The 72,089-nt window shown below is 41.9% G+C and overlaps 2 protein-coding genes and 1 non-coding gene across 4 annotated transcripts; 2 read left to right on the forward strand and 1 right to left on the reverse strand.

The window, feature by feature from the left end:
• Window positions 1–14,450: 14,450 nt before the first annotated feature.
• Window positions 14,451–20,890, forward strand: LOC143419752 (histone-lysine N-methyltransferase Set8-like). Its single transcript, XM_076887120.1, has 9 exons — window positions 14,451–14,838; window positions 18,152–18,272; window positions 18,580–18,742; window positions 18,911–19,103; window positions 19,289–19,360; window positions 19,757–19,828; window positions 20,225–20,296; window positions 20,693–20,764; window positions 20,882–20,890. Exons 2-9 carry the CDS (start codon window positions 18,155–18,157, stop codon window positions 20,888–20,890), a joined length of 771 nt encoding a protein of 256 aa, XP_076743235.1. The 5' UTR covers window positions 14,451–14,838; window positions 18,152–18,154.
• Window positions 20,891–21,164: 274 nt separating this feature from the next.
• On the forward strand, window positions 21,165–29,494 carry LOC143419418 (uncharacterized). 2 transcript variants are annotated; one of them, XM_076886050.1, is made up of 8 exons: window positions 21,165–21,232; window positions 22,063–22,168; window positions 22,740–22,810; window positions 22,891–24,919; window positions 25,005–25,241; window positions 25,313–25,360; window positions 27,508–27,606; window positions 28,899–29,494. In XM_076886050.1, the coding sequence occupies exons 1-8, from the start codon at window positions 21,170–21,172 to the stop codon at window positions 29,132–29,134; spliced, it is 2,889 nt and encodes a 962-aa protein (XP_076742165.1). In that variant the 5' UTR covers window positions 21,165–21,169; the 3' UTR covers window positions 29,135–29,494. The 2 variants fall into 2 exon arrangements, with proteins under 2 accessions (XP_076742165.1, XP_076742167.1); XM_076886052.1 differs by lacking the exon at window positions 27,508–27,606.
• A 9,646-nt stretch (window positions 29,495–39,140) lies between these two features.
• Window positions 39,141–40,753, reverse strand: LOC101466544 (uncharacterized). Its single transcript, XR_013099373.1, has 2 exons — window positions 40,424–40,753; window positions 39,141–39,576 (listed from the first exon to the last, which is right to left on the reverse strand). It is a non-coding gene; the product is annotated as an uncharacterized LOC101466544 (transcript).
• Between the last annotated feature and the right edge of the window lie 31,336 nt (window positions 40,754–72,089).

A 72,089-nucleotide genomic window follows, 5' to 3' on the forward strand; every position in this document is an offset into this window, starting at 1 on the left:
GACAGAGAACAAGGAAGATACAGATTCCTTCTGTTGTTGAAGCATGCAGTTCTTTAAGAAGATTGAAATGGTTGAACTAGAAATGTACCAGCCTGCTCAAAGGTTGGTACATTTACCAATAAAATTTATAAATTTTAAAATTTATTTAGCAACATTTACCACCTGGATGTAAAACGGCTCATTCATAAGCTTCATAAAATACAGTATAATAATGACCAATGTTGGGCAATTAATTCTATTACTTCTTCAAAAAAATAACTGTTATGCAAAAAACTTTGTTGTTTGCAGCTGTTTACCTAAAAATGCAGCCAATGCATTTTTAACTAAACATTTCAAAATATTTACAGAACAATCAGGTGTTCTGCATAAAGTCTGATGCCACACAAATTATTTGTGCCACTCCAAAAAATAATTTCTGTCCACTATGAGATAAAGGAGAACAACAGCCTGATACCTTCAGGCCTGACAACAGGAGATGTATCACTGCTGTAACACCTGTAACATTCAGCAGTCACCTAATTTTTCTGACAAACACAACAAAACTATTCAATTCAATTCAATTCAATTTTATTTATATAGCGCCAAATCACAACATAAGTCGCCTCAAGGCGCTTCATAGATACAGAGAAAAACCCAACAATCATATGACCCCCTATGAGCAAGCACTTTGGCAACAGTGGGAAGGAAAAACTCCCTTTTAACAGGAAGAAACCTCTGGCAGAACCAGGCTCAGGGAGGGGCGGCCATCTGCTGCGACCGGTTGGGGTGAGAGAAGGAAGACAAGATAAAAGACATGCTGTGGAAGAGAGACAGAGGTTAATAACAGATATGATTCAATGCAGAGAGGTCTATTAATACATAGTGAGTGAGAAAGGTGACTGGAAAGGAAAAACAATGCATCATGGGAATCCCCCGGCAGCCTACATCTATTGCAGCATAACTAAGGGAGGATTCAGGGTCACCTGGTCCAGCCCTAACTATATGCTTTAGCAAAAAGGAAAGTTTTAAGCCTAATCTTAAAAGTAGAGATAGTGTCTGTCTCCCGAATCCAAACTGGAAGCTGGTTCCACAGAAGAGGCCTGAAAACTGAAGGCTCTCCGTCCCATTCTATTTTTAAATACTCTAGGAACAACAAGTAGGCCTGCAGAGCGAGAGCGAAGTGCTCTAATAGGGTGATATGGTACTACAAGGTCATTAAGATAAGATGGGGCCTGATTATTTAAGACCTTGTATGTGAGGAGCAGGATTTTGAATTCAATTCTGGACTTAACAGGAAGCCAATGAAGAGAAGCCAAAACAGGAGAAATATGCTCTCTCTTTCTAGTCCCTGACAGGACTCTTGCTGCAGCATTTTGGATTAGCTGAAGGCTTTTCAGCGAGTTTTTAGGACATCCTGATAATAATGAATTACAGTAGTCCAGCCTGGAAGTAATAAATGCATGAACTAGTTTTTCAGCGTCACTCTGAGACAGGATATTTCTAATTTTAGAGATGTTGCGCAAATGGAAGAAAGCAGTCTTACATATTTGTTTAATATGTGCGTTGAAGGACATGTCCTGGTCAAAAATGACTCCAAGGTTCCTCACCGCGTTACTGGAGGCCAAGGTAATGCCATCCAGAGTAGGAATCTGGTTAGATACCATATTTCTAAGATTTTCAGGGCCGAGTACAATAACCTCAGTTTTATCTGAATTAAGAAGCAGAACGTTAGCGGCCATCCAGGTCTTTATGTCTTTAAGACATTCCTGCAGTTTAACTAATTGGTGTGTGTTATCTGGCTTCATGGACAGATAGAGCTGGGTGTCATCAGCATAGCAGTGAAAATGTATGCTATGTCTTCTAATGATACTGCCTAAGGGAAGCATGTATAATGTAAACAGAATTGGTCCTAGCACTGAACCCTGTGGAACTCCATAATTAACCTCAGTGTGTGAAGAGGACTCTCCATTTACATGCACAAATTGGAGTCTATTAGATAGACATGATACAAACCACTGCAGCGCAGTACCTGTAATACCTACAGCATGTTCTAATCGCTCTAATAGGATATTATGGTCAACAGTATCGAATGCTGCGCTAAGGTCTAGCAGGACAAGCACAGAGATGAGTCCACTGTCAGAGGCCATAAGAAGATCATTTGTAACGTTCACTAAAGCTGTTTCTGTGCTGTGATGAGCTCTGAAACCTGACTGAAACTCTTCAAATAAACCATTCCTCTGCAGATGATCTGTTAGCTGTTTGACAACTACTCTTTCAAGGATTTTTGATATGAAAGGAAGGTTGGAGATTGGCCTATAATTAACTAAGATTGCTGGGTCTAGAGATGGCTTTTTGAGTAAAGGTTTAACTACAGCCAGCTTGAAGGCCTGTGGTACATAGCCAATTATTAGAGATAGGTTGATCATATTTAAGATCGAAGAATTAATTAATGGCAGGACTTCTTTGAGCAATTTTGTAGGAATGGGGTCTAAAAGACACGTTGATGGTTTGGAGGAAGTAATTATTGAAGTTAACTCAGAAAGATCAATTGGAGAAAAAGAGTCTAACTTAACATCAATGGTACTAAGAGTAGCTGTAGATAATATTACATCTGTGGGATGATTATTGGTAATTTTTCCTCTAATGATAAAAATTTTATTTTATTAAACTATTTCTCCAGGCTAAATGATGATCCTCTAGATTTGTGACACGCCATTTCCTCTCCAGATTACGAGTCATCTGCTTTAGGGTACGTGTTTGAGAATTATACCACGGAGTCAGGTACTTCTGATTTGAGGCCTTAGTTTTCACAGGAGCTACACTATCCAGAGTCGTACGTAGTGAGGAGGTGAAATTATTAACAAGATAATACTATTGACTACACTACACAAGATTTGCGCTAAACGTCGAAAATCTCACCACCGCCGTCACTCCTAAAACTTCCCCCCTTCCTAAACAACTAAATGCCACGTTGCCATATCATTTTTTGATTGGTCGACATGGTACACTTTTTGACCAGTAGGAAAGGGTGGGTTGGTTTTGGTTTTGCTCACAGGCATAGAGTGCTTTCGAGCGTTTTTACCGTTTTTTCCGCAGTAAATACAAACAACAATAATATTCAGGAAGAAAACCAAACATTGCATATATTTTTTATCATAACTCTGGTTTTACGTGGCCTATCAACACTATTTAAAAACTGGTATAAAGTCCACACTTTTTCTCGTCAATTGTTCCATCTGTCCTGCTCACATCTCCAATGGTTGTATACGTTTTCATTAACTTGGCTTCACTCCACATCAGCCACGCCGCTTTGCTAGCTAAAACACCGATGTCGGCACATAAGGACGACTTTATAGCCTGTCAACGACGTTGATTAGCTGCATATATACGAATGTGAATCGCATTATTGGCTGGACTATGGGTAAGGTGACATCGTTCTAATCCCACACGGGAGCAGCCAGTCACTTACTGACTAGGCAAGGCAAGGCAAGGCAAATTTATTTGTATAGCACAATTCAACAACAAGGTGATTCAAAGTGCTTTACAGAGACATTAGAAATAAAAACAAATAAAAAGCATGATTTAAAATTGATTAAAACAAACTAACTAAACACACACATTCATTCACACCTGTTCGCGCGATCTGAACCCTTATCGTAAGGGGAGCTACCAGTCCTTCTGTGGACGAGCTACTTTCTATTTTAAATTCCCTGAATTTAAAATACTCTTTAGACCCAGTCTAGACCCAGTTGGGGAGCTACCCAGAGCTCTAAACCCACACCTGTTCGCGCGATCTGAACCCTTATCGTAAGGGGAGCTACCAGTCCTTCTGTGGACGAGCTACTTTCTATTTTAAATTCCCTGAATTTAAAATACTCTCTAGACCCAGTCTAGACCCAGCTGGGGAGCTACCCAGAGCTCTAAACCCACTTAACAAACAAACAAACAAACAAACAAAACAGTATATAAAATCAAAACAGATAAAATCAGAACAGTAGATAAAATCAGTAGTTAATGTAAGTTTTGAAATTTAAGCTTAAAAGTGTGGATTTGGTGCTTTATTCAAATGCAGCTGAGAATAGGTGAGTCTTCAACCTGGATTTAAATAAACTGAGTGTTTCAGCTGATCTGAGGCTTTCTGGGAGTTTGTTCCAGATATAAGGAGCATAAAAGCTGAATGCAGCTTCTCCGTGTCTGGTTCTGACTCTGGGAACTGATAAAAGACCGGATCCAGATGACCTGAGGGATCTGGAAGGTTCATACTCGGTCAGGAGGTCACTGATGTATTTTGGTCCTAAACCATTCAGAGCTTTATAGACCAGCATTAGAACTTTAAAGTCTATCCTCTGACGGACAGGCAGCCAGTGTAAAGACCTCAGAGCTGGACTGATGTGGTCCACTTTTTTGGTCTTAGTGAGGACTCGAGCAGCAGAGTTCTGAATCAGCTGTAGTTGTCTGACTGATTTTTTTAGGTAGACCTGGAAAGATGCTGTTACAGTAATCAAGCCTACTAAAGATGAATGCATGGACTAGTTTTTCCAGGTCCTGTTGAGACATCAGATCTTTTATCCTTGAAATATTCTTGAGGTGATAGTAAGCTGACTTTGTTATTGTCTTAATGTGTTTTTCTAAGTTTAGGTCTGCATCCATCACTACACCCAAATTTCTCGCCTGGTTTGTGGTTTTTAGATGTATAGATTGAAGTTCTCTGGTGACCTGTAATCGTTTTTCTTTGGCGCCAAAGACTATTACCTCAGTTTTGTTTTTGTTTAGCTGGAGAAAATTGTGGCACAACCAGTCATTAATTTCCTCAATGCATTTACCAAGAGCCTGTACAGGGCCTTGGTCTCCTGGTGACATTGTGATATATATTTGTGTGTCATCTGCATAGCTATGATAGTTTATTTTGTTGTTCTTTATAAACTGTGCCAGTGGGAGCATGTAAATGTTAAACAGAAGGGGTCCCAAGATGGAACCTTGGGGAACTCCACATGTGATACTTGTCTGCTCAGATGTGAAGTTACCTATTGATAAAAAGTATTTCCTGTTTTCTAAGTATGTCTTGAACCAGTTTAGTACAGTTCCTGAAAGACCTGTCCAGTTCTCCAGGCGTTTGAGTAATATGTTGTGGTCAACTGTATCAAATGCTGCACTGAGATCCAGTAAAACTAGGACTGACATTTTTCCACTGTCTGTATTCAGACATATGTCATTAAACACTTTGGTCAGAGCGGTTTCAGTGCGTTGGTTCTGTCTAAAACCTGACTGGAAGGCATCGTAGCAGTTACTCTGTTTTAAGAACTAACTGAGCTGTTGAGAAACTGCTTTTTCAATGATCTTACTTAAAAATGGGAGATTTGAGATCGGCCTGTAGTTGTTCATTTGTGTCTTGTCAAGATTGTCCTTTTTCAGTATAGGTTTTATTACAGCAGTTTTTAGTGATTCTGGAAACACACCTGATAATAAAGAAAAGTTGACGATCTGTAACAGGTCTGACTCTAAAGTCTTTGAGACCTTTTTGAAAAAACTTGTTGGCAGGACATCTAAACAGCAGGAGGAGTTGTTCAGTTGACCTAAGATGTCCTCCAGGTCTTTGCTGTTAATCGGGTGAAACTGTTTCATGGTGTTTAAACAGTTTTTTGGTGGACACAGTGCATATCCTGGATCTGCTGTTGATGTACCAATTGCTTGTCTAATTTTTTGGATTTTTTCTGTGAAGAATTTGGCAAAGTCATTGCAGGCCATGGTCGAATGAAGTTCAGCTGCCACTGACACAGGAGGGTTTGTTAGCCTGTCAACTGTAGAAAATAAGACCCGAGCATTATGGCTGTTTTTAGTGATGATGTCAGAGAAGTAGGACCTCCTTGCCCTCCTCAGTTGTAAATTATAATTGTGGAGTTTCTCCATGGAGACTTTTTCCTTCCAGAGATAACCTTCACCTTAATGGGAGCAATAGTGTCCATTACATTTAACATGTTAGCATTGAAGCTATTGACGAGCTCATTGACTGACCCTCTGGACAGGTCAGGTGTTAATGGGAAGACCTGGTTAAAAATTGCACTACTGTGTTCAGTTATACACCGTTTTGTGATCACTGTTGTTGATATATTTATGTGGGCTGAGATTTTACTTTCAAAGAAAACACAGTAATGATCAGACACGCCCACATCAGACACAGTAACCTTTGAAATGCTCAGGCCCTTGGAGATCAGTAGGTCAAGAGTGTGTCCTCTATTATGTGTGGCCTCTGTTACATGCTGAGTCAGCCCAAAGTTGCCCAGAGTGTTACTCAGGTCTTTAGTCCCTTTGTCCTGAGGGTTGTCCACATGGATGTTAAAATCCCCAACAATAATTACACAGTCAAAATCAACACAGATCACAGACAGGGTCCCAGCTTCTCCTGGGAAAAGTCACCACTGCCATAATCCTCACAGCCCGGACCCTTCACACATCACACATCAGACTGCGGAGACAGAGCATGAAGGTGGTAAGGAGGAACTAAGGGGGGCGAGGCTGGGCAATGTGACTTCGATTGCTCTGTTGAGGGTGGGGCTCGATGGCGAACCTTTGGCGGCTCTGGTGGGGGGTTTATGGGGGACAAAAAGGGATTGGGCCGGGGGGTAGATCTGAGCCTAGCATTGACCCGCTCCATCATCTCCTCAGTGAATTTCAGGTGTGGGGAAGGGGGAGAAAGGGAGGGGGAGGAGGGTGATGGCCTGTCAGGGGTTTGGGGGACTGGGGAAGATCGTGGTCCCTGGTCCTGGTCCTGGTCGTTGGTGTTGTTGAGAGAGTTGGAGGCAAATAGGGACCCCTCTTCTTGCCTTAGATGTCTCTCCTTTCTGAGGCTCTTCCCAGGTGGGGGCAAATGGAGCTCCTCCTCAAGGTTTCTGCTGGGCTTTGTCTGTTCTTGGAGTACTGTTTGTTCCTCTTTATGAGATAACTCCTCGTTTATCTCAGCCTTGGCACCAAGCACAGATGGATGACGTATGGAATAAAACAAGTTGGAGGTGAACAGTTTCACCCCTGACTTGTTAAAATTAAATCCATTTGCTTTAAACAGATGCCTGCGTTCCCAAAAAATATTAAAGTTGTTGATAAAATGCACAGAGTGGTCAGTACATGCTGATATAAGCCATTTATTCAGTGTAAACAACCTGCTGAATCTCTCGTCTCCTCCTCTGACCGGCGGTACAGGTCCACTGATGAATACAGCTGCATTCAGAGAGTTTACAGTATTTAGTAATCCAGTAAAGTCCCGTTTCAGAACCTCCGACTGTTGTTTGGACACATCGTTTGACCCTGTATGCAGAACAATGTTTGTCATAGTTGGATATTCATTTGCAATTTGAAGAATTCTCTCCTTCAGGTTGTTGACCACATCGTTAGGAAAGCAGAGGACTTTAGTGTTCTTACCGCACATCCTTTGTACATCCTTTACGGCAGAGTCACCCACAATCAGAGTTTCAGGCCTAGCCTTTAGCTTTCCCTGTGGTCTTTTACTTTTCAACAGATTTTCAGACCTTACTTCGCTGCTTTTAGATGGATGGTTGTCCGATATAGATCCAGGGTCCTTTGATAGTGGAGCAAATCTGTTGTGCAGTTTCACATTCAGTTGTTTTGGAGGTTTGTTGTTAACCTTCCTATTCACGGTTGTCCAGTCCTGTTTCCTCTCGTATACAGGGGTAGAAGAGCTTCTCTGTCTCGTAGGAAGTGAAGGCCAGTCGGTTTCAGAGATTTCAGATCGCTGTGCTCTGCCCGTGATACGTCCTCCCCCTTCCAGGAGACATGATTTATGTCTTGGTTTTGCACCAAGACAGTCCAAGGGGGGATTATCACTTGAGGATTTATAATAATGCACAGAGTCTACTTTCTTGGTCATGTTATCTGTGCTCCTTAGCTGTGTACTAGCTTGCTCATCGCCATTGTTTTGAATCAAAGGCAAGGTTGTTTCATTTCCACACAGTCCATTTACCTCCACGTTTGCTTCTAAGTGATGAATTTTTGTCTCCAGTACTGCAATCTTCTGCAGGAGGCTGTGGTAGTCATCTGTGGAGAGGGAAGGCATCTTGTTGCTAGTTAGCCTAGCGGTTAGCACCAGATGCTGTAATCAGGCTTCAGCTGTGTCTAGGCCACAGACACACGGAGCGCTGAGGATAAGGTAACTATAAAAATGTTGCTGTTTCTGTTAAGAAAACTTTAGTCCTAATGATCTATAAGTGTCCAGAAGCTATCGCAGGTAAGCTCATACGGAAAAAAGGGAAAAAAATCAGCATAAAAATCAATAAAAGAAGAAAAGCATTTAAGGAGCAAAGAGATGAAGCGTCCACACTCGCAAAAGGGGAGGAGTAGAGTCGAGACTAACACTGCAAAACAGAATTGTTAAAGTATTAATTTTAATTTCAATTCAGGTTAGATTTTTTTTTTGTGCGCAACACAGATTTTCTGTGCGCAGAGACCGTGCCAGCGTGCGCAATTGCGCACGCACGCAGCTTAGAGGGAACACTGATATAGTGTAGTATTAAGTGGACACAGCCCTGAAAATAAAGGCATTAGACTACGCGTCCTTGGGGGGTAGAATGCTGTAGACTCTCGTTCACGCTTGCCTGGGCGAAAGTAGATAACAGGGGACCATCTTCTAGTAGAAAGTTACTGAAACACTGTTGTTTAGACTAGAAAGGGACCCGCAGGCACCTAGTTTCAAGAAAACAAAGGTTGTTGATTTACGTGTGTCAATGTGTAGTGCTGGAACTGCCCCAGTGGATTTTGATGTTTGATGCTGAGCTATGAAAATCCCCAAGTAAATGTAATAAAATTAATTGAAGTGAACTTGCTCACTTTCAAGTGAGGCTACAGTTTGGATGATTGCATAATTGCATTAAATATAATTCAATATGTATATAGGTGTATATACATATATATATATATGTGTATGTGTGCATATATATAAAAAAAACAAACAAAAAAAACACCCAGCACGCCCCTGCGGGCGGTTTATCCTTCAAGCTCGGGTCCTCTACCAGAGGCCTGGGAGCTTGAGGGTCCTGCGCAGTATCTTAGCTGTTCCCAGGACTGCGCTCTTCTGGACAGAGAGCTCCGATGTTATTCCCGGGATCTGCTGGAGCCACTCGCCTAGCTTGGGAGTCACCGCACCTAGTGCTCCGATTACCACGGGGACCACCGTTACCTTCACCCTCCACATCCTCTCGAGCTCGTCTCTGAGCCCTTGGTATTTCTCCAGCTTCTCGTGTTCCTTCTTCCTGATATTGCTGTCATTCGGAACTGCTACATCGATCACTACGGCCGTCTTCTTCTGTTTGTCTACCACCACCATTTTGTCCGTCTGTATCTGGAAGTCCCACAGGATCTTAGCCCCACAGGATATGTGGGATATATATATATATATGTGTGTGTGTGTGTGTGTGTGTGTGTGTGTGTGTGTGTGTGTGTGTGTGTGTGTGCGTTGGTAAACATGTATTAGCTGGACATTTCGTCTGAATACACACCACACTAGAAGGACATTTTGAATTAACAGGACAGAGGCGGTGTCCTGCTAATTTTGACTGAAATCTAACAACGTAGAGTGGTTTCTATTGGTCCACTAACCCTAAAAAAACAAAAAAATCAAGATGTCGGTTTAATACATATAAACTTGATTTTGTGTTAAATCTGTGTATCACCAAGAGTGCCCCTGGTGGTAGCGTGTGTAATAGCAGGACCTCATGAATATTCACACATGTGTGAATAATAATGAGGCTTGTGTGTAGTTGTCCCGCCAATTCTTACACAGTCCTTCCAATTCACATGTGGGTTAGATAACTGGTAAATGTTCCAAAATGACCACACCAAATGAACCACTGTATGTTGAACTTAATTGTAATAAAAGCCTGCTTTACCTTGTTGGAAAGAAGACATATGAAGCTTTGCTTTTATATGAAACACTAAGGTTTTGTGTAATTATTCACAGTTATACTAAGTAAATACAGTTACGTACTTACAAAGTGGTATGAAAAAGTATTTGACTGATAAGTTATTTATTTTTTGGTTTGTTCTCTCATTTATCTGTTATCAGATTAGATGAAGAGAACCTGAGTGAATACAAATATAGGTTGTTTTCTATTATCTTATTTTTCAAGGGGAAATGCTTTCCTGGCCCTGTGTAAAGAGGATATTGCAATTCTAAAACAAATGTAAAAAAGAGTGACCTTTATTGGGTACACCTCGAACTGCTCGTTAACTACTCACTAATTGGGCAATCACATAGTGGCAACTCAATGCATTTAGGTGTCATGGTCCTGGGTCTCTCGACCCAGCATTTTGAGTTTGTGGTTATTTTTTATTCACTGTTTTAGGTCCTCTTGCCTTCACGTTTATCTGTGTTCCCTGGGTCTTGTGTTCACCCTTTCCCTTCACTGTGTGTTTTGTATTTATTGCTGTCTGTGTTTTGGTTTTTTGCTGCTCCATGCTTTGTTGTTCTGCTTTCTTAGTGTACAGTTTTGATTATTATTTTCCCATGTTTCGGTTATCATGGTTTGGTGTTCTGTCTCTGTGGCTGTATCCCAATTCAGGGTCTGCAGCCTTAAAATACGCAGCCTTAGCAGTCCACAAGGGCCGCGTACTCAAAGACCGCTAAGGTCGGAAGTGAGAGGCTTGTGAAATGGGACGGTCTAGGCTCCGTCGCACTGCTCAGGTTGCCTAGCAACCATGATACTCACCGCTGGAAACGTTTCTGTTGGATTGTGTGTCCACAGGTGTTTGTACTTTGCGTCACAATAAAATGACGGTAAAAGGCTCCACCCACTTCCTATCCATGTCTCACCATGCAACGACTACTGTGAATGGACTGGAGAAGTGTAGTGGCAGAGTCCTCCATCAGAAATAAGATATGTGTGTTGACTTTTTATTCTCCCTCAAAAATATTATGCCATGACGTGGCCCAGAGCAGCTCTGCTAACAGGTTATGGGCCCAGCACGCTTCCGCTGCGCAAGTTACCGGCAGGTGTTAAAAGTTTGGCACGATTGAGTGAGTAAGCGTTTTTGTGCATCATGAGCAGACGCACGGCAGAGTCGGGCAGTCGATATTCCCGTTTGCAATTTGATGGAGATGAAAGGAAATATGAGATATGGGAAACGAAGTTCCTTGGTCATCTCAGACTACAAGGTTTGAAAGATGTCATCTTAAAGGCTGAGGGTGATGAAGAAGCCGATGGTGAAGATGATGACAAAAATGCAGAAGCATATGCAGAGTTGATACAATTTCTGGATGACAAAAGTTTATCGTTAGTTATGAGAGATGCAGTTGATGACGGACGGAAGGCCCTAAAAATTTTGAGAGGTCATTATGCAGGAGTGGGCAAGCCAAGGATCATAAGTCTGTACACCGAACTCACTTCTCTCACAAATGAAAAGAATGAAAGTGTGACGGACTATATTATCCGAGCAGAAGCAATTATCACAGCGTTAAAAAATGCGGGTGAGTCACTAACTGATGGACTTCTGATCGCAATGATAATGAAAGGTCTACCAGAGACGTTTAAACCCCTGATTGTGCACGTTACACAGAGTGAAGCAAAAATCACATTTTCAGATTTTAAAGTAAAACTCAGAAGTTATGAAGAAACCGAGCGAATGCGTGTGGCTATAACTAATGACAATGTAATGAGGACAAAAGTGCAATCAGACCAGGATTCTACTTCATGGCGAGCAGATGACCGAAGATCAAAGAATAATGAGATTGTGTGTTTTAAATTTTCGACTAAAGGGACACACTGCAAGAACGTGCCGATCTAGAGTATGGTGCAGTTTTTGCCGGAGTAGTACACACAAAGATGCGACCTGTAGAAGGAAGCTAAGACGGGATGAAGCGAGAGGGGTCGTGGAGAAGGACTACGCGTTCAAGACGGGCTCCAAACCCCAGAGGGTCCCGGACGGCGGCCAAGAGATGCTGAATAACCAGCTATTGGTGGATACGGGAGCGACGTCACATATCTTCACGAAGATCGAGAGTTTTAAGACTTTTGATGACACATTTCAACCCGAGGCTCATTGTGTAGAGTTGGCTGACGGAAGGCGGAGCAGAGGAGCTGCAAAGCGGCGAGGAGATGCTGAGATAAGTATGATTGACAGTAAAGGACGCAGCCACAAGGTAACATTGAAACAAGCACTCTACATTCCATCGTTCCCACAGGACATTTTGTCAGTAAAAGCAGCTACTAGTAACGGAGCCACTGTGGTTTTCAAACACGGGGACAGTTTTCTTAAACATGTTGATGGAACAAAATTCCCTATATATGAACACGAGAGACTGTTCTTTATAAACACTGTGCAAGAGTTTGAAGATAAATGTAATGGATGTTTTGATATGCAAACGTGGCATGAAATCCTAGGACACTGTAATTATGAGGATGTTCAAAATCTGCAAAATGTCGTTGATGGAATGGAAATTAAGGGTAAAATCAACAAAAATATGCAATGTGAAGCCTGTATACAAGGGAAGTTTATTCAAACTAGGAACCAAGAACCGGATGAAAAGGCCAGGGCAGCATTAGAGTTGGTACATACGGATTTGGCTGGTCCGATTACGCCAAACTCTAAAGAAGGGTTTAAGTTTGTTTTGTCGTTTGTTGATGATTATTCAGGTGCAACATTTGTATATAATCTGAAACACAAAAGTGATACAACTCAAGCAACTGAAAGATTTATTGCAGATGTGGCGTCATATGGGAAAATCAAGTGCATTCGTTCTGATAATGGAACTGAATTTACAAGCAGTCAGTTCAGAGATTTATTAAGTAGACACGGCATTAGGCAGGAAACTTCGGCGCCATATTCGCCTCATCAAAACCGAACAGCAGAGAGGAACTGGCGTACACTTTTTGACATGGCGAGATGCATGTTAGTTGAGAGCGAATTGCCAAAGTCTTTATGGCCATATGCAGTACAAACCGCGGGAGTGATTAGGAACCGATGTTTTAACAAACGCACAGGTCAGACAGCGTATAAGATGTTAACTGGAAAAAGACCTGATCTTTCTAGAATGAAAAAATTCGGATCATTGTGCTATGCTTATAAACAAAATAGGGGAAAGCTGGATCCAAGATGCGACAAAGGTGTTTTCTTGGGATATGACAAAAATAGTCCAGCATATTTGATCTATTTCCCAAAAACCGGGAAGGTTGAAAAGCACAGATTGATAAAAATACTAAATCCCGCGACAATGGATCAACAAACACAGAGTGATCAGATGTATGAAGATGAGGTTTATGAATCCAGAAAAGATGGTGAACCCAAACAGACGAAGGATGAGGACATTCCAGATGGTAGTGAAAGCAGTCAAACTGAGTCCGAGGTTAAAACTGAGGATAAAGTAGATGCTGGAGCTACACGTTATCCATCCAGAATCAGAAAGAGACCTGATTATTTGAGTGATTATATCACGGATGTGAAAGAGTGTGAAAATGAACAGATGCAAACTAGTGTTGATTATTGCTACAGATTGTTGTGTGAAATACCCACATCATTTAGTGAAGCTATTGTGTCAAGTGAGTCAAAAGAATGGGAAAAAGCGATGAATGAAGAAATTCAATCCCTTAAGGAGAATGACACATTTACTTTAACCACTTTACCAGAGGGTAAGAAAGCAGTGGGGGGTAAATGGGTTTATGCCGTTAAAAAGAACTCAGACGGATCAGACAGATATAAAGCTCGATTTGTGGCTAAAGGTTTTAGTCAAACAAAAGGAGTTGATTATGAGGAGACTTTTTCACCGACTGCTAATTTATCGAGTGTGAGAGTTTTGATGCAGAAAGTGGTTCAGGATGATATGTTGGTTCACCAGATGGATGTAAAAACCGCCTATCTACACGCACCAATAAATGAAGAAATATATATACAACAACCAGAAGGTTTTGAGACAGAATCAAGTGAGACTAATAAACTGGTGTATAGACTAAAGAAATCACTTTATGGGCTGAAGCAATCGGGTCGTAACTGGAACCAAACCTTACATGACTATATTTGACACAGAGTTCACTCACATGAATTTCACTCACATGTGCTGTAGAAGTGATTTGATTTGAGAGTTCAAACTCACTGCTGTAATGGCTTATGATGATTAATATAATAACTATAATATTGGCCATATCATATTTACACTGACTTTAGTCTCATGAACAACATTAGCTAATTGTTATTTACTAGCTAATCTTAAATGACTGCAGTACAAATATGAAGGCCAACAATCATGTTTTACAGTCCTGTGGTCTCAGCCTCAGATACTTATTAAATCACACAAAGCTCGTGTAGAAACAAACACACAAACAAAATATGTTCTCTTTCATTTCTGTCAAACAAAACTGTATGAAACGTTTCCAGCGATTGGTGTTATGGTTGCTAGGCAACCTGGGCAGCGCGATGGAGGCTAGACCGTCCCATTTCACAAGCCTCTTACTTCCGGCCTTAGCGGTCTTTGAGTACGCAGCCTTTGAGGATCGTTGAGGCTGCGTACTTTAAGGCTGCAGACCCTGAATTGGGATACAGCCTTTGTCTCATGTCAGTGTTTTCAGTTTTGCTTCCTTGGTCTCGTTAGCCCTGATGTCTCCCACCAGTGTTCACCTCCTGCCTCTCATTCCCCTCGTTATGCCCTGTGTATTTTAGCCCTGTATTTTCTGTGCTCCCTGTCGCGTCGTAAACGGCACTAATCCTGTGCTGTGTGTCTCCCCGTGGATTAGTTTTGTATTGTCTCTTATTTTCCAACCAGCAATAAAGCTGCCGTTTTTGAGTTTCACTCCAGTCTTCCGAGAGTCTGCATTTTGGGTCCTTTTCCTCGTTCCTGCCTGCACACAGCTGAACTATGACATTTAGGTATGTAGACATGGTCTACATACATACCTGCATGTTAGACCTAATCCCGAACCAAACTATTTAAAGCGGTATTTCCTTTAATTGTTGCTCCAGTTTTGGATATAATGAATTTATTTTTAGAAAATGGATACGTACCATAGGATTTTAAGGTTGCTGTAATTAAACCTCTATTTAAGAAACCCTCTTTTAATCAAGACAACTTAATGAACTATAGACCTATATCTAATCTTCCCTTCATATCTAAAATTCTTGAGGTAATAGTTGCCAATCAGGTGTGTTAGCACTTAAACAATAACGACCTGTTTGAAGAGTTTCAATCTGGCTTTAGAGCTCATCATAGCACTGAAACAGCTCTGGTGAAAGTTACTAATGATATTCTCATGGCCTCAGATAATGGACTGGTGACCATTCTGGTTCTACTGGACCTCAGTGCTGTTTTTGACACATTCAATCACAATATTCTCATAGAAAGGTTTGAAAATGTTGCAGGGATCAAAGGAACAGCACTAGGCTGGTTTAAATCTTACTTGTCCAACAGACTCAAGGTTTGTTTACGTAAATGATAAATCCTCTTCAACCTCTATGGTTACTTGTGGCGTACACCACAGGGTTCTGTACTTGGACTGATCCTTTTTACTATATATATGTTCCCTATTGGTAAAATCATTAGACAGCATGGGATAAATTTCCATAGCTATGCACACCTAAATCCTGATGAACCTAATCAGTTATAAAGATTACGGGCATGCTTGGAAGACATAAAAACCTGGATGTCTTCAAACTTCCTCCTTTTGAATTCCGACAAGACAGAAGTTGTCTTTGGACCAGAAGCTCAGAAAAACAAATTACTTGGTCAGTCCCTTCATCTGGATGGCATTAAATTAGCCTCCAGTAATAAAGCAAAGAACCTCTGTGTTATTTTTTGACAAAGACATGTCATTTAGATCTGACATGAAAGAGGTTTCTAGGGTCTCCTCCTTCCACCTCCGTAATATTGCTAAAATTAGAAACATCCCATCCAGGAGTGATGCTGAAAAACTAGTTGATGCCTTTGTTACTTCAAGGCTGCATTACTATAACTCTTAACTATCAGGAAGTCCACATAATGCAACTAAAAGTCTTCAGCTGATCCAAAATGCTGCAGCCAGGGTTCTGATGAATATCAAAAGAACAGATGACATCTCCTCCCGTGTTTTAAATGCACTTTAGAACAGCACGCAGCAACACTACATATGAGCGAGCGGAGGGAGGCATGGGGTCTTCACAGAGCCCCACTCTCTGCCAGCCGTCAGGGCGGGGGGGCCTGAAGGTGGAATTGGCCATCTGATCGAGGCCTGGGTTGCAGCGGCCCCCTGCCACTGCGGAGCCGGGGACGGTCTGCTTGATTTCCACCTCAGGGAGGAGGGCAACATCTGGGTCTGGGTATGAGTTCCCCCTCCGGGGCAAGAATACCTGGACCTGGGATGTAGAGAATGTTTGGGGAGTGTGATTGTGTGTACAGTGTCCATTTATGTCTGTGTCCACGTTGGGTGAGGGCCGAGTGTTTGTGGTTGTGTGTATGAGGGTGGGAAGGTATGTTTGTGTCTGCCGTACACATCACCACAAACAACACCACAAGCAGAGCACAAGTTTTAAGCCAGCGTGGTGTGATTATAGATGCCGTGCAGGTGGGTCCATCTCACATGCAGCGGCATCGCAGAACACGCCCCGCCACATACCCTCTTCCCCCGACTAAGACCGAGGAGCCACCTCCCCCCCCCCCTCCATGAGCAAGCGAGGGAATAGGCCTGGAGCATCAGCGCCCCAGCCCAGCCACGGGGAAGTGACTACCTGGGCGTTCGCCTGTAGATCTAGCGGCGCTGGTGACGAGGTGGTTCCAGGGACCGCCCACGCTTCCAGCGGCACCCCCATCCCGCTAGCGCACCAGCCTGTGGCTCACCTGAGCCGGTCGTTCCCTCGCGCTGTCCAACAATTACAATAATTATACGGTTGCTGTAACAGATTGTAGATACAATGCAGGTGAGTCCATCTCACCTGCAGCAGCATCCCAGACCAGCCACAATAATAAAGATTTTTCTATTTCATTATAAACTTTGTCCTAATTATGTCATGAGTTTTTACTATTTAAAAAGAAAAAGAAAGCATCACAAAAACACTTAAGGTCATGAAAATTAATTGTATTGCTGCAATACTTAAATATCTGTGGTCTAATCTATTTTTATTCACCAATCTCATTGTAGCAATAATATGCCTTTTTGGTCCAAGTTAATTATTTGAATTTTAAAACTCTTTTAGCCAAATAACTTTGAAGTTGTTACTAAAACTCATCATCCCCATTTACTACTTTTGTTTCATTCTTTAAAAATTTAGAAGCATAAATATCAGTCTTTTGGAAAAATTACATTTTATACAGTATTATTAAGTCTACATATTCCAAGTGAGTTATGTCAGAATCCACTAGAGCAATTTAACTCTATTACATCATAGCATTCTATTTGCAAGAATCCCAGTGTTAATCCACTGTTCTTGGCCAATGATATCCACTCCTCAGCACTATGGGGGCGCTAATGTACATCTACGCTGGTTGCCAACCACCATGAACATTTAAAGAGCAGAAGAAGAAGAAGAGGACACTAAAGAGTTCAGGTGCACGACATGAGGATTTAATGAGACAGCTTTTATCTTACTGCTTTCGTGGAAGATCAGGTGAGAACCATACAAATTCCCTTACACATGATGTTTATATAAATATATTCATCCAATAAAGCAAAGTAATATAGGTTATTATATTACGTTCGGATACACCAAAGCATCTAATTTTTGACAGTTTAGCTAGCCAGCATGCTAGTAGCAAAAGTTTGACATTCTGTTGCTGTTGGTTTGATTAATTTTGGTTTTAGCATCACAAAACTTGTGGTTTTAAAACTAGTGAGATCTGTTTTCAGAAAATATTTTACAAATGAAACAAAAACTGTAGGACAAATATGCTTATTGTTCAACCATACTAAATCATTATTTTAATTTATAACTTTAAGAAATATAAAAGGTTAAGGAAATGTGGATATGAAAATTAACTCATTAAGATTTGCAGTAACCTTAGACCAAATAAAATATACGAAACAGAACTTCCACAGGTAGGGCATGCAGCCTCTGACACACAGTGATACAAGATAGGAGGAACACAGATATTTGGAACCTTTAGGGGAGCTCTCCCCAACATAAATAGATTTTTCGATCTGTTTATTTCTATGTCTACATACATTTTGTAGTATAATGTGTTATTTCTAAAGCCATTAATACCTGATCTTTGCAGGGGATGGCGGCAACAAGGCCACGGAGAGCTAAAATAAATCCCATACAAGATGCTAGGTATTACTGCTCCTTAGGTGAAGACAAGGCAGGATTTGATGTGAGGTATATTGATTCATTTAAAGGTGAGTTGATTCCAAAGAATGCAGTCAGCTTCTCAAAATAGAAATTTTTATGTTTTTTGTAGTTTTTTTGTAGCATACCATGCATGAGAAAATTAATAATCACGAATATAATTATACTTGTTTTATTATTATTATTATTATATTTCTATTTTTTCCTTGTCTTTCCCCAAGGAATTATGAACATGTTACATGTTCCAAAATAAATAATACAATATAATCAAATAAAAAACATATTTAAAAACAAGAAGGATTTTAATTAAATGGTTTATAGTTTATTGCCCAATTTGTTTTTGATGTGTGTCTTTAGGTCGCGGTGTGTTCAGCTGTCGGTCATTTCAAAAGGGAGATTTTCTTTTTGAGTACAGAGGACAAATCATAACTAAAGAGGAACAAGAAAACCGAATGAAACTTTACCATGATGCACTCAAGGTTTTCATATTTGATTTCAAGTTCAATGGAAAACAGTTATGGTATGTAACTACTTTGATAAAGGATAAAATACATGAGGTTTACAAATTATAATATTCAAATAATATTTTGAATTGAATATTAAAATGTTATTCAGACGTTCTACAACCTAATATACTTAATGACTTTCTTTACAGAGTGTAATTGTTATTGTATACTTTTTGTTTTAGTGTTGATGCTACCAGAGAGGACGGCTCACTTGGCAGACTTGTAAATGACGATAATGTGAATCCAAACAGTAAAATGACAGTTACCAGAGTGGATGGAAGGCCCCATCTCTGTTTGTTTGCAATCAAAGATATTGGTCCAGGAGAAGAAATCACCTATAACTATGGTGATTCCAACTGGCCATGGAGAAGCAAGGTATAATGTAAATAGTACAGTATAAGTATAAATAGTATTAAATGAATAAAGGCTATACTGAAAAGTATGCATACACACACGGGTCCTGTGTAATACTCAACTGGACAGGTCCAGACATTAGGAGGACTGTATTCATCTTGGCTAGACCCAAAGACTGCCATTCATTATTCATGCTTCTTCCTTAGAAATCCAACATGGTGGCATCTCAGGCTGTGGATGAGATTGCAGCCAGTTCCTCTCCTAACGACGCAACAAAGGTAAATTGGAGTTTCAGTGTCAGATTGTTTTAGTTGTAGACTGAGGTGCTAGTTATTAGGCAGTATTGAGGTATGTGGGTCCTTGGTTATCTTGACCAAGTAAGATGCACGCATTAGGAGGACTGAGATTTGAAACAGGAAGTATAAACAACTGAGTTCTACCTACAAGTGCGCCCACACACACGGGTCCTGTGTATTACTCAACTGGACAGGTCCAGACATTAGGAGGACCGAGTTTAGAAATGAATTCAGATCAATGAGAGTTACTCTGGCAATTGTGCATACACACACGGGTCCTGTGTATTACTCAACTGGACAGGTCCAGACATTAGGAGGACTGTATTCATCTTGGCTAGACCCAAAGACTGCCATTCATTATTCACGCTTCTTCCTTAGAAATCCAACATGGTGCCATCTCAGGCTGTGGATGAGAATGCAGCCAGTTCCTCTCCTAACGACGCAACAAAGGTAAATTGGAGTTTCAGTGTCAGATTGTTTTAGTTGTAGACTGAGGTGCTAGTTATTAGGCAGTATTGAGGTATGTGGGTCCTTGGTTATCTTGACCAAGTAAGATGCACGCATTAGGAGGACTGAGATTTGAAACAGGAAGTATAAACAACTGAGTTCTACCTACAAGTGCGCCCACACACACGGGTCCTGTGTATTACTCAACTGGACAGGTCCAGACATTAGGAGGACTGAGTTTAGAAATGAATTCAGATCAATGAGAGTTACTCTGGCAATTGTGCATACACACACGGGTCCTGTGTATTACTCAACTGGACAGGTCCAGACATTAGGAGGACTGTATTCATCTTGGCTAGACCCAAAGACTGCCATTCATTATTCATGCTTCTTCCTTAGAAATCCAACATGGTGGCATCTCAGGCTGTGGATGAGAATGCAGCCAGTTCCTCTCCTAACGACGCAACAAAGGTAAATTGGAGTTTCAGTGTCAGATTGTTTTAGTTGTAGACTGAGGTGCTAGTTATTAGGCAGTATTGAGGTATGTGGGTCCTTGGTTATCTTGACCAAGTAAGATGCACGCATTAGGAGGACTGAGATTTGAAACAGGAAGTATAAACAACTGAGTTCTACCTACAAGTGCGCCCACACACACGGGTCCTGTGTATTACTCAACTGGACAGGTCCAGACATTAGGAGGACTGAGTTTAGAAATGAATTCAGATCAATGAGAGTTACTCTGGCAATTGTGCATACACACACGGGTCCTGTGTAATACTCAACTGGACAGGTCCAGACATTAGGAGGACTGTATTCATCTTGGCTAGACCCAAAGACTGCCATTCATTATTCACGCTTCTTCTTTAGAAATCCAACATGGTGCCATCTCAGGCTGTGGATGAGAATGCAGCCAGTTCCTCTCCTAACGACGCAACAAAGGTAAATTGGAGTTTCAGTGTCAGATTGTTTTAGTTGTAGACTGAGGTGCTAGTTATTAGGCAGTATTGAGGTATGTGGGTCCTTGGTTATCTTGACCAAGTAAGATGCACGCATTAGGAGGACTGAGATTTGAAACAGGAAGTATAAACAACTGAGTTCTACCTACAAGTGCGCCCACACACACGGGTCCTGTGTATTACTCAACTGGACAGGTCCAGACATTAGGAGGACTGAGTTTAGAAATGAATTCAGATCAATGAGAGTTACTCTGGCAATTGTGCATACACACACGGGTCCTGTGTAATACTCAACTGGACAGGTCCAGACATTAGGAGGACTGTATTCATCTTGGCTAGACCCAAAGACTGCCATTCATTATTCACGCTTCTTCTTTAGAAATCCAACATGGTGCCATCTCAGGCTGTGGATGAGAATGCAGCCAGTTCCTCTCCTAACGACGCAACAAAGGTAAATTGGAGTTTCAGTGTCAGATTGTTTTAGTTGTAGACTGAGGTGCTAGTTATTAGGCAGTATTGAGGTATGTGGGTCCTTGGTTATCTTGACCAAGTAAGATGCACGCATTAGGAGGACTGAGATTTGAAACAAGAAGTATGAAACCCCAACCCTAAATCTGGTTTGCATAAAGACGTAGTTCTCGGCTTGGTTGAAATGAACTCTGATGTAGTTAGATCGCATATTTGAATTTCAGCTGATCAAGGAGCAAGAATGAAGCTTACTATAGGAAGGAGCATGTAAATACAACCGAAACAATCGCTAAACTCTTTCCTGTTAATGCTAAGCACATTTATGTAACATTGTTGTGTAAAGGCCATCCGTTATGTCTTGATGGATTCATGACTTCATGATTTAATTATACTTTGTTACACTCCCAGTCAAAACTTTGGACACATCTTCTCATTTCAGAAAGAACAAATTGTAAGTCTAATCTTTTTTGGGTGTTGTGGGTCCACAATGAATTTTCTTTTCATTGTGGTTTTGTAATATATACCATAATATAAAACCTAGAAGAACAAATTGTTTTGAAAATTGATCTATATACAGCAGGTATTTTTCCCTTTAAATTTTGCATTGCAAAAGTTACAAAAATTGATTTAATAGTTTTAGTAACACTTGAACCTGTTTTTTTTTTTTTTTTTTTTTTTTTTTTCTTCCGTCCTTAACTCCTTTTTAAAGAGGAACCAAAACAACTATTTGGTTGTGATATTTTACATCACAAAAGTATGAATTTTGTTTTTGATTACACTGGTTTTTTTTTTTTGGTTTTTTTTACCAAACAGGACTGCGATCATGATCTAGTCCCTGACGAAATGTCAAGTTTAGAAAAATGTTTTGCATGTGGAGGACCTTTTTCGCCTCTGAAATGGAGTGGTGTGAGATGTGAAGGTAATTATTTAATTATGGAAGGTTGGGTACATTAGAATATCTTAAATATGATCCATAAGGAACACTATAAAAACTAATCCATAAGTAAATATGATATATGTTCATAATGAACCTTTTACATCTGCACTTTTTACATATTTACTTACCATGTCATTATTAAAGCTGCTATACCCAATTTGCAAAAACAAGTTAGCTTAACATATTTTTTTTTCATGTTCATAACAACATTTTAACAAAGCATAGCTATAAATGTTGTTTGGAGATTAAAGAAAAAAAAATGAAGTGGTTCTGTTGCATTTGTCTAAAACCATCAGCCAATAACATGGCTCAGTCCAGAAAAACGATAGAACAGTCTTTCCTGACTCCTTAAATTCTACATTAACATGGCTCCACCACACTATGCACTGGCCTGTTTAGCAGCAAAGCACACCAGGGGGTGTGGCCTATGGATAATATCCAATGGGAGGGGGGAGCCTTCTTGACTGTGTTTATGCTTCCATCTAGCCTGTTTTTTTAAATTGGGGAAAGCGGCTTTAACTACCTTTCTTTTATTAACTTTTTCTCTGTCTAGTTTGCTACCAGTCCTGGCACAAAAGATGTTATGTTAGCCACAAGGTGAACCTCACTGAACCTCTTCCAGAGGTAAGTGTTTTTGCAGAATTCTTCTCAGTAAAATATGTAAGGTAAACAAAGTCTTACTTTGTGTTTTTGATTGTTATTAGGTCTTTAGTGAAGATAGTTCAAGTGAGGGGGCTTCATCAGAAGAGGAATATGTGCCAGATTCTATAGCTGACTCAGACAGCTCATGGGACAACAAATCAGAGCCTTTAAATATAAGTTGCAAACAAGTACAGAACTCTGAGATCTCCAGCAGTCAATCTGCTTGCAAAACGAAAAGACCTCGCCTAGAAAGTTTTTTAGAGAGAGTAGGACAAAGAATTTCAGAAGATGCCGAATCAATATCTGAAGATGGAATTGGCACAAGACAGCTCGACGTATCAGGGGTTATTGCCACAGCAGAAAAGTCTGATGCTGAAGGCATTGTTGATGACTCTAATACTACGGCTGAAGATTCCTTAAAAACATCCTCCTCACTAAGAAACAAAACATACTGCTACATTTGTGGAAAACTACAGACAAAGTTTACACGTCATTTAAAAACTCATGAGAAATCACATGCAGATGTTGCTCGAGTTTTAAGTCTTCCCAAGAAGTCCAAAGACCGTTTGAAAATGCTTTCTAAGCTGCGAAACAAAGGAAACCACAGACATAACTCGGAGGTCATCGCAAGTGGGATTGGATCATTAAAAACCAGACGCACATCAAAAAAACCCTACAAAGGAAAAGACTATATTCACTGCATTTATTGCGAGGCATTATATCTTAAAAGAGATCTTTGGAGACATGTTCGTAAATGTTCTTCAAAACCAGTGGAGGCCAATTCAGAGGGGGGACGAAAAAAGGTCTTGTCCCTGGCCTGTATGAGTGAGTCAGCTCTGTGTCAGCAAGTTTCCCCCGGTGTTTGGAAGATATTAGCTGTCATGAAAGATGATGAAATAACTTCTACTGTGCGAAGTGACTTCTCTATTCTTCAGCTTGCTCAATCATTCTTTAACAAACATGGGAAAGATCCCACCAAATTTGACTACATTCGCCAGACACTCCGAGAATGTGGAAGACTTCTGCTCACACTTCGGAAAGAATGCTCAATACACACTTTTGAGGATGCTGTAAGACCTGCAAATTTCAATGTGGTTATCAAAGCTGTTAAGAAGGTGTGTGGGTATGATGAAGAAAAGAACTGCTACTCGACTCCAAGCCTTGCTTTAAAGTTGGGACACTCACTGCAGAAAGTCTGTGATATTATACATTGCAGAGCACTGATGGCAGAAGACAGTGCACTGATAAAGTCAACCCAGAGTTTCAAAACCCTTTATGCTACAAAGTGGTCAGAACTCATCTCCCATACTGCATTAACCACACTAAACGAGCGGCACTTCAACAAGCCTTCCACACTTCCTTTCACAGAAGATGTTCAGCGTCTTCATAGACATCTGGAGAAGACTACAGAACAAGCACTGAAGGACTTGGAAGAGCATAGTTCACCAAAATCATACAGTGAACTTTGTAAAGCTACCATGGCAAATGTAATACTATTTAACAGGAGAAGAGGGGGAGAAATTTCAAAGATGACACTGAATGGCTTCCAGGAGAGAGACACTAGTACCCTGCACAAGGATGTTGCAATTGGACTGACAAAATTTGAACTTTACCTTTGTCAACACTTCAGTCGTGTAGAATTGAGGGGTAAACGAGGACGCAAGGTTGCAGTGCTACTTTCACCAGACATGGTGAATGCCATAACACGGCTGACAGAGAAAAGACAAGACTGTGGTGTTCTGGCAGAAAACATATTCCTGTTTGCCAGACCTCATTGTCTGACTCCCTACAGAGGACAGGACTGTTTGAGGATTTATGCGACTGAATGTGGGGCTGAAAACCCTGAACACCTACGTTCAACGCAGTTGCGCAAACATGTCGCAACTTTGTCTCAGATCTTAAACCTCAAGAATCACGAGTTAGACCAAGTTGCCAACTTCCTAGGTCATGATATTCGTGTTCATCGCGAATATTATAGACTTCCAGAGGCTACTACCCAGCTTGCCAAAATATCCAAACTACTGATTGCCATGGAGAAAGGGTCTCTCAAAAGCCTTCAAGGCAAAACACTTGAAGAGATTGAAATCGAAGGTAAAGTGGTGTTAAGGTTAAGAATTATACACGTTTCCTGCACTATAACCTTATAATTCATTAAGACAATCTTTTATTTTGTTAGATAACCTACAGTTGACAGATTCAAGTGAAGAAAGTGAGGTCGGAGCGGAGCGTGAGGAGGTCGGAGCGGAGCGTGAGGAGGTCGGAGCGGAGCGTGAGGAGGTCGGAGCGGAGCGTGAGGAGGTCGGAGCGGAGCGTGAGGAGGTCGGAGCGGAGCGTGAGGAGGTCGGAGCGGAGCGTGAGGAGGTCGGAGCGGAGCGTGAGGTCAATGAAGGAAATCTTGTATATCCACAGATTGGTAAGTACAATGTGATTAGTCTCAACTTTGTTCAATTTATGAAATCACATGACTAATAGACTTTATTACAGATTCTATAGATACTAGAATGATGAAGAAAGTTGTCAAGGAACCTCCAGGTATGTGTTTGTCATCATTTATTGAAGCTTTTACCTTTGTAACTACTTCCTAGACACTTTTGCTATCTTTGCTATCTTTATGTAAAAAAAAAAAAGATAATTCATTACTATCATTTTTCCAGTGATTTTTACCTTTGTCCAAATGGTAATTTAAAGAAAGTCAAGGATCTTTCTAAAGACCAGCTCAACAGAATAGAAAGGTCAGTTTTGGAGGATGGTCAGGTAGGAAATGCTAGTTTGAACAGGTGATTTTGAGCTGTGATTTAAAGTTCTAGAGAGAATCTAATGAGCAGAGGAAGTTCCAGAGGGTGCAATTAGCAGTGGCAAAGGATTGTACCCTCAGATTTATGATTTTGATGATGGGGGTAAGGAGGTTAGTGTTAGCAGTGTTGTGGGAGAGTGACAGTAAAGACAATCCCTCAGGGTGGCGGGGGCGAGGTTGTTGAAGGCTTAAAAGTTGATTAGGAGTTTGCACTCAATACTATAGTCAGTGTGCAGCCAGTAATGTTCTTTTTAGGATGTGGTGATATAGTCTCTAGAGTGAGTGCAGTAGAGTAAGGGGGCAGCAGAGTTCTTAATAGATTGCAGTTCTTGGAGGTGAGTTTGGGGAAAGCAAAGATGCTGGGATTCTTTTTGAGGGTGGAGAGAATGGATAGGATTAGGAAGAACAATATCATTGGGACTGCACATGTTGGAAAAAATGTCTACATTGTTCTACATTGGCCAGGTTGAGGTTGTGTTGGGCATGTGCAAACAAGGGACAGTGAGGAAGGTTTGTTGAAGGATGTTAGAAAGGAAGCTGCCCTGCAGGAGACAGAAGGAGATGAGATTAATCAAGAGAGATGAAAATAGTTGGTGTGTGGAGGGCTGATCTACTACTCTTTATTTACCTGGTTTGCGCTTCTGAAGTATTCCCTCTACGCTCTCATCCTCTTTCTACAGTAAATCAGTGGTGAGTGGAAAGTTGACCAGTCACCGGAGTAGTGATGGGTCGTTCGCGAACGAAATGGCTCTTAGAGCTGGTTCTTTGAAGTGAACGATGCGAGCCGGCTCCTTATTGGGAGCTGTGGATTTTTTTTTTTTTACTTTCTCTTGCCCTCTCTCTCACTTTTTTCGCTGCACGTCTGCCTTGTGTTTGCGCTGAGTAGAGACGGGAGGGGCGCAAACAGAGCCTTGCGTTTGCACCCCTCCCGCCTCTGAGCAGAGGGAGGAGCTAGGGGCGGTAGTTACACTCGCAACAGCAGTAGCACACGAAAAGAGCAGCAGGGAGAGAGAGAGAAAGAGAGCCGGGAGCAACAACAAGAGACAATGTCGTCACATTAGAAAGGTGGAGTAAAGAAAATGAGTGACACCAAGAAAAGAAGCAAAATCTAGAACCATTTAAATTTTACTGACAATACATAGGCAGAGTGTAGAGTCTGCAAGAAAAGGATATCATATAGAGCCGGTGCACGGGCACCTGAAAACTGTCCACTCATCAGTGCGATGGGAAGATAAAACACAGTGAATTAAGTGTGATATAAGTGAAGCTGCCAGTGTGTCTACCCACTGAGCTGAGCACTGGGCACTTGGTATTTTTAAATTTAAAGTTTAAATTTTAAAAGTTAAATTGTAAATGGTAGGTTTTTGTATTTTATAATTTATTTTTTAAATTTTATGTGGAGTGAATAAATAAAAGCAGATTTATATAATGAACATATATACATAGAAAACACGTTTTTAAACATTAGTAATTCATTTTGTGCATAATTTTATATTGTTGTTAATAATAAATGAATGAAAGCAACAAAATAACCTGAAGAGCCGGTTCGGGAGCCGAAAGAGCCGGCTCTTTTTAGTGAGCCGAGCCGAGAGAGCCGGATCTCTAAAAAGAGCCGGAAATCCCATCACTACACCGGAGTCTTGTTTGGAGAAAAATTCAGCCTTGTATCTTTTAATATCAGCTGTAATAGCTCTAGCCATATTCCACATTCACATGTGTCACCTTAAACTAAAAGTCATAGTTGCGACTCTGGATTTATCTTAGAAACCATATTCAAGATTTCAAGGTCCATTAGTTGCTTGACCACATTCAGGAGCATTTGACATTACATTATAAGAGATTTAATACAACAAATATATGCTTACTGTTTTGTTTTGTTTTTCAGCACAAAGTAAAAATGGAGCGGGTAAGGTCATTGAACCCAACAGAATACTAAACAAGGAGATGAAGCCAAGCAGTAAGAAGAAAACAAATGAACAATCTGGTAAATGGTGACATGCATACAAAAGTCACTTAAGCACAAATGTAAACTTCATGCATTTTTGAACCCAGTTATCCACACCACCCAAGCCAGTATGGTGACTATGCTCATCTTTCTGCCAGGGACCGTACCATAATTCTACAACTTGGTTAGACAATTATATTAACCTACTTGGTAAGGTAAAACATAAATCACATTCAATGTGGAACAATACCTTGTATTAAGTAATGGGATAAATGTTTAAATTACTTTCCCTATGCCTGTTTTAATCTGTAATACATTTAAATACTTATCATTTTCAAAACAGCAATGCACCAAAACAATTAATAAACAAAGCAATGAGAACATATTATGATTTGGGTTTTTAATTTTGAGGATTCCTCAACCATTGGGCTTCTACATTATCTCCATACTCTGAACATCATCTTATTCCCATAGGCAGAATCTGGATAATATTGGAAAATTTGGGCTGGTTTGGCTAATTGTGGGCTGTAACCTGAACGTCTTGAAGAAAATTATGTTCACTGAAAAAACCTGAAGGCCCACCTCATGGTCAGGCAGGGTCCACCCTTGTTTTTAAATAAACATTTGAGTCAGACAGTTATATATGAAATGTTTGAGTATATGTTATACATTTCAAATTATTACAATATCATGCTATACATGTTTTTTGTTGTATAACGGTGTGTGGAATAAAATGCTCTCCATCCATAGTGATTTGCCATAGCTATTTATTGGAATTCTGACTTAATGTGGGCTACCTTTCAGAATTTTACATTTAAATAAATGTATTCATCCATTGTAATAAGTATTTAAACAGTCAGCATTACAGGATTTATACCAAAGAAACACTGTTACAACAAATTCACCTTAAAGGGGACATATTATGCAAAACCCACTTTTTTTTGTTGCTTTTGTATGTATATTTGGTTATGAATTGCCTCCCGACTCCTTAAGTGTAGGTTTTCAACAACTAAAAAAGGAGCTCTTTTAGGTCCCAGGTAGTGTATTTTGCACAATCCAGCATAATCACAGCCTCAGCACCTGTCCTCGTGGACAATGCAAAGGCCGTCTTTGGGCTGTGTAGACTAAACACTAACTGTTCTTAGCAGGGCTGTAAAACTAGTGCATGCAGAACTCAATTCTTCGGCTTATTTGAAGGAAGCCGATTATCGCCATTATATTTTTGCATCCTACAACCATGTCAACTCACACAATTGAGCATAATACGTCCCCTTTAATTTAAAAATTGTTTAAAAAGTAGTTTGTTTACATTTATTTTTTTCTGCTTCTAGCTTCTCTGGAAAATGCAAGGAGGGTCAAAAAGCATCCTTGGTCTCCCACGGAGGTTGCTGCGATAATGAAGTATTTTGGCGAACATATCAAAAAAGGAAAACTGGCCACTATTATCGAATGCCAGCAATGCAAAACTGCAGAAGATCCTGCTCTGGCTGGTCGTTCTATTCAAAACATCAGAGATTTTGTGAGGAATCGGGGCGTGTCGTTGAAGAAAAAAGAAAATCCTATGTAGAGGAGTCTACATAACTCCAAAGTACTTCTTGGAGGAGTTACAAAAGATATTTTGTATGTTTTGGTTTCTCATTTATTTATTTTAGAATTTTACTATTAGAAGATTGGTAAATTCATTTTGTTGACACTGTTTTAGTGCATCTGATCTAAGAGGACATATAATTTTATATTGCCAGTTATTTTCATTTCTGTTAACAAAACAATCCTGTTTTTGTAAAATGCACTCAATTTGTTCCTTTTATTCACCTGTTGCCCTTTTAATACACACAAAATACATGTTTGTGTATGTGTATGGCCTTTGTCCTGTTAATAAAGTTAGCCCTGACAATTACTGTTCATGTCAGGGGGAGGAGCCAAGTTACCTAATTAGTGTTGTCCTCTTATTACACCATGTTGTCAGGTTCTTATATTTTGAGTTCTGGTGTGTTTTTCACAATTTTGAAGTGAGATTTGTGTTGTACAACTCAAATGGGATTGTTAAAGATGCACTTCATCTATCTAGCACAAGCGGAAAGGGGGGTCCGTTTAGTGTTGCAAAAATCTTGTTTGAAAAAATTGTCCTTCCAATTCACCTTTACCAGTATGTGTGTGTGTGTGTGTGTGTGTGTATAAAAAAAAAAAAGAAAAAACACCCAGCACGCCCCTGCGGGCGGTTTATCCTTCTAGCTTGGGTCCTCTACCAGAGGCCTGGGAGCTTGAGGGTCCTGCGCAGTATCTTAGCTGTTCCCAGGACTGCGCTCTTCTCGTCAGAGATCTCCGATGTTATTCCCGGGATCTGCTGGAGCCACTCGCCTAGCTTGGGAGTCACCGCACCTAGTGCTCCGATTACCACGGGGACCACCGTTACCTTCACCCTCCACATCCTCTCGAGCTCGTCTCTGAGCCCTTGGTATTTCTCCAGCTTCTCGTGTTCCTTCTTCCTGATATTGCTGTCATTCGGAACCGCTACATCGATCACTACGGCCGTCTTCTTCTGTTTGTCTACCACCACTATGTCCGGTTGGTTAGCCACCACCATTTTGTCCGTCTGTATCTGGAAGTCCCACAGGATCTTAGCTCGGTCATCCTCCACCACCCTTGGGGGCATCTCCCATTTTGACCTCGGGACTTCCAGGTTATACTCGGCACAGATGTTCCTGTACACTATGCCGGCCACTTGGTTATGGCGTTCCATGTATGCCTTGCCTGCTAGCATCTTGCACCCTGCTGTTATGTGCTGGATTGTCTCTGGGGCATCTTTACACAGCCTGCACCTGGGGTCTTGCCTGGTGTGATAGACCCCAACCTCTATGGATCTTGTACTCAGAGCTTGTTCTTGTGCTGCCATGATTAGTGCCTCTGTGCTGTCTTTCAGTCCAGCTTTGTCCAGCCACTGGTAGGATTTCTGGATATCAGCCACCTCCTCTATCTGCCGGTGGTACATACCGTGCAGGGGCCTGTCCTTCCATGATGGTTCCTCGTCTCCCTCCTCTTTCTTGGGTTTCTGCTGCCTGAGGTATGAGCACTCGGTCAGTTGGGGCCATCTTCGCAATGTATTCTTGGATGTTCGTTGTCTCATCCTGGACTGTGGTGCTGACACTCACCAGTCCCCGGCCCCCTTCCTTCCGCTTAGCGTACAGCCTCAGGGTGCTGGACTTGGGGTGAAACCCTCCATGCATGGTAAGGAGCTTCCTTGTCTTTATGTCAGTGGCCTCTATCTCCTCCTTTGGCCAGCCTATTACCCCAGCAGTGTACCTGATCACAGGCAGGACGTACATGTTGATGGCCCGGATCTTGTTCTTACCATTCAGCTGACTCCTCAGGACTTGCCTGACCCTCTGCAGGTACTTGGTGGTTGCAGCTTGTCTAGCGGCCTCTTCATGGTTCCCATTCGCCTGCGGGATCCCCAGGTACTTGTAACTGTCCTCTATGTCTGCAATGTTGCCTTCTGATAGTTCAATCCCCCCAGTTCTGACTACCTTCCCTCTCTTTGTTACCATCCGACTACACTTCTCCAGTCCGAACGACATTCCATTGTCATTGCTGTATAGCCTGGTAGTGTGGATCAGTGAATCGATGTCTCGTTCACTCTTGGCATACAGCTTGATGTCATCCATGTACAGGAGGTGGCTGACAACTGCTCCGTTCCGTAGTCGGTATCCGTAGCCAGTCTTGTTAATGATCTCGCTGAGAGGGTTCAGGCCTATGCAGAACAGCAGTGGGGACAGAGCGTCTCCTTGGTAGATCCCGCACTTGATGGTGACTTGTGCTATGGGCTTGGAGTTGGCCTCTAGTGTTGTACGCCACATCCCCATTGAGTTCCTGATGAAGGCTCTTAGGGTCCCATTGATCTTCTACAATTCTAGGCATTCCAGTATCCAGCTTTGGGGCATTGAGTCATAGGCCTTCTTGTAATCAATCCAGGCAGTGCACAAGTTGGTCAGTCTGGTCTTGCAGTCTCGGCTGACTGTTCTGTCTACCAGTAGCTGGTGTTTTGCGCCTCTGGTATTCTTGCCAATTCCTTTCTGTGTCCCGCTCATGTATTGACCCTGTTCATCTTAGCTGATATGATGCCTGACAGGAGCTTCCATGTAGGCTAACCGAAGGTCCGTAGTTGGAGGTGACCGGTCCCTTCTTGGGGTCCTTGGGGATCAGGACCGTCCGACCTTCGGTTAGCCATTCCGGGTGTCTCTCGTTAACTAGCAGCTGGTTCATTTGTGCTGCCAGATGCTCGTGGAGTGCAGTCAGCTTCTTTAGCCAGTAGGCGTAAACCATGTCGGGCCCTGGTGCTGTCCAACTCTTCATACTGGAGACCCTTTCTTGGATATCTGCCACTGTGATGGTTACTGGACCCTGTTCAGGGAGGTCGCTGTGGTCTGCCCTCAGATCCACTAGCCACTGAGCATTGCCGTTATGGGTTGCGTCCTTCTCCCATATGCTCTTCCAGTATTGCTCCGTCTCCAGCCTTGGTGGTGCTGTTCTTTTATTATTATTATTGTTCATTATTCTTGCCACTGAGAGTACACCTTTGCTGGTTCTGTGGAGAACAGCTGGTTTATTCTCCTGCCTTCTATCTCTCTGGTGTACCTCCTCAAGCAGCTGGCCAAGGCTGTGAGTCTTTGCTTGGCAGTTTCCAAGGCCTCAGGTATGGACAGCTTGCTGTATTTCTTATGCACCTTCTTTGTCACACCTTTCTGCAACTCCGTTAGTTGGCTAACCTCCCTCCGTGCTACTTTGATCTTGCCCTCTAGCCTCCTTCTCCATGGAGGGTACTGCCCCTTGTGGCTGTTCAACTTGTAGCCAAGCATCTCACTGATCACTGCTGCCGTATTGTAGATCAGCTTGTTAGTGTCGGTAATCGTGGTTGTAGGTGTTGTCCGTAGTGCTGCATTAACATCATCTAGCAGACCTTCTGAGGGTACTTCACGTAATCTTGGTAACCGGCTACGGGGGATCCAGGTTTCAAGCTTGGCCATGATCCTATTTTTCAGGTCAGTTCCTCTCGCACTCAACGATCCTTCTCCTATCGCACTTGGGGCTATGTACCCAATCTCGGGTGGGGGTGATGATATCTCCCCCCTGACCTGGCTTCCTGACTCCTCCTTGCCGTAGCATTTGTGTTGTACCTCGTCAATCCCTAGCTGTGAGAGCAGTCCCTTCTTTCGAATGTTGGAACACTGAGCTACTGGTTGTTTCGCCGTCATTGTGGATGTTGGGTATCGAAGAATCTATAGGTCCCTCATCCTATTCATGTAGCCCCTTCCGCCGGGGTTACTTGCGTAGTAGCATTCCAACAACGCCCTGTTTTCGTCTCTTGCCCACCGATGCCCTCTTGTTCCAGTAGCCCACTTTTCGTCAGGGTGCCCTGGTTCCTCAACACCCGACGCGGACCTTGTTGATCCGGGCGACGTCCGAGCCGGCATGCCTTCATATTTATCTGTCTCGCTCATGTCTGCGGTAGGCTTGCTTAGCATAGGTGGTCTAGCCTTAGGACCCTTACTGGATACAGACGCCCCAGGCAATTGAACTTGCGATCCTGTGTTCCATCCTGTGTAGTCTAACCACTACGCTATCCATATATATATATATATCCATATATATATATGTGTGTGTGTGTGTGTGTGTGTGTGTGTGTGTTAATGTATCACATGTATGTGTAAAAAGAAAATGTACGAGCTGTGATAAGTGTTTCTGATAGCATAGTAACACTATATATCAACTTACCTCAGAATATATAAAGCATATAAACAATTACAGCAATATGATACAACAAACACAGCAGTACTACTAATCCAAAATACTCAAAACTTCATAGAACTGAAACAAACATTTATTTTAGGTCCATTCTGCTGCTGATACAAACTTTAGGTTTCTGAATATTAAACTTGTTGCTGTACCTTTATTTAATTCCAGAGGCTTTTAAGTTATTTTTTTGCACTTGTTGACTTCTAAAAGCCTATATGACATTTTTCGTCCACACGTAAACGGCATTTCAAATCGCTGAAAACTGGTTGGAGATTTTTGAAAACCCAGTTTTTGTGTTTTTTGTGTCTATGTGATGCCATCACATAGAACAGGGCCCTATTTCAGGAAGCCGGTTTAGAAAACTCAGAGTTAAAAATGATACTCAGGGTTGAGTAACCCCGAACTGTCCAACTCGGAATATTCGGTTTCAGAAAGGCTGATAGCAATTAGTTCAATCAACGCGGAGTTGCTTTAACCCCAAGTTAAGCGCGCGCACGAGGATACATAAAGCCCTGATTAGTGGAGCACAGATTAAGCGAGTCACCATGGAGACGGAGGGAAAGAAGGCGCGGTCAATGTATTTTACAGCGCTTTAGGCCGAAATTCTGATGGCAGCATATGCCGATAACATGCAAATTTTGCGGAAAAAAAGTAACACAGCCTCAGCTGCAAAAGAAAGGGAGCATGCATGGCAAACCATAGCTGACAGAGTCAATGCGTGAGTGTTAATTTAAACATTGATCTAGGGATTTCCACCCATTTAACACGTTATTTTATTATATTTTATTTTATACATTTTATTTTGTGATGTGATGTGAGCGCAGATGCAACCCAACAGGCCCCAAACGTTCCTGGCAGCAAGTAAAAATGAAATATAAAAATATAGTCCAAACAGGTAAGGTGTAATTGTATTACGAGCCATAGTGCTTGGTCTGTTTGTCCCATGTAAATCAATTGCAGTTAGAGGCTACATTAATTTTCTTTCTGTAAGCACTTATTGAAATTATCTGAGCACATTACAAGTACATATTTGCTTACTCTGTATGCTCAAATGTGACCCGTTATAGCCACTAGAAAAAAAGCGGAGGCCCGAAAAACAGGTGGGGGGTCCTCCACCACCACCACTCACAGAGGCTGAGCAGTTGGCTTCCACATTTGTGATAATGTTGGCAGCATCACATATGATCTTCACAGTGCAGAGAACACAAATTAGCATCCATTACTATAATGAAATAATTTGTTAGCTTGAAATGCTACAGGGAACTATGTACCTGTACATTAATGCTGTGGAAAGACTTCCTGTTCACATAGTCTCCTTCATTTCCTGAAGGAGCAATGATTGGAATGTGAGTGCCATCTGTACAGCCAATTACGCCTGGGAACCCTGAAAATAAATGTAAAATTTAAGTAGTAGTTCACAAGTGTCACCACATCATGAATTGAGTTTTGTTCATCCTGATACCTGCAATTTTGTGGAATCCCTCTTTGATAAATCTTGTGGGTCTATGACCGGGGAACACCACAGAAGAGTGCAGGAGACGTTTCAGTGCAACTGTACCATTCCTGACTGTCCGACAGATGGTAGCCTTGGAAACGTGCTCAGCGTCACCAATATTATACAGAAAGCTCCCGTTTGCAGAAAACCAAAGTGCAATACAAATAATATGTACAGAACTGAGAGAATGTCCGCAATGTGTCACATGAGCAATATTGGGCCTGAGGATGTTCTTCAAATAAATTATAGATTGTGCTGAAAAACAGTAAGGTTCACACAGGAAATCATCAGGAAATGATAAAATGCGCTCTAATTACTCTCTCCCGGCGGAGAGCTCTGCGGAGAATTTGGGCTTCAACATCTACTGGCTCTTCAAGGAAGGGGCATGCCATGTCTGACACTTCCTACAGTCAGGTTTCCGACACAGAGGCGGAGAACGTCAGGGTTAGTTGAAGTAAAGCTTCACGGAGTGTGTCGTCATAGTAACTCACTCAGGATTAATCTAAACTCACTTTGTGAAACTGAAAACCCAGAGTTTTCGTTAACTCAGGGTATAGTTACTCAGAGTTTGCACTAAACCGGCTTCCTGAAATAGGGCCCAGGACTCAAACAGGGAGATCAAAATAAAACTCAGAAAAAAAAAACTGAACAAAAACTCTGAACAGAGGAGCTGGAACACTAAAACACTAGAACATGACAAACACACAGCATGTACAGGGTACGACGCAACAGAGAGCAAAAGAAAACACAATTCATAATTCTGTGTTTAGCCTTTACAACATTTAACACTATTTTTCTTGCCCAAAAGTAGAATGACAGGTTGGCAACACAGTTCTTATCTTCTCAGACTCAGACATGAATTAAAAAGTCAATGGTGGATCATGTCTACACAGGAAAACTAAAATAGACTGAATAGACATTTTCACTATTCAGATCTCTCTGCGAACATATTTATCAGACATATACCTAATCCTTACTAGCAGATAGGGATAAGCTGTGTTTTATCATTCTGACCATTTTCAATACATTTTTAAAACATAAGATTGATTTTCAAGTCTTTTTTCCCTCAGCTGTGATGGCAAGAGGCAGTCAGGGGGACTTCAGTCTCGCTTTACTCCACATTACACAACAGTCCATATAAAGGCTGCACTCTTCAGTGTTTTTATGATCTTATAGAGGAGATCACAATGTTCCTGCTCAACAGCAGGCAAAAAAACCCCAAAAAACAAATACAGCTCCACAGTCAATGTCTACTTTCTGAGTGATATATTCAAACATTTGAAAATAGTGTTTGTGGTTAAGGAGATGGACTTGCACAGCCAATGAAGGTGAGGGAGAAAAAGTTCACAACTGATATGATTCAGTGTTATGGATGTTTTGCACTGTGTTTTTGTCTGCCACACCAGGGGCCTGTTCTTCGTACCTCGCTAAGTAAGTTAGCTGGATTAGATTGTTGACGATTTCGCGTGATCTTCGATCGTTCGGTTCCCCGAAGCTCATCCGGGACTTGCTGTCATAGCAACAGAGCCGTAAGCGTAAACCTGCTCGGGAGCAGGTTTACTTTATGTAAACAGGATTAGATCGCGGCCACGCAGGTATGTCCGCTTCATTTATATGAAAGCAACAGCGATATTCCACCACTGTTTTACCATAAATAAATATTATCAATGTAACTAAAGATAATGCAGTATTTGATTCTTTCATTGATTCCACACAGATACATACAGGTCATTTCCTAAAAAAGGGAAATGTACTATTAACATCCTATTACATGTATGTGATTATTACAAATGTAATTCATATTTCAGAGTAGCAATTGTAAATTACTTCGTGTAATCAAGATGAGAGACCACGGCTATAAAAGCGAAGGTGGATTTGGGAAGTCTGTCGCAGCCATGTCCTGTCCGTTTACGCGAGCCACCCATTGCAGAAGGTGCAAGATTGATAAGGAGAGTCCTCAGAATTCAGCGTATATTGCGGGATAGACAGGATCCTTTAGCTCAGCGCGACAGTGTGCTCATTGAGAGATATCGATATTCCCGTGAGGGTATTATTTACTTAACCAACTTGTTGACGAGGGGGTGCAGGACCACCACCTGTCTTTTTTTTGCTCTGCCCTTTTCTTGGTTGCTGTTATGAACAAACAAACAGATTATTTCAGGGTCTCTTTCCAAGAGACGAAAAGCAATATAAGTGATAAATATTACCATTCTGTAGAATATTCTTATATTTCACTTTTACTTGTTCCCATGTTCTAGTGGGTCCTGTTGTGGCTCTAATGTGAAAGGGGATATAATATAACAATATAATATAATGTAATATAATATTGGATAATATAGTGTAATATAATAAATCTATAAATAAATAATAAAGTGACTGAATAGTGGTATTGTCATGCGCTTTGGGTGCCTTGAAAAGCGCTATATAAACCCACTCCATTATTATTGTTATTATTAAATTACTTACGAGTTTGATTTGTCAGCAACTTTCTGCCAGCCCTCTCTCCTTGCTTTTGCAGCCTTTGCAGTGTTCCCTTGCGTTTTAATTAAACTCTGAAACTCCTGAAATCCCTCAATCAAGAGTTCTTGCTCTGCTGCCGGAAAATACCGAGCGCGCCCCTTTGACATTTTCGCCGACCAATCAGCGGGTTGCCGATCAATGTTTCTACTATCGATGCGTAGCCCCTTTTACGACACCCAGTGATGTCACATTACTGCGTCCAGCTGTACTAATCGTCAACAACAGGTGTGTTCGGGGAACCGGATTAGCGAGCTCACGGTTAGCGCGATGGTTTGGTCTTGGATGTGTCATTTGATCTTGGATGTAGTGAGCGACGTACGAAGAACGGGCCCCCGAGGGTGGCATAGTTTGTGTCCTGTGTTGTTGATGTTATGTGAGTTCCAGGTGGAGGCTGACCATTGGTGGAGGACTGGGAGAGGCCGTCTATAAATGAGGATCCTTCTGAACTGGCATGCCCCCCCCCGCTTACTTCCTGTTCCCAACAAACTGTGCATGTGGCTGCGTATGAATCTGTGTTGTAAGTAGTTTTGTTGTAAATAGTTGTTAAATAGTTGTAAATACTTTTACTCGGTAGCTGTAGGGGTGAGAAGCCATTTTCTTTTGGAAAGTTTTCTCCTGTTTTTGGTTAGGAAGGCAGGTAAGAGACCTGTATTTACTTTTGGGGTTTTTCAGTGTAGGTAAGCCAGTTGCATTTCATATCTAGAGAGTTTTGTTTATTGTTTTGGCCACGCTCACCCTGATGCCTGTTACCTTTTGGGACTTAATAAACTGACTGGATATTGTAAATCTGTGGCAGTTTTTGGTTTTTCTTCCTTGAGAGCAAGGAGTGTGGGGACATTTTCCTTTTTTTTTTTTCTTCTTTTTTTTTTTTTTTAAGATTTTCCTTGTGTTGCACACCAGTTTCCCCTGGGCTGGGGTGTAACACAACCTACTAGAACTTGCTGTCATGCAGTCATCTGTAGCCACAGCACAGGAGCTGCAAAGTTTATCAAACTTTTTATCAAACCCTTATCAAAGTTGCAGTCATGCTCATTGTGTTTGGATCAACATACAGATGTGATTCAGGCTTTTCACATTTGAACTCAATAAAAATCAGCTCCCATTCAATGCACAGAACAACAAAATGGATAAATAACTTTTCTGACTAATGTAAACAGGGTAACTGTAGCCTAAATATTAACATTACTGGATGTGTATCAGGCCATGCCTGACTTACAGGTAAAATTATGTTCCATCAGGGTATAATGCAATGAGTTTCTGCAGTGATGGCTTTGATATGATTGAATCATTAATGTTGTGCACATTCAGATGTCAGATATGGGCAAAATGTTTTTCACTGTTTTTAACTATTACTGCTACTTCAGATTCTGTTTAGTTACAACTCATTTGTTATTTTTATGCACTTACTCTTGTGCATGCTTTCAGATGTGATCAAGTTTAAAAGTGAAGCAATGAATAAATATGATTTTTTTTTCATTAGTTCTTTTATATTGGTTTGAAGTTTATAATTACTTGTTGCTTACAGGCTGCTTCAAATGTCTGGCCCAGGAACATTTCTAGGTTTGAAAATCTGATCCAACTAAATGCATATCTGCTGTAGTATTTTCTGGAGTTGCACACAACTGAAACATTGTCAGTTTATAAATTTTCAGAGCAGGAAAACTCACCACTCTGCCCTTTTACCCACTCGTGGTATAAAAAAATCTGTCACCAATTGATGACATCCAGTTCGTCCAATTATAATTAGTCAAAAATGTGTAAAGCACAGTAAAATAGAGAGATATTTATTGAAATGGGAGGCTTTTAATTCTTAATTATTTACTGACAAGATTTCTGCATCAAGTAACAAAGTCTCAAAATACAACTTTTCAGTAAAGAAATAGAGAAGACTTCAATTTAATACTTTTGTAAAATGGCTTTTTTTCCCCTCAGATCATGCTATTAAAAGTTCTAGAAGGTTGCAAAATTTATTTTAAGCAGAAAAACACAAATGGGACCTAATCACAACAGGAGAAAATGCTTAAATGTGATTAATATCGATAGTTGTAATAGGAAGGTGCTTGAGCCATAATTACACTGATTGTAATAATGAAACTGAAGAACCCAATGGCAGCTATGATTGTGGCTGCAATGTTGATACCGCGAGCAGTGGAGCCATAATGCCGTGTACCGTCCACATCTCCAGCCACCTTCCTGTCTCTGGCCTGCAAGGATGAAAATATACTTTTCTCAACTTTGAAAAATGGATTCAAGCACATTTTCACAACTCAAAACATCAGATGTCATGTATAATAGAATAGAACAGAGTAGAATTCAACTTTATTGTCCTCTAATAAATCCTCTAATAGTCCCTGAAAATAACAAGATTCTGGTTTGTGAGCACTGATTTTTTTTTTTTAATTTTCAAAATGTAAAAGAGGGTAGCTTATATTGTTTGAAGTTACCATAAATCAGTTTTGTGTTTATAGTTTATTTAGTCCTTTATTGTCTCAGTCTGATATTTTCTGTATTGCGTTTTAGTAAGACTTTAATTTCAGTAAAATTTAAGTAAAAGTTTAATTTCAGTTTTCCTTTATTTCAGTTGAGCTGGTTAATTTTATGAAGCCAGAATATTACACTCCTTTTGTTGTTCTTTTACTGCATTGTATTACAATTTTTCCATCTCAATCTCTCTTCATTCATTTTATCTTCCTGTGTTATGTCCTGTATCATTTTCAATGTTTTACATAATGTTCTATTAAATTTTATCTCAATTTGTTTTGTTTCACATTATGTATACAAAATAAAAATGTATTGATACTCTTATTTCATTTAATTGAACTCCTTTCTTTTCCGTTTTTAACATTTTTATCATATTGCATGTAATTTTATTGAAAACATATATTTGTTTTTGTTTATATATTCTTTTATTGTTGGTTGTCTTTAACTTTCTGGCTTCTGTATCAAATCCATTTCCCAAAATATTGGATAACTTTATCTTCTCTTATCACATAGAGCAAGCACATAAAAAAGCTATTTCTAAGAAATGAAAATGTGTCACAATAAACTCACCTTGATGGAATAAATGAGAGCTACAAGTCCAAGGCAAAAAGGATTTGAGTAGGCAAAGCAGAGCAGCGACCAGATGATATGGTCTTGCGGGTATTCAATGATGACTGGTACATCTGTGTTGATGTTCACAGCAGTCTGCTGGACCACTCCAGGCTGACCAGGGAATCCACCATAATTCACACCCTGCAATGGCACGTCTTCAGTCGGGTAAACTTGAGGATGCATATTTCAAACTGTTCTCAGCTCAGCTGCAATGTGGAGAGGAGAGAGGTGTGAACAAGAACAACAGAGCCACTACCAGTTGTGGCTTTTAAAGCTTTTGAGGGCTGGGTGGAAAGGGGGGGGGGGGGGGGGGGGAGGGACAGAAAGGCCGTGAAAACCTGACCTACAATAGTTAAAGCACTGCCAGTCACTAAACCTTTTCTACTAACAGCCATGCCAGTTACAATTTGAGAAACAACCTTTATTGTCATTTTGACTTTGTGTTCCTGAGATGGTGAAACATAATGACTTTAGTAATCACCTAATTGTTGCTCAAGATATTCTGAACTGCTGAAATGTCTTCATTTCTCCTTGGTCAGAGTCAGTTACAATGAACTCAGTCATGACTTTGATGTTTTTAAACTATTACTGCAACTTCAGATTCAGTTCAGTTATTTTTATGCACTTATTCTTGTGCATGCTTTCAGATGTGATCAAGTTTAAAAGTGAAGCAATGAATAAATATGACTTTTTTCATTAGTTCCTTCATATGGGTTTGAAGTTTATAATTACTTGTTGCTTACAGGCTGCTTCAAATGTCTGGCCCTGGGACATTTCTAGGTTTGAAAATCTGATCCAACTAAATGCACATCTGCTGTAGTATTTTTTGGAGTTGCACGTGAGTGAAACATTGTCAGTTTATACATTTTCAGAGAAAGATAACTTACCACTCTGCCCTTTTACCCACTCGTGGTATAAAAAAAAAATCTATGTCACCAGTTAATGACATCCAGTTCATCAAATTATAATTAGTCAAAAATGTGTAAAGCACAGTAAAATAGAGAGACCTTTATTGAAATGTGAAGCTTTTTAATTCTTAATTATTTACTGACAGGATTTCTGCATCAAGTGACCAGGAAGGCCGTGAAAACCTGATCCACAATAGTTTGATTCATCACTACAAAATAAAGTAAGACACTAACAGTGTTGGGGAGGTTACTTTTAAAATGTATTCCACTACAGATTACAGAATACATGCCCTAAAATGTGTTTTGTAACGTATTCCGCTACATTACTCAATGAGAGTAACGTATTCTGAATACTTTAGATTACTTAATATATTACCATGCTTACAAAATGTTTCAAAATTTATTTCAAGCAGGAAAACACAAATGTGACCTAACCACAACAGGAGGAAATGCTTAAATGTAATTAATATCGATGTTTGTAACTGTAACTGTAATAGGAAACTGCTTGAGCTGTAATTACACTGATTGTAATAATGAAAATCAGGAACCCAATGGCAGCTATCTGGTATACAACTAACACAGCATGTCATATAGAGAACATTATACCTACAGTTCAACATGGTGGAGGAAGGTAGTGTGATGGCCTGGGGCTGCTGTGCTGTTTCAGGATGTCCTGCTGTAATTGATGGAACCATGAATTCTGTCCATTCCTGGCATGAAGTTTAACCTCACTAAATGATCCAAATCGCATCAGTTACCCAAAATGAATGTACCAGTTGCCAAGGCTGCCACAAGCAGTTGTGAAGATTAGGGGGCAATTACTTTTTCTCACGGGACAGCTTTTTCCCTTAATAAATGAAATTTCCCTTTAAAAAACACATTTTGGCTTTAGTGGAGCTATCTTTGCTTAATATTAAATATTAATTATCTGAAAAAAATGAAGAAAAATAAATCCAGAACGGGGTAAATAAGTTTTCACAGCATTGTACTTGCACTGTCCCTTTTATTACACGTTTTGCTTGAATCGTCAGTTTTGCATACCTCATGGTTGCCACCAGGAAGTATCTCCATGCATGCCGAAATAAAATTTGATGGAATTCTCGAAATATGCAGCTGTATCTGGTAGACCGGGTTACAGGCACCTTCAGGACGGTAGATGTGTAGATGCCCTGCTAGGTGGCTGGCCACAGTTGAAGATGATGCCACATACCTGCAACTGATCAGCGTTGTCAGGGGAGCGATTTAATAGGAGTGCAACCTTAAAGCACTTGTTGCAGGCTGCTGAGTTTGCATCTAATGCTGTGAAGTACAGCCAGACTTTTGACTGCTTTGCCTTGGACATTTTTAATCTATATCTCTGCTCTAAAAGAATGTACGTACCTGGGCCCGCCTACTATCTGTGGAAAGGTAAAATGATTGGCTGAATCCAAAGTGTATGACATCTCAGGAAGAAAAAAAAAGCGCCAAAATAAAGCACCGAAATGTGCGCTGCTTTTCGGTCTGGTTACTAACGTTTATGTCAGAACCATAACGATTCCCATCTCTACCGGAAATTCATACATAATGCTCCCCAAATTATAAGGTGCACTATCGATTTTTGAGAAAATTAAAGGATTTAAAGTGTGCCTTATAGTGCAGAAAATAGTATTTCAACAGCGTTGTGCTGGGAAACTTGGCTCCTCGGTTTTATGTGGAAGTCATTTTGACATGGACTACCTACTCAAACACTGAGCACACTCCCGCATAGTAACATGTCAAATTCCTATGAGCCTCCATGCTCCAAGATCAAAATCCAATCAAGAATCCATGGAACACACTTGACCAAGCCTGATCCACTGAGGACCCACTCCCCATCACCATCAACCATCAGCTGTGATAGTAACAAACTGAGATATCAGCTGGAAACTGGAACTGATGTTGCAGTCTGTGAGTGAAGAATACTTATTCAGTGACTGTGAGGTCGACATAGTCTCCATGATTTCCTATTGCACATGATATCACAATTATTTTAGCCAAACTCAAATATCTTTCTATTTACTGATTATGTTCTGATCAGTATGAGCATAATTAACTATCAGCAAAAATATCATATGAATCATAATTCTGTGTTTAACTCTACAACATTTAACACTATTTTTCCTGCTCAAAAGTACAATCCCACCCCCATTCTCTGCGGCCTGCTGGAGCGGGAGGGCTAGTAGGAGGAGTTGGCCGTCCGACTGCGGTCTGGGGTGTGGGGCCTCCCTGCTACTGCGGAGTCGGGGTGGTCTGCCTCTCCCCACCGCAGGGAAAAGGGTAACACCACCTGGGTCTGGGTGCAATTCCCCCCTCCAGGGGCAAGGGTACCTAGACCCGGTTTGTAGAGTACGCTTGGGGAGTGTGATTGTGTGTACAGCGTCTCTTTATGTCTGTCTCCACGTTGGTTGAGTGTGGAGTGAGTGCATATGAGAGCATGAGGGTGGGAATGGATGTTTGTGTCTGTGTGTGCCTGTATATCTGTGTCTATATGTCAGGTTGGGTATCAGACGCCACCTCTCTGGGGACACCTCAGGCCCTCCAAGGTTTGGAGGCCTATCTCCACCCACCACCACTTCCCCTGCTGGTGGCGGACTCCCTCAGGTGTCGGTGTGTTGGTGGTTCTTTGTGTCTGGGGGTGGGCGTCCGGGTACACACCGGCTCACTCCTTGGCGGCCGCTTGTCGGGGCCTGGGGCCTGGGGCTCGCTCGGGCCCCTTTGGAGGTGGGGTGCCCCCGGCCTCTCGGCCTAGGGCTCGGTCACTCAGGCGCAGCTGGGGGCCGGCGGAGCTCACGGGCGCGTCACTGCAACTCCCCCTGACTTCTGCTCCGCGGCTGCTGGGCGAGCCCTCATCTGGGACTCTCCTCAGCTCTTACTGGGACAGTGGCGCGGCTGCCCCTCTGTTGGTCTTCCATGGTCTCTTGTGTTCTGGGGGCCTCTGGATGTCTGGAGTTTTGATCTCCTCCATACCCGCTTCACACCCTGGAGGACGGGGCTGTGGCCCCCCCACACTCCCTAGCAGATCATTACATGGAGAAACCTTTGGAATGCAAGCATGCTGATCCACACAGGTATGCACACATGGGTATTCACAGACGCGGACTAAAGCTTTCTTGGCTGCTGCCTCAAAGCACACTGTGCACTGTCTATCTTGCGTGCTGCACAATATCGTTTATTACTTAGTAAATACTGATATCTATGACTAGCTAGTTTATTGTGATGGTGCTTTGTTTTCTCTATTATTATGTTGCTCTTTGTTGTTTGCTGTCTCCTCTGTTTGTTTTTGTTTGTTTGTTTGTTTGTTTGTTTGTTTGTTTGTTTGTTTGTTTGTTTGTTTGTTTGTTTGTTTTCTCCATACAGGTGACCCAGGAGTTTTTTTTTTTTTTTTTTGTCTCTCTTCCCCCCCTTCTCACCGTCTCTTCTCCCCTTTGGTTTTCTTTCTTTCTCTCCCCCTCTCTCTCTCATTCATTCCCCCTGTCCTATTTATTAAAAAAAAAAAAAAAAAAAAAAAAAAAAGTACAATCATGGGTAGGCAACACAGTTAGTATCTTCTCAAACTCAGACAGGGCTAAACAGGTCAATAGTGGATCATGTCTACACACAAAAACTAGAATAGACTGCACAGAAATTTTCACTACTCAGATCTCTCTGCTAACATATAATCAGACTTATATCTAATCCTTACTAGCAGATTGGGAAAAGCTCTGTTTTTGCACGCTGACCACTTTCAACACATTATTAACACAAGGCTGCTTTTCAAGTCCTTTTATTCCCTCAGCTGTGATGACAAGGGGCAGTCAGGGGGACTTCAGTCTCTCTTTGCTCCACATTTCACAACAGTCCGCGTAAAGGTTGCATGCTTGAGTGTTTTTGTGATCTTAAAGAGGAGATCACAATGTTCCTGCTCAACAGCAGGCAAGACCCCCCCCCCAAAAAAAAAAAACAAATACAGCTCCACACTCAGTGTCTACTTTCTGAGTAATCTATTCAAACATCTGAAAAGAGAATGCTTGTGGTCAATGAGTTGGACTTGCTCTGCCCACGAAGGTGAAGGAGACGACATTCACAACCTACTCAAACTTGCTGACATAGGACTGAGGTTAACATACATAATTCCCCTTATTTGATACAGTTGACCACAACATATTACTCAAACGACTGGAGAACTGGGCAGGTCTTTCAGGAACTGTACTAAACTGGTTCAAAACATACTTAGAAAACAGGAAATACTTTGTATCAATAGTCAAAGGAGCTTGCAAAGAAAAGCGTCTGGACTTCTTTAAGTTACTTGAAGACGTTTCACCTCTCATCCGAGAAGCTTCAAGTAACTTAAAGAAGTCCAGACGCTTTTCTTTGCAAGCTCCTTTGACTACGATGACCTGGATGACTGAGAACCTTCACAGACATTTTGTATCAATAGGTAACTTCACATCCGAGCAGACAAGTATCACATGTGAAGTTCCCCAAGGTTCCATCTTGGGACCCCCTCTGTTTAACATTTACATGCTCCCACTAGCACAGATTATAAAGAACAACAAAATAAACTACCACAGCTATGCAGATGACACACAAATATATATCACAATGTCACCAGGAGACCAAGGCCCTGTACAGGCTCTTGGTAAATGCATTGAGGAAATTAATGACTGGTTGTGCCACAATTTTCTCCAACTAAACAAAAACAAAACTGAAGTAATAGTCTTTGGCGCCAAAGAAAAACGATTACAGGTCACCAGAGAACTTCAATCTATACACCTAAAAACCACAAACCAGGCGAGAAATTTGGGTGTAGTGATGGATGCAGACCTGATCAGGAGGGCTAGCTCTGTGGTCGGCATGAAGCTGGACACTCTGGTGACAGTGGCAGAGAAAAGGACATTAAAGAAACTGATGGACATTATGGACAATGCCAGGCATCCTCTGCACACGGCCATTAACAACCAGAAGAGTCTGTTCAGTGACAGGTTGCTTCTCCCAAAGACAAGAACTAACAGACTTAAAAACTCCTTTGTCCCACACGCCATCAGACTGTTTAACTCCTCTCTGGAGGGGAGAGGGAGGGGAAACAGGAGGACAAAGGAGGGAACAACTAAGCTGTAGTGCCTCTTCACCTCACTGTGCAATACCTTTTGTGCAATACTTTTGTAAATAGTCAACGGTGCAATAGACTCAATACTTGAAATGTGCAATTCACTTGTATTTTTATTTTTATTCCTATTTATTCTATTTATCCCCTTCGTATATTTTATTTATATTGTCTCTGTATTTATATATATGTGTGTGTGTATAACTCTGTAACTTCTGTCGGTGCTGTGCTTTTTTGGAAATCGAATTTCCCAGAGGAACCCACCCGAGGGATTAATAAAGTTCTATCTTATCTTATCTTATCTTATCTAAACTTAGAAAAACACATTAAGACAATAACAAAATCAGCTTACTTTCACCTCAAGAATATTTCAAGGATAAAAGATCTGATGTCTCAACAGGATCTGGAAAAACTAGTCCATGCATTCATCTTTAGTAGGCTTGATTACTGTAACAGCATCTTTACAGGTCTACCTAAAAAAATCAGTCAGACAACTACAGCTGATTCAGAACTCTGCTGCTCGAGTCCTCACTAAGACCAAAAAAGTGGACCACATCAGTCCAGCTCTGAGGTCTTTACACTGGCTGCCTGTCTGTGAGAGGATATGTCATGGTCGGCTGTGTGGCAGGCAGGCAGGAGTGGTGGACCCAAAATGCAGGATTCTTAGTAAACGAGGTTTCAACTGAAAATGCAGCTTTAAACATCAAGATAAAATAAAACTCACAAAAGTAGTGATGGCCCGCTTGAAGCTGAAGCTCCGGTGCGTGTGTCAAAAAAATCAACACACTGCTTCAGAAGCACTGTATCGAAGCTTGATTTGTTTGGCCAGAGTCACGTGATCGGGGACGTCCGAAGCTTCATTTAGAACCTAACTGCTTTGGTATCTGATTCAATGGTTTATAAGGAAGCGAATCATTCACGGGATTTGTGGAGTGTTTTGATGGTGACAGATAGCGAAACACTGATCATTCCACTGAGAAATTTGGAGCCAGCGAGGAATAGAGGGGGTTCTGTTGTGTGGGAGAATTTTGAGTTGATTTTTGTCAATCGGGTGAGTTTTCCAGCTTTGTGTTCTGGCCGTTTACTTTTGTTTTGTGCGTGTTTATTATATCTGAAAACGGGAAAAAGGTAAAATGTCAAAAATCTGCTTCCATAATATAAATATCATTAAATAACTTAAAACTTAAAAAACTTCCACTTGACTCTTTATATGTAATGTTGTAAAAATATATATTTTATTGTTTAATTAATCTGAAAATGTTAGTCTGCCAAATGTGCAGCAATTGAATTTATTTATTCTCTTTAGCTGATAGTTGGTGGGGCCCAGGTAGACTGTAAAACTGCATCTCTACCAGTTTCTGTGCACTCCAGCCTCCTCTGGGCCATGTGAAGGGATTTTCCTTAAGGCAGGATAAATGATCTCCACCAAAAGGAACAGGTTCGGCCATCGCACATTAGAACAAATTCTCTTTTTAAATAAAAATGAAAAAGGGTTACCTTAAATGCATCATGTTTTTAATTTGCAATTTCATAAGCATTTTCCTTTCCATTTCACAATCAATTCTACCCCCAGGTCAAAAATATGTCTGGGAAAATTTCCCTAATATAATATTATTTATAAATGCACCTGTCTAGCGATTAATTGCATAAGTGCATGGAGGCAGGACCTCAGAGCAGAAGCATACTCCATAATGTGTTGTACATTATTATATGTATATATTATATGTAACGTGGTATTTTTTTCAATTATTGTATTTACTAACATCAAGAACTCACAAGCAAAGGAAGACCACACCATGATGCATGTTTAAACAAGGAGAGTTTACTGGTCAAAACTATTTATTAAACAAATAAAACACATTTTTTTAACCACCAAAAAAAATACAGGTTCAAAGCAACACAACAGCGGCCCAATATCAGACAAAACTCCACTGTGTAGAGTAGGCGATCGTAATGAAGCAGTTGGTTTTATTTTGTGGATTCAAGCTGCTCTTTGTATTTTTGGCCACCAGATGTCACCAGAGAGGACTGTGTTGAAAAGCTTCGAGTAATTAACCGTTTTTCAATACAAGCTTCAGTGCTTCAGAAAGCTTCATTTGGCCATCACTACACAAAAGCAAACAAAACTCTAAACTGAGATGCAGGCAGACTGGAAATCATGAACAAACAGCAAGTGAGGGTGAACAGACGTTAACGACGCGACACTGACACAAAGACACACTGGGCTTAAATACACTGAGGGAGTCATCAAGGAATTAGAGACAGAAGGGGGACACAGCTGGGAGAAATAAGACCTAACGAGACAGGGAGAGCAAAGCTGGAACACTGACATCAGACAGGAACAAGAACCTTCAAAGTAAAACAGGAAACAAAACACACTTTACTAAGACACGGACTAGACAGAGAGAGACAGACTTGACACTGACCAAAGTCTACTAAATAATCATCATAATCAAAACAGTATCACTGATAAATCATAAATCATAATCTAGAAAAACACCAAAGCATGAAAAACAGAAAGCTGGGTCAACATGACCCAGAACCGTGACAGGATAGACTTTAAAGTTCTGATGCTGGTCTATAAAGCTCTGAATGGTTTAGGACCAAAATACATCAGTGACCTCCTGACCCAGTATGAACCTTCCAGATCCCTCAGGTCATCTGGATCCGGTCTTTTATCAGTTCCCAGAGTCAGAACCAGACACGGAGAAGCTGCATTCAGCTTTTATGCTCCTTATATCTGGAACAAACTCCCAGAAAGCCTCAGATCAGCTGAAACACTCCGTTTATTTAAATCCAGGTTGAAGACTCACCTGTTCTCAGCTGCATTTGAATAAAGCACCAAATCCACACTTTTAAGCTTAAATTTCAAAACTAACATTTTAACTACTGATTTTATCTATTTCTGATTTTATCTGTTTTGATTTTATATACTGTTTTGTTTGTTTGTTAATGAGTTAGTTAGTTTGATTGTTTTAATCAATTTTAAATCATGCTTTTTACTTGTTCTTGTTTCTAATGTCTCTGTAAAGCACTTTGAATCACCTTGTTGTTGAATTGTGCTATACAAATAAACTTGCCTTGCCTTGCCTTATCAAAGTTGCAGTCATCCTCAGTGTGTTTGGATCAACGTAAAAATGTGATTAAGGTTTTTCACACACTCAATAAAAATCAGCTCCCATTCAATGCACAGAACAAAAAATGGATAAATAACTTCTCCCACTAATGTCAACAGAGTAATTACATGTTAACATATATGTAGGCTACAACAAATAAAATTGAATATACTGGATGAGTAACAAGCCATGCCTGCCTTAAAATTAAAATTATGTTCCATCAGGGTGACGATGTAATTGTTATATTTGTGTGTATAATGTAATGGGTTTCTGCAGTGATGGCTTTGATATGATTTAATCATTAATGTTGTGCACATTCAGATGTCCGATATGGGCAAAGTTTATTGCTTTTTAAATAAAAAAAAAACTATTACTACTTCAGATTCTGTTCGTTTACAATTCATTTGTTATTTAAATGCATGCATTCTTGTGCATATTTTCAGATGTGATCAACTTTTAAAGCAAAACAATGAATAAATAATACTTCTTTTATTAGTTCCTTTATATTGGTTTGAAGTTTATTGTTACCTGTTGCTTACAAGCTGCCTCAAATGTCTGGCCCAGGGACATTTCTTGGTTTGAAAATCTGATCCAACTAAATTTATAACTGCTGTAGTATTTTTTGGAAATGCACATGAGTGAAACATAGTCACTTTATCTATTTTCAGAGAAGGAAAACATCACTCTGCCCTTTTCCCCACTCATGATATTAAACTATGTTACCGGTTGGGGGAAAAAAGAAAGTTAAAAAAAGAAAAGAAAATTATAAGTAGTCAAAAATGTGTAAAGCACAGTAAAATAGAGAGACATTTATTGAAATGTGAAGCTTTTTATTTCTTAACGATTTACTAACAGGATTTATGCATCAACTAACAAAGTCTGAAAACAAAACTTGTCAGTAAAGAAATAGAGAAGACTTCCATTTAAGATTTTTGTAAAATGGCTTTTTTTCCCCCCCAGATGATGCATTTAAAAAGTTATAGAAGGTTGCAAAATTTATTTTAATACGAAAACCCATACTGTTCTCTGGGTGAATTTAAATTAGGAGTACGGTATGAAACTATAGTAGTAGTGAGAACAGTAATCCCAATTATTAAAGCGCAGAACACAGTCGAAACTATGATTGTGGAGATAATGTTGAGACAGCGAGCAGTGGAGCCATAACGTCGTGCACCATCCACATCTCCAACCACCTTCCTGTCTCTGGCCTGGAAGGATGAAAACATTTTATACACTTTAAAAACTTTAATATCTGACATTTCCTGTGTTGCTATTACTACTTCTGGTCAGCCATTTGTTCTATTATTTTTAACTTATTCTCACTTTTTAGGTTTTATTTTACTGAGCTCTGTCCTGTACCATTTTATTTTGACCCCCCCCCCCCCCCCCCCCCCACCCCACACACACACACACACACACAAACACTTCTAAGAAATTAAAATTTGTTACCATAAACTCACCTTGATGGAATAAATGAGAGCTGCAAGTCCAAGGCAAAAAGGATTTGCGTAGGCAAAGCAGCAGATTGACCAGATGATATGGTCTTGCGGGTATTCAATGATGACTGGTACATCCACCATAATTCACACCCTGCAATGGCACGTCTTCAGTCGGGTAAACTTGAGGATGCATATTTCAAACTGTTCTCAGCTCAGCTGCAATGTGGAGAGGAGAGAGGTGTGAACAAGAACAACAGAGCCACTACCAGTTGTGGCTTTTAAAGCTTTTGAGGGCTGGGTGGAAAGGGGGGAGGGAGGGACAGAAAGGCCGTGAAAACCTGACCTACAATAGTTTGATCCATCACTAGAAAATAAAGTGAGACACTAAGAACACGTCAAACTGTCACCCATCTAAATATTAACGTATAAAGACAGCACTGCCAGTCACTAAACCTTTTCTACTAACAGCCATGCCAGTTACAATTTGAGAAACAACCTTTATTGTCATTTTGACTTTGTGTTCCTGAGATGGTGAAACATAATGACTTTAGTAATCACCTAATTGTTGCTCAAGATATTCTGAACTGCTGAAATGTCTTCATTTCTCCTTGGTCAGAGTCAGTTCCAATGAACTCAGTCATGACTTTGATGTTTTTAAACTATTACTGCAACTTCAGATTCAGTTCAGTTATTTTTATGCACTTATTCTTGTGCATGCTTTCAGATGTGATCAAGTTTAAAAGTGAAGCAATGAATAAATATGACTTTTTTCATTAGTTCCTTCATATGGGTTTGAAGTGCTTCAAATGTCTGGCCCTGGGACATTTCTAGGTTTGAAAATCTGATCCAACTAAATGCACATCTGCTGTAGTATTTTTTGGAGTTGCACGTGAGTGAAACATTGTCAGTTTATACATTTTCAGAGAAAGATAACTTACCACTCTGCCCATTTACCCACTCGTGGTATAAAAAAAAAATCTATGTCACCAGTTAATGACATCCAGTTCATCAAATTATAATTAGTCAAAAATGTGTAAAGCACAGTAAAATAGAGAGACCTTTATTGAAATGTGAAGCTTTTTAATTCTTAATTATTTACTGACAGGATTTCTGCATCAAGTGACCAGGAAGGCCGTGAAAACCTGATCCACAATAGTTTGATTCATCACTACAAAATAAAGTAAGACACTAACAGTGTTGGGGAGGTTACTTTTAAAATGTATTCCACTACAGATTACAGAATACATGCCCTAAAATGTGTTTTGTAACGTATTCCGCTACATTACTCAATGAGAGTAACGTATTCTGAATACTTTAGATTACTTAATATATTACCATGCTTACAAAATGTTTCAAAATTTATTTCAAGCAGGAAAACACAAATGTGACCTAACCACAACAGGAGGAAATGCTTAAATGTAATTAATATCGATGTTTGTAACTGTAACTGTAATAGGAAACTGCTTGAGCTGTAATTACACTGACTGTAATAATGAAAATCAGGAACCCAATGGCAGCTATCTGGTATACAACTAACACAGCATGTCATATAGAGAACATTATACCTACAGTTCAACATGGTGGAGGAAGGTAGTGTGATGGCCTGGGGCTGCTGTGCTGTTTCAGGATGTCCTGCTGTAATTGATGGAACCATGAATTCTGTCCATTCCTGGCATGAAGTTTAACCTCACTAAATGATCCAAATCGCATCAGTTACCCAAAATGAATGTACCAGTTGCCAAGGCTGCCACAAGCAGTTGTGAAGATTAGGGGGCAATTACTTTTTCTCACGGGACAGCTTTTTCCCTTAATAAATGAAATTGCCCTTTAAAAAACACATTTTGGCTTTAGTGGAGCTATCTTTGCTTAATATTAAATATTAATTATCTGAAAAAAATGAAGAAAAATAAATCCAGAACGGGGTAAATAAGTTTTCACAGCATTGTACTTGCACTGTCCCTTTTATTACACGTTTTGCTTGAATCGTCAGTTTTGCATACCTCATGGTTGCCACCAGGAAGTATCTCCATGCATGCCGAAATAAAATTTGATGGAATTCTCGAAATATGCAGCTGTATCTGGTAGACCGGGTTACAGGCACCTTCAGGACGGTAGATGTGTAGATGCCCTGCTAGGTGGCTGGCCACAGTTGAAGATGATGCCACATACCTGCAACTGATCAGCGTTGTCAGGGGAGCGATTTAATAGGAGTGCAACCTTAAAGCACTTGTTGCAGGCTGCTGAGTTTGCATCTAATGCTGTGAAGTACAGCCAGACTTTTGACTGCTTTGCCTTGGACATTTTTAATCTATATCTCTGCTCTAAAAGAATGTACGTACCTGGGCCCGCCTACTATCTGTGGAAAGGTAAAATGATTGGCTGAATCCAAAGTGTATGACATCTCAGGAAGAAAAAAAAGCGCCAAAATAAAGCACCGAAATGTGCGCTGCTTTTCGGTCTGGTTACTAACGTTTATGTCAGAACCATAACGATTCCCATCTCTACCGGAAATTCATACATAATGCTCCCCAAATTATAAGGTGCACTATCGATTTTTGAGAAAATTAAAGGATTTAAAGTGTGCCTTATAGTGCAGAAAATAGTATTTCAACAGCGTTGTGCTGGGAAACTTGGCTCCTCGGTTTTATGTGGAAGTCATTTTGACATGGACTACCTACTCAAACACTGAGCACACTCCCGCATAGTAACATGTCAAATTCCTATGAGCCTCCATGCTCCAAGATCAAAATCCAATCAAGAATCCATGGAACACACTTGACCAAGCCTGATCCACTGAGGACCCACTCCCCATCACCATCAACCATCAGCTGTGATAGTAACAAACTGAGATATCAGCTGGAAACTGGAACTGATGTTGCAGTCTGTGAGTGAAGAATACTTATTCAGTGACTGTGAGGTCGACATAGTCTCCATGATTTCCTATTGCACATGATATCACAATTATTTTAGCCAAACTCAAATATCTTTCTATTTACTGATTATGTTCTGATCAGTATGAGCATAATTAACTATCAGCAAAAATATCATATGAATCATAATTCTGTGTTTAACTCTACAACATTTAACACTATTTTTCCTGCTCAAAAGTACAATCATGGGTAGGCAACACAGTTAGTATCTTCTCAAACTCAGACAGGGCTAAACAGGTCAATAGTGGATCATGTCTACACACAAAAACTAGAATAGACTGCACAGAAATTTTCACTACTCAGATCTCTCTGCTAACATATAATCAGACTTATATCTAATCCTTACTAGCAGATTGGGAAAAGCTCTGTTTTTGCACGCTGACCACTTTCAACACATTATTAACACAAGGCTGCTTTTCAAGTCCTTTTATTCCCTCAGCTGTGATGACAAGGGGCAGTCAGGGGGACTTCAGTCTCTCTTTGCTCCACATTTCACAACAGTCCGCGTAAAGGTTGCATGCTTGAGTGTTTTTGTGATCTTAAAGAGGAGATCACAATGTTCCTGCTCAACAGCAGGCAAGACCCCCCCCCCCAAAAAAAACAACAAATACAGCTCCACACTCAGTGTCTACTTTCTGAGTAATCTATTCAAACATCTGAAAAGAGAATGCTTGTGGTCAATGAGTTGGACTTGCTCTGCCCACGAAGGTGAAGGAGACGACATTCACAACCTACTCAAACTTGCTGACATAGGACTGAGGTTAACATACATAATTCCCCTTATTTGATACAGTTGACCACAACATATTACTCAAACGACTGGAGAACTGGGCAGGTCTTTCAGGAACTGTACTAAACTGGTTCAAAACATACTTAGAAAACAGGAAATACTTTGTATCAATAGTCAAAGGAGCTTGCAAAGAAAAGCGTCTGGACTTCTTTAAGTTACTTGAAGACGTTTCACCTCTCATCCGAGAAGCTTCAAGTAACTTAAAGAAGTCCAGACGCTTTTCTTTGCAAGCTCCTTTGACTACGATGACCTGGATGACTGAGAACCTTCACAGACATTTTGTATCAATAGGTAACTTCACATCCGAGCAGACAAGTATCACATGTGAAGTTCCCCAAGGTTCCATCTTGGGACCCCCTCTGTTTAACATTTACATGCTCCCACTAGCACAGATTATAAAGAACAACAAAATAAACTACCACAGCTATGCAGATGACACACAAATATATATCACAATGTCACCAGGAGACCAAGGCCCTGTACAGGCTCTTGGTAAATGCATTGAGGAAATTAATGACTGGTTGTGCCACAATTTTCTCCAACTAAACAAAAACAAAACTGAAGTAATAGTCTTTGGCGCCAAAGAAAAACGATTACAGGTCACCAGAGAACTTCAATCTATACACCTAAAAACCACAAACCAGGCGAGAAATTTGGGTGTAGTGATGGATGCAGACCTGATCAGGAGGGCTAGCTCTGTGGTCGGCATGAAGCTGGACACTCTGGTGACAGTGGCAGAGAAAAGGACATTAAAGAAACTGATGGACATTATGGACAATGCCAGGCATCCTCTGCACACGGCCATTAACAACCAGAAGAGTCTGTTCAGTGACAGGTTGCTTCTCCCAAAGACAAGAACTAACAGACTTAAAAACTCCTTTGTCCCACACGCCATCAGACTGTTTAACTCCTCTCTGGAGGGGAGAGGGAGGGGAAACAGGAGGACAAAGGAGGGAACAACTAAGCTGTAGTGCCTCTTCACCTCACTGTGCAATACCTTTTGTGCAATACTTTTGTAAATAGTCAACGGTGCAATAGACTCAATACTTGAAATGTGCAATTCACTTGTATTTTTATTTTTATTCCTATTTATTCTATTTATCCCCTTCGTATATTTTATTTATATTGTCTCTGTATTTATATATATGTGTGTGTGTATAACTCTGTAACTTCTGTCGGTGCTGTGCTTTTTTGGAAATCGAATTTCCCAGAGGAACCCACCCGAGGGATTAATAAAGTTCTATCTTATCTTATCTTATCTTATCTAAACTTAGAAAAACACATTAAGACAATAACAAAATCAGCTTACTTTCACCTCAAGAATATTTCAAGGATAAAAGATCTGATGTCTCAACAGGATCTGGAAAAACTAGTCCATGCATTCATCTTTAGTAGGCTTGATTACTGTAACAGCATCTTTACAGGTCTACCTAAAAAAATCAGTCAGACAACTACAGCTGATTCAGAACTCTGCTGCTCGAGTCCTCACTAAGACCAAAAAAGTGGACCACATCAGTCCAGCTCTGAGGTCTTTACACTGGCTGCCTGTCTGTGAGAGGATATGTCATGGTCGGCTGTGTGGCAGGCAGGCAGGAGTGGTGGACCCAAAATGCAGGATTCTTAGTAAACGAGGTTTCAACTGAAAATGCAGCTTTAAACATCAAGATAAAATAAAACTCACAAAAGTAGTGATGGCCCGCTTGAAGCTGAAGCTCCGGTGCGTGTGTCAAAAAAATCAACACACTGCTTCAGAAGCACTGTATCGAAGCTTGATTTGTTTGGCCAGAGTCACGTGATCGGGGACGTCCGAAGCTTCATTTAGAACCTAACTGCTTTGGTATCTGATTCAATGGTTTATAAGGAAGCGAATCATTCACGGGATTTGTGGAGTGTTTTGATGGTGACAGATAGCGAAACACTGATCATTCCACTGAGAAATTTGGAGCCAGCGAGGAATAGAGGGGGTTCTGTTGTGTGGGAGAATTTTGAGTTGATTTTTGTCAATCGGGTGAGTTTTCCAGCTTTGTGTTCTGGCCGTTTACTTTTGTTTTGTGCGTGTTTATTATATCTGAAAACGGGAAAAAGGTAAAATGTCAAAAATCTGCTTCCATAATATAAATATCATTAAATAACTTAAAACTTAAAAAACTTCCACTTGACTCTTTATATGTAATGTTGTAAAAATATATATTTTATTGTTTAATTAATCTGAAAATGTTAGTCTGCCAAATGTGCAGCAATTGAATTTATTTATTCTCTTTAGCTGATAGTTGGTGGGGCCCAGGTAGACTGTAAAACTGCATCTCTACCAGTTTCTGTGCACTCCAGCCTCCTCTGGGCCATGTGAAGGGATTTTCCTTAAGGCAGGATAAATGATCTCCACCAAAAGGAACAGGTTCGGCCATCGCACATTAGAACAAATTCTCTTTTTAAATAAAAATGAAAAAGGGTTACCTTAAATGCATCATGTTTTTAATTTGCAATTTCATAAGCATTTTCCTTTCCATTTCACAATCAATTCTACCCCCAGGTCAAAAATATGTCTGGGAAAATTTCCCTAATATAATATTATTTATAAATGCACCTGTCTAGCGATTAATTGCATAAGTGCATGGAGGCAGGACCTCAGAGCAGAAGCATACTCCATAATGTGTTGTACATTATTATATGTATATATTATATGTAACGTGGTATTTTTTTCAATTATTGTATTTACTAACATCAAGAACTCACAAGCAAAGGAAGACCACACCATGATGCATGTTTAAACAAGGAGAGTTTACTGGTCAAAACTATTTATTAAACAAATAAAACACATTTTTTTAACCACCAAAAAAAATACAGGTTCAAAGCAACACAACAGCGGCCCAATATCAGACAAAACTCCACTGTGTAGAGTAGGCGATCGTAATGAAGCAGTTGGTTTTATTTTGTGGATTCAAGCTGCTCTTTGTATTTTTGGCCACCAGATGTCACCAGAGAGGACTGTGTTGAAAAGCTTCGAGTAATTAACCGTTTTTCAATACAAGCTTCAGTGCTTCAGAAAGCTTCATTTGGCCATCACTACACAAAAGCAAACAAAACTCTAAACTGAGATGCAGGCAGACTGGAAATCATGAACAAACAGCAAGTGAGGGTGAACAGACGTTAACGACGCGACACTGACACAAAGACACACTGGGCTTAAATACACTGAGGGAGTCATCAAGGAATTAGAGACAGAAGGGGGACACAGCTGGGAGAAATAAGACCTAACGAGACAGGGAGAGCAAAGCTGGAACACTGACATCAGACAGGAACAAGAACCTTCAAAGTAAAACAGGAAACAAAACACACTTTACTAAGACACGGACTAGACAGAGAGAGACAGACTTGACACTGACCAAAGTCTACTAAATAATCATCATAATCAAAACAGTATCACTGATAAATCATAAATCATAATCTAGAAAAACACCAAAGCATGAAAAACAGAAAGCTGGGTCAACATGACCCAGAACCGTGACAGGATAGACTTTAAAGTTCTGATGCTGGTCTATAAAGCTCTGAATGGTTTAGGACCAAAATACATCAGTGACCTCCTGACCCAGTATGAACCTTCCAGATCCCTCAGGTCATCTGGATCCGGTCTTTTATCAGTTCCCAGAGTCAGAACCAGACACGGAGAAGCTGCATTCAGCTTTTATGCTCCTTATATCTGGAACAAACTCCCAGAAAGCCTCAGATCAGCTGAAACACTCCGTTTATTTAAATCCAGGTTGAAGACTCACCTGTTCTCAGCTGCATTTGAATAAAGCACCAAATCCACACTTTTAAGCTTAAATTTCAAAACTAACATTTTAACTACTGATTTTATCTATTTCTGATTTTATCTGTTTTGATTTTATATACTGTTTTGTTTGTTTGTTAATGAGTTAGTTAGTTTGATTGTTTTAATCAATTTTAAATCATGCTTTTTACTTGTTCTTGTTTCTAATGTCTCTGTAAAGCACTTTGAATCACCTTGTTGTTGAATTGTGCTATACAAATAAACTTGCCTTGCCTTGCCTTATCAAAGTTGCAGTCATCCTCAGTGTGTTTGGATCAACGTAAAAATGTGATTAAGGTTTTTCACACACTCAATAAAAATCAGCTCCCATTCAATGCACAGAACAAAAAATGGATAAATAACTTCTCCCACTAATGTCAACAGAGTAATTACATGTTAACATATATGTAGGCTACAACAAATAAAATTGAATATACTGGATGAGTAACAAGCCATGCCTGCCTTAAAATTAAAATTATGTTCCATCAGGGTGACGATGTAATTGTTATATTTGTGTGTATAATGTAATGGGTTTCTGCAGTGATGGCTTTGATATGATTTAATCATTAATGTTGTGCACATTCAGATGTCCGATATGGGCAAAGTTTATTGCTTTTTAAATAAAAAAAAAACTATTACTACTTCAGATTCTGTTCGTTTACAATTCATTTGTTATTTAAATGCATGCATTCTTGTGCATATTTTCAGATGTGATCAACTTTTAAAGCAAAACAATGAATAAATAATACTTCTTTTATTAGTTCCTTTATATTGGTTTGAAGTTTATTGTTACCTGTTGCTTACAAGCTGCCTCAAATGTCTGGCCCAGGGACATTTCTTGGTTTGAAAATCTGATCCAACTAAATTTATAACTGCTGTAGTATTTTTTGGAAATGCACATGAGTGAAACATAGTCACTTTATCTATTTTCAGAGAAGGAAAACATCACTCTGCCCTTTTCCCCACTCATGATATTAAACTATGTTACCGGTTGGGGGAAAAAAGAAAGTTAAAAAAAGAAAAGAAAATTATAAGTAGTCAAAAATGTGTAAAGCACAGTAAAATAGAGAGACATTTATTGAAATGTGAAGCTTTTTATTTCTTAACGATTTACTAACAGGATTTATGCATCAACTAACAAAGTCTGAAAACAAAACTTGTCAGTAAAGAAATAGAGAAGACTTCCATTTAAGATTTTTGTAAAATGGCTTTTTTTCCCCCCCAGATGATGCATTTAAAAAGTTATAGAAGGTTGCAAAATTTATTTTAATACGAAAACCCATACTGTTCTCTGGGTGAATTTAAATTAGGAGTACGGTATGAAACTATAGTAGTAGTGAGAACAGTAATCCCAATTATTAAAGCGCAGAACACAGTCGAAACTATGATTGTGGAGATAATGTTGAGACAGCGAGCAGTGGAGCCATAACGTCGTGCACCATCCACATCTCCAACCACCTTCCTGTCTCTGGCCTGGAAGGATGAAAACATTTTATACACTTTAAAAACTTTAATATCTGACATTTCCTGTGTTGCTATTACTACTTCTGGTCAGCCATTTGTTCTATTATTTTTAACTTATTCTCACTTTTTAGGTTTTATTTTACTGAGCTCTGTCCTGTACCATTTTATTTTGACCCCCCCCCCCCCACCCCACACACACACACACACAAACACTTCTAAGAAATTAAAATTTGTTACCATAAACTCACCTTGATGGAATAAATGAGAGCTGCAAGTCCAAGGCAAAAAGGATTTGCGTAGGCAAAGCAGCAGATTGACCAGATGATATGGTCTTGCGGGTATTCAATGATGACTGGTACATCTGTGTTGATGTTCACAGCAGTCTGCTGGACCACTGCAGGCTGAATAGGGAGTCCACCATAATTCACGCCCTGCAATGGCACGTCTTCAGTCGGGTAATCTGGAGGATTCATCACTCAAACTGTTCTCAGCTCAGCTGCAATGTGGAGAGGAGAAAGTTGTACAAGAACAAGAGACTCACCACAAGTTGTGGCTTTTGAAGCTTTTGGGGGTTGGAACAGGAAGCTCATGAAAACCAGATCTACAACTATTTCATCACTACAAAATACAATAACACACTAAGAATGCATCAAACTGTCACATTTCTAAATATGAACCTGCAAAAAAAATGTATTCATAGCAATGCCAGGTATAGTTTATTAGCTGGATTTAAATGTAATACTGATGTTGTGCTCCTCAGATGATGAAACTACAGTGGGCCAAAAAAGCATTTAGTCAGCCACCAATTGTGCAAGTCGTCCCACTTAAAAAGAATCATATTGTCTGATTTTTAAAGAATTTATTTGAAAATTATGGTGGAATATAAATATCTGGTCAACTACAAACAAGCAAGATTTCTGGCTCTGAGAGACCTTTGATCCTCTGTCCTCCACTTGTTGTCTGTATTAATGGCACCTGTTTGAACTCATTATCAGTATAAAAGACACCTGTCTACAACCTCAAACAGTCACACTCCAAAATCCACAGACAGACAGAATCCACACACTTAACCTGTTACAAATTTTGCTTGAAAAGTCCGCTTTGCATAGCAGATTGAAGACTTGAGGAAATACACACTGTTCAAGAAAACAAATGATCAGCATTACTCCAAAGTGGCAAAGCTCATGTAAATACTAATGTATAGTTTAAATTGTATGTCATAACCTACCAATGTCTTGTGTTTGAAATTTAAATGATTTGTTTAAACCCACTGATGAACTTTGAACTGATGAACGTATTATCGAGATAATAATAATCTATTATCGAGATTATGAGTTCAGCTGCATTCAAATGATGGGAGTGAATTCTGTTTGCATTAGGTATGTCCTGAGTTGTCACGGATTGCCGGGGCAAGCCGTGTGGAATGTAGAAAAGGACCCAAAAGGCAGCAGCTCTGGAGCAGGTGAGTGTTTATTTAACAAAAGAAAATACAAACAGCAATGGCGTGGGTGAAGGTGAAACAGGAAAACCTAAACTGGGTAAAACTAACAAAACAAACCAGAAACGAAGATGCAGAGGTCCGGGGAAATACATACGGAGAGACGCAGGGAGACCGAGGGGAAACAACACAGACGAACCAGCAACTACTAAGACAGAAAATACAACTTAAATATACTCAGAGAACACAGGGAGATTACACACAGGTGGGAGACACAGCTGGGAGTGATAAACATGATGAGACTAGGGAGGCAAACTGAAAACACTCACATAAGACGCAGACCTTCACAATAAAACAGGAACTTGCACATGAAAGGACACAAACTAAGAAACGCGGACTGGATACAGGAACACACGGGCAGAACAGAGTAAACACTAACCAGAGGAAGAACAGAACCAAAATCGTGAAGAGAAAACACAAAACGCTGGGTCAAAAGGACCCAGGATCATGACAGAACCCCCCCCCCCCCTCAAGGGCTGGCTCCTGACAGCCCAAAAAAAACCAGAAAACCCGACCAGGGCGGGCGGAGGGGGCCCAGGACGGAGGGCACGAGGCAAAACAAAACAGGAGCACCAGAAGACAAAAAGAAAAACAAAACACAAGACCAAAACCAAAAGAAAAGCACACCAAAGCACAGGAAAACAGAGTCCAAAACAGAAAAGTTCAGGGGGCCGGCCAGGGGGCCGACCGCACAGGAGTCCAAACAGTTCAGGGGGCTGGCCGTGCGGAAGGCAATGGCGGCCACTCAGGCGATGGCGGTCCGGGAGCCGGCCGTGCGGAAGGCAACGGCGGCCACTCAGGCGACGAGGGTCCGGGGGCCGGCCGCGCGGAAGGCAACGGCGGCGATGAGGGAGACGACGGAGCAGTTCAGGGGGCCGACCGCGCGGAAGGCAGCGGCGGCGACTCAGGCGATGGTGATCCGGACCAGGCGAAGCACAGGCTGAAGCTAGACCAGGCGAGGATGAAGACTCGGATGAAGCTGGACCAGGCGAGGATGAAGACTCGGATGAAGCGGGACCAGGCGAGGATGAAGGCTCTGAGGCTAGACCAGACGAGGCGAGGAGGACGATGAGGCTGGACCAGACGAGGCGAGGAGGACGATGAGGCTGGACCAGACGAGGCGAGGAGGACGATGAAGCTGCAGCAGGCGAGGAGGACGATGAAGCTGCAGCAGGCGAGGAGGACGATGAAGCTGCAGCAGGCGAGGAGGACGATGAAGCTGCAGCAGGTGAGGAGGACGATGAAGCTGCAGCCGGCGGCTGGACGGGCTCCTTGGGCCCCCCAGCTGATGAGGTAGGGAGCTGGACGGGCTCCTCGGGCCCTCCAGCTGACGAGGCAGGAAGCAAGGGCCGGAGTGGTCCCTCGGACCCTCCAGCGGAGACATGAGACGAAAACCGGAGCGGTCCCTCGGACCCTCCAGCGGAAACATGAGACGAAAACCGGAGCGGTCCCTCGGACCCTCCAGCGGAGACATGAGACGAAGGCCGGAGCGGTCCCTCGGACCCTCCAGCGGAGACAGGAGACGAAGGCCGGAGCGGTCCCTCGGACCCTCCAGCGGAGACTAGAGACAAAGGCCGGAGCAGTCCCTCGGGCCCTCCAGCAGAAGTCAACACTAAGCCAGCAGTCATGGAGTCCTCTGGCAAACACGAAGGCAACTGGCAATGCACTGAGCACGGGCCCTGCACAGGCAATGCTGATATGGCGCAGTTCTCATGTAGCTGCCTAGACTTCAGGGGTCCAGAATCAGCTGGGGACTGAGACCTAGCCTCTGGGGTGGCCCTGGAGCGGCAAACTGCGCCAATGGCGGCTGAACCAAAAAAAGCACCTTGAGGTGAAATTAAACTGTCTCCCCGCATGGAGTGAATGAGTGAAGCCGATGATACTGGAGCTACTGGGGCCTGCGCTACAGGCGGCACTGGAGGCTGCTGGAAACTGAGCTGAGGGGGACTCTGGAAACTGAGCTGAGGGGGACTCTGGAAACTGAGCTGAGGGTGGCTGCGGGGGAGCTAACCGACCTGAGGGTGGCTGCGGGGGAGCTAACCGACCTGAGGGTGGCTGCGGGGGAGCTAACCGACCTGAGGGTGGCTGCGGGGGAGCTAACCGACCTGAGGGTGGCTGCGGGGGAGCTAACCGACCTGAGGGTGGCTGCGGGGGAGCTAACCGACCTGAGGGTGGCTGCGGGGGAGCTAACCGACCTGAGGGTGGCTGCGGGGGAGCTAACCGAACTGAGGGTGGCTGCGAGGGAGCTAACTGAACTGAGGGTGGCTGCGAGGGAGCTAACTGAGCTGTGAAGGACTGTGGGGGAGCTAACTGAGCTGGGAGTAGCTGCGGGGGAGCTAACTGAGCTGGGAGTTGCTGCGGGGGAGCTAACTGAGCTGGGAGTTGCTGCGGGGGAGCTAACTGAGCTGGGAGTAGCTGCACAGGCGATACGCAGCTCGCGTTGACATCCGCCACACAAAACACAGCCCCTGAATGAACAGTCACGTTGTCTGGAAAAGACACAGAGTCCTCACTCACCACAGCCGGTGAATTAGAAGTCCGAACGTGCGGCTGTGGGGTGGCGTGTCGGCAGCGCGATCGGCGTTTCCTCCCTGCAGACGGCTCCGACGGGCCGGGCAAGATCACATCCGGCGAGTCGGGCAGCGAGGCAGGAGTGGCTGAGAGAAGGTGAGGTGTGTGCTGGAGAAAAGCCTGCATGGTCAGAGGAAGCGATTTTAGAAGCCATGGCAGGCCGGAAAAGAGCCGTTGTAGCCGGCTTTCGACGATGCGGCGAAGCTCCTCTGGAGGGTTTTCAAGCCACAGCCCGAGGAGAATCTCCACGTTATATGTAACGTCGTCCCGGAGCTCCTCGGACGGATTTACTGCTGCTGGGTCCATGGTGGCTGGTTCGTACTGTCACGGATTGCCGGGGCAAGCCGTGTGGAATGTAGAAAAGGACCCAAAAGGCAGCAGCTCTGGAGCAGGTGAGTGTTTATTTAACAAAAGAAAATACAAACAGCAATGGCGTGGGTGAAGGTGAAACAGGAAAACCTAAACTGGGTAAAACTAACAAAACAAACCAGAAACGAAGATGCAGAGGTCCGGGGAAATACATACGGAGAGACGCAGGGAGACCGAGGGGAAACAACACAGACGAACCAGCAACTACTAAGACAGAAAATACAACTTAAATATACTCAGAGAACACAGGGAGATTACACACAGGTGGGAGACACAGCTGGGAGTGATAAACATGATGAGACTAGGGAGGCAAACTGAAAACACTCACATAAGACGCAGACCTTCACAATAAAACAGGAACTTGCACATGAAAGGACACAAACTAAGAAACGCGGACTGGATACAGGAACACACGGGCAGAACAGAGTAAACACTAACCAGAGGAAGAACAGAACCAAAATCGTGAAGAGAAAACACAAAACGCTGGGTCAAAAGGACCCAGGATCATGACAGAACCCCCCCCCCCCCTCAAGGGCTGGCTCCTGACAGCCCAAAAAAAACCAGAAAACCCGACCAGGGCGGGCGGAGGGGGCCCAGGACGGAGGGCACGAGGCAAAACAAAACAGGAGCACCAGAAGACAAAAAGAAAAACAAAACACAAGACCAAAACCAAAAGAAAAGCACACCAAAGCACAGGAAAACAGAGTCCAAAACAGAAAAGTTCAGGGGGCCGGCCAGGGGGCCGACCGCACAGGAGTCCAAACAGTTCAGGGGGCTGGCCGTGCGGAAGGCAATGGCGGCCACTCAGGCGATGGCGGTCCGGGAGCCGGCCGTGCGGAAGGCAACGGCGGCCACTCAGGCGACGAGGGTCCGGGGGCCGGCCGCGCGGAAGGCAACGGCGGCGATGAGGGAGACGACGGAGCAGTTCAGGGGGCCGACCGCGCGGAAGGCAGCGGCGGCGACTCAGGCGATGGTGATCCGGACCAGGCGAAGCACAGGCTGAAGCTAGACCAGGCGAGGATGAAGACTCGGATGAAGCTGGACCAGGCGAGGATGAAGACTCGGATGAAGCGGGACCAGGCGAGGATGAAGGCTCTGAGGCTAGACCAGACGAGGCGAGGAGGACGATGAGGCTGGACCAGACGAGGCGAGGAGGACGATGAGGCTGGACCAGACGAGGCGAGGAGGACGATGAAGCTGCAGCAGGCGAGGAGGACGATGAAGCTGCAGCAGGCGAGGAGGACGATGAAGCTGCAGCAGGCGAGGAGGACGATGAAGCTGCAGCAGGTGAGGAGGACGATGAAGCTGCAGCCGGCGGCTGGACGGGCTCCTTGGGCCCCCCAGCTGATGAGGTAGGGAGCTGGACGGGCTCCTCGGGCCCTCCAGCTGACGAGGCAGGAAGCAAGGGCCGGAGTGGTCCCTCGGACCCTCCAGCGGAGACATGAGACGAAAACCGGAGCGGTCCCTCGGACCCTCCAGCGGAAACATGAGACGAAAACCGGAGCGGTCCCTCGGACCCTCCAGCGGAGACATGAGACGAAGGCCGGAGCGGTCCCTCGGACCCTCCAGCGGAGACAGGAGACGAAGGCCGGAGCGGTCCCTCGGACCCTCCAGCGGAGACTAGAGACAAAGGCCGGAGCAGTCCCTCGGGCCCTCCAGCAGAAGTCAACACTAAGCCAGCAGTCATGGAGTCCTCTGGCAAACACGAAGGCAACTGGCAATGCACTGAGCACGGGCCCTGCACAGGCAATGCTGATATGGCGCAGTTCTCATGTAGCTGCCTAGACTTCAGGGGTCCAGAATCAGCTGGGGACTGAGACCTAGCCTCTGGGGTGGCCCTGGAGCGGCAAACTGCGCCAATGGCGGCTGAACCAAAAAAAGCACCTTGAGGTGAAATTAAACTGTCTCCCCGCATGGAGTGAATGAGTGAAGCCGATGATACTGGAGCTACTGGGGCCTGCGCTACAGGCGGCACTGGAGGCTGCTGGAAACTGAGCTGAGGGGGACTCTGGAAACTGAGCTGAGGGGGACTCTGGAAACTGAGCTGAGGGTGGCTGCGGGGGAGCTAACCGACCTGAGGGTGGCTGCGGGGGAGCTAACCGACCTGAGGGTGGCTGCGGGGGAGCTAACCGACCTGAGGGTGGCTGCGGGGGAGCTAACCGACCTGAGGGTGGCTGCGGGGGAGCTAACCGACCTGAGGGTGGCTGCGGGGGAGCTAACCGACCTGAGGGTGGCTGCGGGGGAGCTAACCGACCTGAGGGTGGCTGCGGGGGAGCTAACCGACCTGAGGGTGGCTGCGGGGGAGCTAACCGAACTGAGGGTGGCTGCGAGGGAGCTAACTGAACTGAGGGTGGCTGCGAGGGAGCTAACTGAGCTGTGAAGGACTGTGGGGGAGCTAACTGAGCTGGGAGTAGCTGCGGGGGAGCTAACTGAGCTGGGAGTTGCTGCGGGGGAGCTAACTGAGCTGGGAGTTGCTGCGGGGGAGCTAACTGAGCTGGGAGTAGCTGCACAGGCGATACGCAGCTCGCGTTGACATCCGCCACACAAAACACAGCCCCTGAATGAACAGTCACGTTGTCTGGAAAAGACACAGAGTCCTCACTCACCACAGCCGGTGAATTAGAAGTCCGAACGTGCGGCTGTGGGGTGGCGTGTCGGCAGCGCGATCGGCGTTTCCTCCCTGCAGACGGCTCCGACGGGCCGGGCAAGATCACATCCGGCGAGTCGGGCAGCGAGGCAGGAGTGGCTGAGAGAAGGTGAGGTGTGTGCTGGAGAAAAGCCTGCATGGTCAGAGGAAGCGATTTTAGAAGCCATGGCAGGCCGGAAAAGAGCCGTTGTAGCCGGCTTTCGACGATGCGGCGAAGCTCCTCTGGAGGGTTTTCAAGCCACAGCCCGAGGAGAATCTCCACGTTATATGTAACGTCGTCCCGGAGCTCCTCGGACGGATTTACTGCTGCTGGGTCCATGGTGGCTGGTTCGTACTGTCACGGATTGCCGGGGCAAGCCGTGTGGAATGTAGAAAAGGACCCAAAAGGCAGCAGCTCTGGAGCAGGTGAGTGTTTATTTAACAAAAGAAAATACAAACAGCAATGGCGTGGGTGAAGGTGAAACAGGAAAACCTAAACTGGGTAAAACTAACAAAACAAACCAGAAACGAAGATGCAGAGGTCCGGGGAAATACATACGGAGAGACGCAGGGAGACCGAGGGGAAACAACACAGACGAACCAGCAACTACTAAGACAGAAAATACAACTTAAATATACTCAGAGAACACAGGGAGATTACACACAGGTGGGAGACACAGCTGGGAGTGATAAACACGACGAGACTAGGGAGGCAAACTGAAAACACTCACATAAGACGCAGACCTTCACAATAAAACAGGAACTTGCACATGAAAGGACACAAACTAAGAAACGCGGACTGGATACAGGAACACACGAGCAGAACAGAGTAAACACTAACCAGAGGAAGAACAGAACCAAAATCGCGAAGAGAAAACACAAAACGCTGGGTCAAAAGGACCCAGGATCATGACATGAGTGATGCTGGATTACTTTAAGATTATCATTAATCAAAAGTACATGTAGGAACGAGTGTGAATGACGTATGTTAAATAAAGTGATGCGCACATTGTGGGCTGACTGGAGGCCTGGTCTCCACGAGGACATCAAAAGAAAAAGCCTGCCTGACATTCACAGATGCAGGTACAAGAGCTTGAGGGAAAAAGCAAGAAGGTGAGATCAAGGGGAAAAGATAACAGGACACACAGGAAGTGCAACTGCACAGTATCTATTTGAGTATGTGTGTGAGAATCAATATATGTGGTGATGTGGCAAAGAAAAGCAGCAGTTCTTCCTCCCGCTGGTGACAATGCGTATCTGGGTAACAAAAGACTTGACCTTAGACAAAGAACATGGAAATACAGTCTCTCAAAAAATCATAACACAGTGTTTTCAGCACCACGTTATTGTCAGAGAGTGGTTCATAACTGCAGGTCATTATGCTCAGTTTGCCACTGAGCATAATACATGGAGCGTACTCTCTAGAAAGTTTCATTGCTTTTCACAAAAGTCTATGGTCATGCGTCCAATAAACTAATTTGGCTATACAAAAAAGGTTGGAGAAACCTGTAGTCAGCTGAGACTGAAAAAAGTCACTTGTATGAATGATGAAATGTTTCTCCCACTGAAAACACTACGTCCAAATAATGTCCAACTTATGGGGTACCTAGCATTGCAACAAAAGATTAAAGATGAAAATAAAAAAAAAACCAAAGAATTAATTAACCTGCCTAATTTTAATGAAAGTGAACAGAATGTTTCAGAGGGTTAAATATGACTCACATCCACTGCTGTATAAATAAGATTAACTGTTTCCTGTTTCTGAAGAACTGGTGGAACATGTATTTATCCCCACCCACCACCACCACCACAGACACACACACACACACACACACACACTACATCTAACAGCAGCAGTTTAAGGGGAAAAACATACAGAGAGACAGGAAACTGAGAAGATGTGAATAAACAGTGTGTATTTGACAAAAATAAGTGTGCAGCCAGGGTAACCGTCACCAATGTTCCCTCTAAGATTGCGTAATTGCGCACTGCTGGCACGGTCTCTGCGCAGAGAAAATCTGTGTTGCCACAAAAAAATCTAACCTGAATTGAAATTAAAATATATACATTAACAATTCTGTCTTGCAGTGTTAGTCAGCAAGTGACTGTCTGCTCCAGTATGGGATTAGAACGATGCCACCTTATCCCATAGTCCAGCCAATGATGCGATTCACATTTGTATATATGCAGCTAATCAACGTCGACAGGCTATGATAGCATCCTTATGCGCCGACACTGGTGTTTTAGCTAGCAAAGCGGCATGGCTGATGTGAAGCCACGTTAATGACAGCGTGTACAACCACTGGAGATGTGAGCTGGACAGACAGAATAACTCACGGAAAAAGACACACTCAGAAACATGAAAAATTAGAGGGAACATTGACTGCCACTGAACAAAACTGTTTTATAGACTACATGACAGCATTCCACAAGCTCCTATATATCTTTCTGATCTTTTGAAATTGGTATGCTCCGACGAGATCTTTGAGGTCTGCAGACCAAATGCTTCTAGTTGTCCCTAGGTCTAGATTAAAACACATAGGGCTTTTGCTGTGACTGCTCTGAAACTGTGGAATAAACTGCCTTTAAATATCAGGACCTCTCCAACACTGGATACTTTTAAAACTCATTTAAAGGCCCATTTTTACTCTTTGGCTTTTAATTCTGTATGTGTCTGTCATTATTTAATTCTTATTATTTTCTTATCTTTTATTTTACTTTCCTTTAAAATTTTATCTGATTATTTTACTGTAGAGTACTTTAGTCAACAGTTGTTTTTAAAAGTGCAATATGAATAAAAATTGATTGATTGATGTTTTTCTTTCGCAAACTGCATAAAAGTTTTGGGTCTATTGCTAAAATGAGTGCAACAGTAAAAACGCTAGGAAGAAACTGACATTCTATGGGTAAAACATGTTTCTGTTGTAGGAACTGTGCATCTGCAAAAACTCCTGTAAATCCAGGATGTTCAACCATGTTAGTTGTAGGAGCCATATGAGTTGCTCCTTTTTTGACTAAGTGGGTTGGTTTAAATGGACTAGCTGTATTGGTGCACAGGTGTGGGGCGTGTCTCATGGGTGTGGTAGACGATAAATGTGGTTGCACTCACCTGTTCACCGCACCTGATGTTGATGAGCAGAAAGGTAGGGTGAGCATGAGGCAAAACTTTCTGTTGACCGCAGCTTTAATGATTTTTATGTATTTTGACTGTAACTTGATAGTTTTTGTATATTTATGCACTAATTGATGCCATGCCATTGAAGACATGGATGAAACAAATCCAGGATGATTTGAAGGCCCTTCGACTTGACCTCGAGCAGGCAAAAACCATCGCCTTAGATCGAAAAGCGTGGAAGATAATCGTTGGTCAAGCAAGAGAACCTGGGGCACCTACAGCAGCATACTGGTTGCGCGGCAGACCACCGCCACTGGTCGCCCGCTAAGGACAAGAAGAAGAATTGATGCCATAGGCCAAGTTGTAATTTGGCATAGTAATTGGTGCAGTTCTTTGTGAGTTGCAGTTATTTGTTTGTGCAGTCTGTGCATTTGTTTAATAGTTAATCCCAGGCGCTGATTTGTATATTGGACAGTTGCATGTGGAATAAAAGGAGCAAATGGTACAGAAGGGACAGGGATGAAAAATGATATTAAATGTCTCAGTGGGTCAGTAGCAGGTAAAACTGGAACTGGATCAATCTCCTCCACAAGCAAAATGGCAGACCAACACCATCAACCTCATTAGAACTATAACCTGGGCGAGCTAAATATTCCACAGTAAGGCATCGTCACTGATTTCTAGAATTGTTTTGATTCCGATTCACAAGGTCCCCATTCAATTCAATCCACGATTTGATTCAATTCAATTTAAATCAGGGATATTTTGCATTAGACAGTCAGAAATATTATAATTCTGATCATTTATCAGTACATATCCATATTTTTATATCTATAAAAAGAAAGCTGACACTTGTAAGACGTCAGAGGTGTGAGCATCACAGCAGATGCCTTTGAGTCAAAGTAACTGAGGATAATACACAGAAAAAACACAAAGGAGATTTTCCTGGCCTGGCTTTTTACAGCAGATAATCACCTTAAAAATATTCTGCAGTAGAACAAAAACAGAAGACAACCATGAATCAACATATAAACATTACCTGATGCTGCTGAAGTGAAGCAGAGCAGAGGTTTAAATAATTAGAGACTAAGTTTAAATTTCTTCAGTATTGAACAGCAGAAATGAAGAAATGAGACTTTCTTGTCGGAAGTCAGTTAAAAAAACAAAAACAAAAAACCAGCGGCCAACAACGGTAGACTTCCACGTAATAAGAAAGCAAATAGTGCAGAAAACAGAGATTTTTAGATAGGAAACTGTTCTTGAAGTACACCGAGAGAGAGAGAGAGAGAGCTGTGCAGTAAGTGTGAGTAAATCATGGTGGAAACAAAACAGCAAAAGTAAGAGGGAATTCATGACAATGTTTATGTGAAGCAAAATCTGAAGTGTAGTTTGGATCTTCTTTTGCTGCTCATTCAGTCAATTTTGTTAGGAGACAGGCAAATCCTACAGCTCCAGAATCTAGCACAAAAAAGACATAAACACACTCGCAGATGCATCAGAATCTGTGAGCTGTTGGCTGAAAGCGCACTTTGTGTTTATGTCTTTGTGCAGAATCTGTGCACCTGCTCTCGTTTATGTTTTTAGCTGTTTGGTGGTTGTTGAAATTTTGTGGGGTTTAACCTGAGATTCTGGCGTTTTGGGAAAATAAATTTATATGTAAAAATCCATTCAGGATTTTAATGAATCAATATTGCGTTATTCAAGCTAGAATAGATTTTAATCGGAAAATCAATAATCAAAACCCACCTCTATTCCACAGCTTCACCTCGACCCACCTCTGACCCTGAAAAACAAGCTTCAACAACTACCAACCTCCATCTATTCAATTCAATTCAATTCAATTTTATTTATATAGCGCCAAATCACAACAAAAGTCGCCTCAAGGCGCT

This window comes from Maylandia zebra, linkage group LG7 (assembly GCF_041146795.1).
Source record: "Maylandia zebra isolate NMK-2024a linkage group LG7, Mzebra_GT3a, whole genome shotgun sequence".
Taxonomy (NCBI): domain Eukaryota; kingdom Metazoa; phylum Chordata; class Actinopteri; order Cichliformes; family Cichlidae; genus Maylandia; species Maylandia zebra.

What these genes read in the sequence shown, in the direction of transcription:
- LOC143419418 (XM_076886050.1), top strand. Translation starts at nt 21,170, where the DNA reads ATGGTGCCATCTCAGGCTGTGGATGAGAATGCAGCCAGTTCCTCTCCT. An exon ending in TCACTGAACCTCTTCCAGAG is followed by an intron (nt 22,811 to 22,890) that starts GTAAGTGTTTTT and finishes GATTGTTATTAG; the next exon opens with GTCTTTAGTGAAGATAGTTC. An exon ending in TCTTGTATATCCACAGATTG is followed by an intron (nt 25,242 to 25,312) that starts GTAAGTACAATG and finishes ACTTTATTACAG; the next exon opens with ATTCTATAGATACTAGAATG.
- LOC143419752 (XM_076887120.1), top strand. Translation starts at nt 18,155, where the DNA reads ATGGCGGCAACAAGGCCACGGAGAGCTAAAATAAATCCCATACAAGAT. An exon ending in GTATATTGATTCATTTAAAG is followed by an intron (nt 18,273 to 18,579) that starts GTGAGTTGATTC and finishes GTGTGTCTTTAG; the next exon opens with GTCGCGGTGTGTTCAGCTGT. An exon ending in ACTGGCCATGGAGAAGCAAG is followed by an intron (nt 19,104 to 19,288) that starts GTATAATGTAAA and finishes CTTCTTCCTTAG; the next exon opens with AAATCCAACATGGTGGCATC.